This window comes from Trichosurus vulpecula, chromosome 4 (genome assembly GCF_011100635.1).
Source record: "Trichosurus vulpecula isolate mTriVul1 chromosome 4, mTriVul1.pri, whole genome shotgun sequence".
Lineage (NCBI taxonomy): Eukaryota > Metazoa > Chordata > Mammalia > Diprotodontia > Phalangeridae > Trichosurus > Trichosurus vulpecula.
Genome location: NC_050576.1, coordinates 155939072 through 156011160, shown reverse-complemented (window position 1 = coordinate 156011160; position 72089 = coordinate 155939072). Strand labels below are relative to the sequence as shown.

Sequence of the window (72089 nt, the reverse complement as noted above, 5' to 3'; positions counted from 1 at the left end):
GGTGGAGAAGGCAGCATGATGTAGTGGATGAAGCAATGGTCTGGAAGTCAGGGTGCCAGGGTTCTAGTCCCAGCTCTACCATAATCTCATTTCAAGAAATATTAAGCACCATTTACAAGGCACTGTGCTGCCAGGTTCTGAGGGATACAAAGACAAAAACAAAGGCAATCTTTGCCCTCAAGGAGCACCAGTTGTGGGCATATAGCCTCATCTCTCCTTGGCCTTAGTTTGGGCTGGATAAGATAACCCCTGAAGCCCCTTGAAACTCTAAAACTATAACCTGATGATTAAACATTTTATTATTGTAGGCTTCTTGAAGACAGGGGCTCTGTTGTTATATTGCCAGCACTGAGCACAGGGCCTTACATCATCTTAGTTCTTAAGAGTTTTTGCTTTAAATGAATGAATGAATTGTATGACCCACTCCTATCATACTCTGGAGGGATGTGGTCCTTAGGAGTTGAAGTAGAAATCACATCAGTTAGAGGAGGTGTGCCATGGAATGTACCCTTTGGGAACAGGCTAGGCTGGGATTCTAGCTGTCTTGGTATTGTGCTGATATGGCTACCAGAAAAGCTAATGGCATCATAAATTGCATTCAGAGGAGGCATAGAATCCAGAAAGAGGGAGGTGATGATTTAATCTAAATCAATCTAATACAGTATTTATTGAATGTCTATTATACACAAGGCACTGTGCCACCAGGTATCTGGGATACAAAAACATGAAAAACAGACCTTGTCCTCTAGGGAGCTGTAACAACAATGTTGCTAGCAGCTGCTGTAGGGGTGTAGGACCCAACAAGACCAGCAACAAGAGCTGCCAGTGCAGGTTCTTTGATCTGCTTTACCAAGGGGTTAATAACCTCACTTTAATCACACATACAAATATTATTCACTTAGGTCAGTAGGAAAAGCCAGCAACCTGAGCTTCAGAGCAAATACAGACAAATTACAAACATACATTATGAACAGACCAAATACAAACCAACATCTGGGTTAGCAAAGCTGGGGGGCAGTTACAATGGCTTGCCCGGAGTCATGGGCCACTCTTCCAGTGAGTGAGAAACCCAAAAGTCAAACACCAATGTTGAATCTTATAAACCTGTCTCAGGGCCCTGGGGCACTTGATTACCTCGGTGCTGAGAAGCGCTCAAACAAAGAACAGCGAAAAATCCCATTTTGCTGGCCATTACATTCAAAAGGCAAGACTTGTCAAAGGTACTTAATCACCTCAGCATTCTGAAGGAGAAGACTACAAAAAGTCCTGCCCTGATTACCATTACATTGTCTTAGGGCTGAGAGCACTCCAAGAGGAAAAGATCCCATTTTACCTGCCCCATTCAAATAAAGGCCAGAATCATTAAAGGCTCTTAAGAGAAGAAAAGCAAAAAGTCCCATCTTAATTACTGATACAGGAGCTTACATTTGACTGGGCAAGTTTATATTCACTCTGTGGTTCTGGTCAGATCACATCTAGAATATTGTATCTAGTACCAGATGAACACCTTATCCACCTTCTGGGGCTGCTAGGTGGTCCAGTGGACAGAGCACCAGCCCTGGAGTCAGGAGGACCTGAGTTCAAATGTGACCTCAGACACTTATTAGCTGTGTGACCCTGGGCAAGTCGCTTAACCCATTGCCTCAGAACAAAACAAAAACAACCCTTGTCTGAAAATAACAATGTGGTAGGTAGGTACATCTGCATTCAGACTTCATCAGTTCTTTCATTAAAAGTCCTGGGTCATTGTATTGCTCAGAATAGCTAAATCATTCACAATTGATCATTGTGCAGTATTACTGTTACTGTGTACAATGTTGTGGTTCTGCTTAATTCACTTTGTATCAGTTCATATATATATATCTTCCCTGGTTTTTCTGAAAGCATACTGCTCATCATTTCTTATAGCACAATAGTATTCCATCATAGCCATTTCCCAATTGATGACCATCCCCTTAATTTCCAATTCTTTGCCACCACAAAAAGAGCTGCTATAAATATTCCTGTATATATAGATCCTTTTCCTTTTCCTGTGATCTCTTGGGGATACAGACCTACTAGCGGTATTGCTGGGTCAAAGGATATGCACAAGTTATATCCATTTGGGCATACTTCCAAATAGATCTCCAAAATGGTTGGATCAGTTCACAACTCCACTAACAATTTATGGTTGTTGTTGAGGCATTTCAGTCATGTCTGACTCTCCGTGATGTCATTTTGGGGTTTTCTTCACAAAGACACTGGAGTGGCTTGCCATTTCCTTTTCGAGCTCATTTTACAGATAAGAAAACTGAGGCAAACTTATGCTTATGTTATTTTTGGAAACTCTGCTGCCTTCTCTGAAGTCACAAGGACCAGCCACTTTGTGAGTCTGGTAGTACTTTCTTACCAGCAGGAGAATGGGCTAGTGCAGGGAGGGTTGGAGCTATTTTGACATAGCATAAGCCACTGCAGATGGGGCTTGGACTGGGTGGAGTCCAGTGTGGAGTGCAAGCTTTGATCTGCAGTTTCAGCTCCAGTGCTCCAGCATCAGACATAAGATGAACATCTGGTGCGTGGGTGTCCTTGGGTCCCTCCACCCTGCCTCTCACAAACTGCTGTAGAGTTTTCTGGCCACAGTCCATCCTGTCTCCCTATCTGACCCCTCCTACTTCCTGTTTGGTTTATTGAACATACATTTTTAAATGAGTTAACCTCAAACAGGAAAAAAAATGTGCTTACACTTCAAAGTCATGTAAGCAGGACTAAGAACTATGCGTAGAAATGCAAAGAGGCAAATTTAAGCTTGATCAGAAAACGCTTCCTACCCAAGAATGGGCTGCCTCAAGAGACCATTAGGGGGTCTTTGAGCTGAGGATGTATGACTACGTTGGGGATTTATTTTCGGAAAAGGGGTTGACCTAGATGACTGCCCAGGTCCCTTCCAACTCTGAGATGCTGTAATTCTACATTTCTGGACCTACCTACCTTACCTTTCTGAGCAGCCTGAGGAAGGGAGGGATATGTTCAGGCTCCAGTCCTTCCACTTACTGAGAGCTGCTTCTTGGATTTCCATCCATCTCTGATGATCATTCTTCACTAATCACCAGCCTGGCCCATCTTGAACTGTGGTTCTAGCCTTGTAGAGTAGTAGAGCCAGATGAGGGGCCTCGGGGTTGTTTAGTCCAATACCTTCATTTTTCAAGGTGAGGAAAGTAGGGCCCAGAGAGATTCTTATCCGAAAGCCACACGTCACAAGCTTGGAATGCACATCTTCCTCATCCCTACCTTCCAGAATCCTTTTCTTTTTCCAGGTTCAGAGTGGGAACCAACTCCTCAGTGAGGTCTTTCTCCTCTGTGAGATCCATTTAGTTGTTAGTATTGTCTACCGCACCGCGCCCGCCCCCCCCCCCCCCCCAAGTTATTTTGTATTTATTTATCTGTGTATGTATTGAAGTCTCCTTTGAGGCTGCTAGATGGCAAAGTGGATAGAATGCTGGACCTGGAGTCAAGAAGACCTGAATTCAAATCCAGCCTCAGATATTTCCCACCTGTATAACCCCAGGCAAGTCAATTAAGCTCTGTCTCATTTTCTTCAACTGTAAAATGAGGATAATGATAACACCTTGCAGGGTTGTTGTGAAGATGGGAATGAGATGATACTTGTAAAGCATCTGGCATATAGTAGGTGCTCAATAAATGCTTATTTCCTTTCTTCCCTAATGGAATGTAATCTTTTGACAGAATTATTGTTTCTTTTTTTGTCCTTGTGTCTCTAGCACCTAGCAGAGAATTCTGTACATATTAGATGATTCTACGGGCAACTGTAATTGTCCACCTCATGGGATAGATAGGATCAAGAAATACTAGATGAACTGAATTAAATTAAATAGCAGCAAAGCTAAAGCTAGATACGAGGTCTAATGACTCCCAGTCCAGTGCTATTTCGGTGAGTCTCTTTTCTTGATATTTTCTTGTCTCTGTCTTGTGCTCTGAAGTCCTAGAATCTCAGTTCTACCCTGGGAAATGGGAGCGAGAAAGAGTCTGACCCCAAATTCCTTCGTGAACCTCAGCAGGACAAAGTGTTTTGGCCATACCTGGACTCTTGTTGAAAGGTGATGGTTTAGCCAATCTACCTTGAAGCCATATCTAATATCATCATGATATCAGATTTCTTTTGTGAGCTAGGGTCTTAGTTGATAGCTTGAGTGGATAATTGCAAAAACATTTTATATTCCCATGGCATTTTGTGATTTATTAAAAAGTGCTTTCATATTTATTATCTCATTCGATCCACTCAACACACCATAAGGTTAGGAAGGACAAATGTTATTATTCCCTCTTGATAGATGAGGAAATGGAAGCATAGAGTAGTGAAGCAACTTATTTAAGGTCATACAGTTGTACAGAACAGGGGTGTGTTGGAATCAGCTCTGACTCTTGAGAGCTGATTGTTAAATTTTCAGTGTGAGCATTTATACCTGGGAAAGCAACAGCTCAGGGCTTGATTTATCATTTTGTTGTTGATCTACATTTAAGAAAGTGATAAAAATGTTAATAATAATTCAGATTGAAATTAAAACTATATCATGGGTAATTTTTTTTTAATCAAAGGGCCAATTGTTAAACCTTTACCAGCACACTCCTATTTATACAAGGACCTTGGCTTCCTGTTTCCCACCTCTGTTCTTTTTCAAATTCTGCCCCAACACTATAACTAGTTGTGCCACCATGGTAAGCACTTCACCTTTCTGGGCCTCAGTTTCCTTATTTGTGAAATGGGGAGAAGAATACTTTTAGTATGTATCTCATAGCATTATTTTAAGGACAAAATGATATTGTTGGGGAAGATGCTTGGTAAAACTTAAAATCAGATTTTTTTTATCATTTCATTTTCATCTTCATATATTATTATTATTAATTGGATTTAAAAATTTGTGTTACCTCCATGCTGTATGGCTGCTACTTATTGTTATTATTGTATACTATATCCATATCTGAGAACGAAGCAATTGCTTTTAATTATCTCTATAAAACTTTCTTCTACCTCTTCTGGAAACACAGAACCTCAGAGTCAGAAGGGATTTTGGATTCCCATCTGGTCTACCTCGTAACTGATCAGGAATTCCCTCTATCACATCTCTGGCAAAGGTCGCTCTTATCCTCCTCTTGAACACCTCCAAGAATGGGGAACCTCCTACCTCCAGAGGCAGTCCATTTCACTTTTAAACAATGCTGATTGGTAGAAGGTTTTTCCTTACTGTGGGTTGGATTCTGCCTCTTTTTAACTTTTACCCAATGCTCCTAGTTATGAGGGTCAAGCAGGACAATCCTTGGTCTTCCACATGACAGCCCTTCAAATACCTGAGGACATATATCAAGTCCCCTCTAAGACTTCTCTAGTTTACAATCACCAGCTGTTTCAATCAAACCTCCTAAGGCATGGATGTATTTATTAGTATATATACTAATAACTGTTGAATGGATTTATGAAAACATCGACAGATAATCAGTGCTAATTGACTGCTGGGGTAGCACAGTAGACAGGAAATCTGCCTGGGAGTCAGGACAATCTGAATTCAAGGACAGCCTCTGACACTTACTGGCTGTGTTGCCCTGGGCAGATGATCAAACCTCTCACTGACCCAGGAAACTCTCTTAAGACTTATTTGCAGAGCAGGAGTTCATCTGTATTGGCAGAGGGAATTTTTCCACTAGGAATTCCCTATATTAGTGATATCACAGGTCCAGACCAAAAAAAGAAAATGATTTCATATATTCCTCTGGGGAATTCAATCAAGAAATAAAAATAAATACTGTATTCATGCCCTACTCTTTCTGTAAATTCTGAATTTCCCTTGAGATTTGTCATTTCCCCAAAGGCAAGGGACCATGTTTCCTTTCTATCTGCCTTTCCCACTGACCACTCAAGCTTCCACTCCAGTGCTTTGTACGTTAATAAAGCCCACAGACTGACTGGAAGCAGTGGCGGGGTGGGGGTGGGGGTTTGGGGAAGGGAGTGAGTGAGTGAGAGAGAGAGAGAGAGAGAGAGAGAGAGAGAGAGAGAGAGACAGACAGACAGAGACAGAGAGACAGAGAGATAGAGACAGAGAGACAGAGAGATAGAGACAGAGATAGACACAGACACAGAGACAGACACAGAGAGACAGAGACAGAGAAAGTTGTGAATAAAGAGTTGTGGGGTAGCAGTGAGAGCCCTGGTATAGGAATTCAGTTGACTTGGGTTCTAGTCGAACCCTGTCACTAACCAGCCATGTGACCTTGGGCAAGCTGCTAAAACAATAACATCTCACATTTATATAGTGCTTTAAGATTTACAGGATGCTCTCCATGCCACCCCCCACCCAAACAATGCTATGAGGTAGGTGATGCAAGTGTCACCCCCATTTTCTAGGGAACTTTAAGCTCAAAGAGGTTATATATTGTGAATTACTTAAAATCGCACACAGGTAGAAGTATCAGAACTGAGATTGAAATCCAGATCTCTTAGATCCAAGACTAGTACCCATTCTACTGTTCCCTAACTGCCCAGGCTTCCCTTTATTAATCTGTAAAATGAGATTTGGTTAGAATCAGGGATTTTTAATTTTTTTGTGTTATGGAATCCTCTGTGCGTGTGTGCGTGTGTGTGTGTGTGTGTGTGTGTGTGTGTAGGTGACGAAGCCTATGGACTCGGAACAATGTTTTTAAATTCATAAGACAAAAATTAAAAAGGAAACTAATTATGTAGAAAAACAGTTACCAAAATGTAAAACAAAATAAGTTCACAGACATCAGATAAGAACTTTTGACCTAGATGTTCTCTAAACTCCCATCCAGATCTGACCAAACTATAATTCTACCTCAAACACCTTCCTGTGTGACTTGGAGAGATGTTCTCACTGAGCTCCTCCCTCCAATGATATTTTACACTATATTGTCTTGGACCAGGGAGGTGATAGTCCTGTTGTGATCTGTGCTGGTCTGAACACATCTGTGTTAATGTGTTCAGTTCTGGGCCCAGAGAAATGAGTCAAGGACCAGAGAAATGAATCTTTTAATAGTAATTTCTCCCACTTAGATCGCAATCCCTTCTACCTTTAGTAGACTGTTTTGTAAATTGCTCTGCTCAAATAAATTATATGGTGGTCAACTTTCTGGTAATGGGTATCTCTGATCAGTCCAGACTGCTCATCATAGGATCATAGGTATAGAGTTGGAAGGGACCCTAGAGTTCACTACTTCGACCCTCTCATTTAAAGAGGAGAAAACTAAATCACAAAAAGTATGAGTGACTTGGCCAAGGTCTCGCTGATGGTAAGTGGCAAAACCAGGAAACAAATTCAGCTCATCTGAGTGCAGATGAAATATTCTTTCCACTACAAAGGAGTCACATTTGTTACATGCCTATTATGTGCCAGGTACTGGTTTTCACAACCATTTAATCCTTGTAACAACCCTGTTATTAGCCTTATTTCATGGTTGAGGAAACTGAGGCAAATAGTGGTTAAGTGAGTTGCCCAGGGTTACATAGCTCAGAAGTATCTGAGGCTTGCTTTGAACTTGGGTCTTCCTGACTCTAGCCCAGTACACTACCTACACACAAGTTCTCCAGGCTGATATTTTTCAGCTGGTCAGGATTTATGAGAGCATGCACGCCGCTAGCATAGACCTTGGGAGCTCAGGATTATTTCCGTATCATCACGAGGCTTGAAGAACAAGGAAGGAAGAATGTACATTGAAGAGTAAGGAAGAATGTGCATTGTGATCGTTGCAATTAAGTGCCCAAGACTGTGTGTCCATTCCGCCTTTAACATAGCTCCAGTCACAGGGCCAAGGAACAACAAGCCCCATCCTCTCACTCTTCAGCTATTGCTTACTCTGTCTCCTGAAGCAGTGTGAGGGAGTCCCCTTGTCCCCATGCCCCAGGGAAGTCCCTTCCCATCCCATCAGTGTCTATTTTGGAGGGCTCTGACCAAGAGCAGAGAATTGTTGTTGGTAAGGAAAGTACCCTAGAAGCAGCATGGTTTATAGGAAAGCATCCCAGGAAAGAGAAAGCCTGGGTTCTTAGAGTTCTACTATTAGCCCATTAGGTGACCTTGGGCTTCTCTGGCCTTCCTCATCAGAAAAAAAGAGGAGAATCAGAAGTTTGTTGCCTGCCTCATGGGGCTGTTGTGAGGCTAAAATGAAAAAAAAGTGTTTCAAAAATGGTTAATCACTTTACAAATGTCAGCTATAATATATTCAGAATTTTGATCCCTAAAAACTTAAAAACAATGTTTTCAAATGATGTTACCATACTAAATACTCGTACTCTCTAAACGAGGTGGAAAAGTTTTTTTTTTAAAAATAGACACTGAACAGAAAAAAAATCAAATCAAAACCATGTGATAATGTGCATATCTTCCCCATCATCCTCTCTGCTGCTAGAATTGTCCCTCAGATGTTTTCAGTGAACCTACGGAAGTTGAACTGACATCCTCCATGGCTGTAATTTTATCCACCTCAGCAACAGTCTCTAGAACATTACATTTAAAAGAATAATCACAGGGTAGCAATCTTTCCCAGTACTGTTTCCAAGTTTCATAGAAAAAGATGAAAATGAGATAAAATAATGGTGGTGATAACCAAAATGATAAATGAGAAACAGTATCCCTTCCCATAGTAACCACAGAGTGCCCAAACATCAGGCCTCTTGCTGTCAGGATCATATCTGTCAGGAAAGATTTAGATGACAGCTGATTGCATGACATGGGAGACACTGGCACAGGACTATTCAGCATAGTGTGTCCTCATCAAAGAAGGTGCTGTGCTCTATGCAGCAAAGCAGAATTGAAGTAGCTCAAAAGAAACTCAAGATGCAAAAATTTAGAGGATCCACCCCAAATATTCACACGGACTATTTGTGCCTGACCTGTGGTAGAGCATTCTGAGCTCATATTGGTCTGATCAGCCATAGTTGGACACACTGTAACTAGACTCTGACATAGTGATGTCATTTTGGTCTTCTTTGAGAATGAAGGACAGCAACCAATCAACCAACTGACTGGGAGTACATATTCTGCATGGGTTCTTTATCCTGAGTATGCTTCATTCCCTGCCATCTTGGGGTGAGGCCAAGGAACTGGCCACAAGTTCAAGTTTGGTGAGGCTCTTAGGGACCATATCTCAGGTATTTATGTAGCTAGGCACCAGATCTAATCTCCTTTTCACCTTTACCTCGTGACCCAGTGTTTTTAGAGAAAACAGGATGATGCTGCTATCCCAACACAATCACCACCCTCCATCATCATAGTACAGTTGTGTGCTTTGTGTACACACCAGTGATTCCAAATAAACACCATGTATGTGTTTATCCTAGATTCTTCCTTTTTTCTACAGCTAGCGAACTCTTCCTCTTCTCCTAATCCCTGTGATTCAGAGTCACCATCTGCTATGTGGAAAACCCTCTCTCCCAAAGCCTAATGCCAGTTCCTCAATCATTCATCTGAACCCTGTCTCTACCCAGTCTCTGTCCTCCTCTCTCCTTCTTTTCCAATGTACTTTCTAGAGCTCTCTTTCCTTTGTTAAACACAAAACAACACTTTATCCTGATTTCTTTTTACTCTCTTTTTATCCTCTTCCACTCATGGAAACTGTCCCTCCTCAGGGGAAAAACCCCTGCTTGTCTGGCCATGTCTTTTTCAATAATGAGTATTCTGGGAAAGATTATATTTCCTTACTGTTCTCTGCCATTTCCAGACCCTCCCTTTACTGCTGTCCCTAAGCAGCCTCTTCTCTTTTGAGATTCACTCCATCCATTTATATCATCTTATCTAGATTCTTTTTGCAGTTATCCTTGAGATTGAGAACAGTTTTCTTTTTCTTTTTGCCTTTGTATACCCCCTATACCACCTTTTCTCCTTCTTAGCAGAAAACTTGCCTCCTCCTTTGCAGAGAAATTGAGTGCAACTCTTACGTGCTTTCTCTTCTTCCCTTCTCCATGCCCCCAACCTTTTTTGTTATCCCCTTTCCCCTTCTCCTTTGATCCAGGCTTGGAGGAAGAGGAGGCACTTCTAGTTAAGGCCAACCTTGAAACTATCCTTGATTCTTCCATCCTGCTCTCTCAAAAATCCAATGATCCATCAAGTTTCATCAATTCTACTTCTCATTGAATCTTTTGAATCTGTCCCTTTTTCTCCATTCATATGGCCACAACCCTAGTTCAAGGACTTTGTCACTACTCTATCATAATAGCCTCCTGATTGGTCTCCCTTCTTCTAGTATCTCACCTCTCCAGTCCTTCTTTCATACTAATGTTTCAGCCAAATAATCTTCATAAGCCTCATGTCTGACAATATGACATTCAAAGACTTCCATAGTCTGGCTCCAATCTACTTCTCCAGATTTTTTTCATTCTATATTCTAGCCCAGGGGTGGGAAGCCTGCAGCTTCAAGGCCACATGTAACCCTCTAGGTCCTCAAATGTGGCCCTTTGACTGAATCCAAACCTCACAGAACAAATCCCCTTAATATAAAAGGATATGTTCTGTAAAACTTGGACTTAGTCAAAAGGCCACATCCAAGGACCTAGAAGGTCACATGTGGCCTTGAGGCCACAGGTTCCCCACTCCTGTAACTGGATTATTAGCTTTTCCTTGAACTTCTATATCTTTTTTCTTCACTTTCACACAAACCATCCTGTGTGATTCTCAGACTTCCACACTCTTCATCTTCTAAACCAGTCCACTTGGAATCCCAGGACCTCAGGGTTGCAAAGCTCCTAAGGAACCATCTTGTCCAACCTGCCCTTGAACAAAAATCTTTACACATCTGTTGAGTGATCATTCAACCTTTGCTTCCAGATCTCTAGTGAGTAGGAACCCACTCCCTCAAAAGGCATCTCATTCCATTTCTGTATTGTTTTATTAGGTAGATTTTTCTTATATCACACCTTAATTTTTCTCTTTACAATGTCTAACCATTGTTCCTAGTTTGGGCCTCTGGGGCTAAAGAGAAAAAGTCCTTTTTTCTTAAAGGAAGAATATAAAGCTATTTATTGACAATCATTCACCAGTATTTACAATAAAGTAAACAATATACAGTTGTATGACATTCCAATGACTATAAAGTTTTTTTCCTGACTCCTGTGGAGCCAAGTGACCCAAATACTAAAAAGGCTGGCCTTAGGTTTTGGAGGGATGGATTGGGATAAAGAAGGAAAAACATGCACATCAAGAGTATAGAAGACTCCATAACATGGGTATGTTTGCTTCCCATTTATGGCCGTAGTTCAGAAAACACAACCCCTCCAAATGTCTGTCTTTAGGAGAACAAGTCTAATCCCCTTTCCATGTAACAGAATGTAAGTACTTGGAATGCTAGATTTAGAGCTGGAAGGGAATGTAGAGATCATCTAGACCAACCCCCTCATTTTATAGAGCAGGCAGTTGAAGCTCAGAGACATCAAGTGACTTGCCAGTGTCAAGCAGAAAGACAGCTATTGTGCTCCTTTGAATTTGTCTTTTCTCCAGGCTAAATATCTCTAGTTCCTTCATCTGGATTCCCAAATGGTATGATCTTGAACCACATTGATTGCCTTTCTCTGAATACTTTCTAGCTTATCAATGTCCTTCCTAAGATGTGGTATCCAGAAATGAAAACTATGCCCCAAATGCAGTCAAGCTAGGGTAGATCATAACTATCTGACCATAACCTCCTATGATTGAATCTCTCCTCATGCCTTAACTCTCTTAAACTCATTCTTTACCCTCACCATAACCTCTAATTTCTCCTCAGGAATCTGCTGCTCTAACTTCATTTTCTTCCCTTCCCAATCTTGGCTCTATAGTTAATCAATTCAACACTGTCCACCACACTGTCTTTTACCTTTTTATTGTAAGAGAAATTTACTTTTATATTTCTGAAAAAGTATAAATAACAAAAACAAACAGTATCTTACTGTAGATTATAGTCAAGTGTTTAGTCAAAATGAAAAGAATTGTGCCTAGAGGACATTATATGCAACATTAACATGAATGAAGTGTTACTTTATGAAATGTGAAGAGTTTGTACTTTTCTCTACTTGGTAAGATAAGTTGAGCTTACTAATATGCTGAAAGGCAAACAGGGTTAAGTGACTTGCCCAGGGTCACACAGCTACTCAGTGCGAGGCCAGATTTGAACTCAAGGAAGATGGGTCTTCCTGATTCCAAGCCCAGAGCTCTAATACACTGTGCTACCTAGTTGCCTGGAGCTGCTGATTAAATGGTACCCAATGAACCGTTCAACTCCCATCTTAGAATTTTGACATTTAAAACTGAAATGTCACTGTAAGAAACAGTTTATAAAACTGAAAACAAACCTTTAAATGAACTAATCCATATTCCAGCAAAAAACCTGCTGCAAGATCAATGACTAACTTGGGGAAGAAATGTTTATGTAAAATGTATTATGTTGAGACACTATCAAAATACAGAAACAAATCTGAAAAGAGATCTAAAAATCTTTTAGAATAAAAAAGTCTCTGCAGCTTTCAAAATTAATGCGTAAAGGGAGCCTAACTTTATAGCATTGTTTAACAGACAAGGTACAAAGATGGATATGGCCCTGAAGGCACAAAGAGGGATTTTGAATTCCTTGCTCCTACACTATAAAAATTCCTTACTTCTATACCATAAAAGGATTTTCTTTCTTGAAGCAGGGCATTGGCTGGAATTTCTCCCCCATTTCCCAAAATGATTCTGCTAATAGTATGCACACATTTTCCCAAGTTATTCTACATAAATCCTTGAAAATTGGACATTCTTAGAATCTAACAACTGTAAGTTAAACCTTGTTCCTATATGAAAAGTTCTTTCTTGTCGCTAAAGAGAGGTCTAATCCTATTTATTCTCTTTTAGGAATTTTAAGGCATTGCCACCAGACTATTTCCAGTTTAGATGAAAAAATACCTTGGGAGAATCCGATTTAACCAATTAATCACTTCCTGTGGGAGAATAAACTCGATATTCTGTCCACTACTGATTCTGCAGAGTGCTGGCAAGATATGGTATGATATTTCTAATACTCCTGTAACTTTGAAAAACTTCAGATTAAATTCATCTTTAAAACAGGTTTCATTACCCAATACCATTCTCAAATTGGACAAGTTAGTTTGTATCCATCTTTGATTTATGCCTTTCCTCTAATCCCTTCCTGCTTAGTTTTTCTCTAAGACCAGGTCACCTTCTTCATTTGGTTTAGATCCTTCTACAACTTGGCTTTCAATTTCAGATGGGAATTTTTCTTTCTTTTTCATTTTCTACTTGCATCTCAGAAAGTGGGCTCTTCTTTTGACTACGCTGTACTCCCTCCCATGGATCATCGTCATAATTTTTTTCTTCTTCTTTGTCATATTGATGTGAGATTCTCCTTATCTCTATTCCTCCCCCTTTCCTATTTCTTACTTGTGAAGTCTGGGCAGGGTTTTCCTGACACCTTTTACCAGTCCTAACCACTTTCCTGAAAGTTGTATTTTCTGAACAACATGTATTCATTCACAACACTCATGCAGCAGATAGCTTTAATCATTTCTATCACAATAACGTACTGGGAATTATTATGGCATTTTCAGGATGGAGGCAGCCCGCTATTCCTGCTGGTTCTTTAATGCCATCTTCTCTACTGATATGACTATTTTTTCATGCTTCATAAATAATCTGGAATGCCCCTTTGTTTGATTCTTTAAACCAAGGTTTCAGTACATTTTTTCATATCCTCTAAGAAGTTTTAAATGTGCCAGATAATGGCAATATGAGCAGAGTAACCTCAGTTTTCTTCTTAGTTGTACCAGTATCCTTTAGGAAAAGACATACTGGTTTCTCAGGTTCTATGTCAAGCATTCTAATGAGCACATTATTTCCTCCACATTCCCCTGAGTGGAATTGTCTTCATCTCAGTTCTGTGGATGCCTGAATCTCACTGACTTCTTTGTTCAAGGAGGCTTCTGTGTCATCTTCCTTTTTCCCCTTACTTCTAGGTAGTTGCTTATTCCTGTTTCTAAATTTCTTCATCCCGTACAGGTCATCCTCATACTTTGGAAGTAGGCATCCTCCACACTCTTGTGTTCCTTCATGTTTCAGGTAATAAATGAAGATGCCGCACAGCCTGGGTTCCTGCTGCCTAGGGCTCCACCCCAGTGCAGGGCCCTCAGTCTGCATGTACTGGACTTCTATCTTTGTTTTGTTCTGCTAGCTTGTGGGGGCTGCTCCTTAACTGTCACCCTCTAAAGCAGGGCTGTCTAAAATATGCCCTGCGGGCCATATGCAATAACCCACGACGCGATTTTATGCAGCTTGCCTGTGGGTTTTAATTTTCACGAGCGAAATAATAATTTGCATGGGATGCATATTGGATTTTTTAATTCCATCACTAATAAATAATCTCATTGATGTTAATTTTCTTTGGTGTTTTTAAGCAGTATTACGGACAGAACATATTGCACGGAATTTTCAATCGATCTGTGGGATGCGTTCTGTTTGTACGATGCAGAGTAGTACTGTTGTGTTATCGCTTTGTTGTTTTGTGTTTGCTTTCGCACTTCCCTCACTTTCTATTAGTATATTTTTTATTCTGGGTGCAGCCCTCGAATAATCATTTATTTTAGCGCGGCCTTAAGATAAGCTAAGGTTGGACAGCTCTGCTCTAAAGGAAAAGAGGGTTTTAGAGTGGGAAAGATTCAGGTTGAGAAAGGGGCAAAAGAGCATCCTCTACTTCATCCTCTCACCCTCACACCATTCACGCTCAAATTTGGTGAATTTGTGTTACTAGGCTAACTCTGTATTACTCCCAACATCTGCTTCCATTATTCCTTTATGGTAGTTATTCAGTCATTTTAGTCATGCCTGACCCTATTTGAGGTTTTCTTGGCAAAGATACTGCAGTGGTTTGCCATTTCCTTCTCCAGCTCACTTTACAGATAAGGAAACTAAAGCAAACAGGGTTAAGTGACTTGCCCAGGGTCACACAGCTCTCTCTTGCTAATTAAAAGAGTTGGAAAACCATCCTTGTGAGCCAACTGAGTTGACCATACATTGGTATAATCTAATTTGAAACAGGCAGTACTCAACTTTGAGACAATTCTTTTACTCTTTTACAAATGATTCTCTCTCTCACTTTCTGAGGCAGCTACTACAAACCTCTCAATAATGTTCCCTCTATTTTTTTTCTTTTTTATAGCTGCATGGACCTGCTACTGCTCTGACCAGAAAATTTTTATATGACCTGATGAATTGCAGCACTTTAGAAGCTTTTTTAAAAAAATAATATACATAATACAAATATTTCTGATGAAAATTGAAAATCTATATACTTTTAATTTTATTTATTAATGAATGGTACCATAAAGCTTAGTACAATTTTTTATCAGAATGTTTACTCCATTAGTTACTATTTATGTGGTTGTTTTTTTTTTCTTTCATGATGGTTAGTCATGACGCCTTCTTATGGGGCTTTGGGTCTATCTCATATAACTTCAGATTTTTGCCTCTAGATGACTCTAGTAAAACAATTGTTCCAGCCAATCAAGGCTTTCCCATTCATTTGAAAATGGAAAGGCTATTTGATGCCCACTGGCAAGATAAGATCACATAACCTGACTGGACCAAATAGGAGTTTATAAGTCATTTAATATGGATATTCCTTCCTCTGGGAAAGGAAAGCACAAACATATCCAAATTGGATGGTCTTTTTTCATCCCTCACCCTTTCTGACCTTACTGAAGCATTTGTCACCATTGGCTACTTCCTTTTCTTGGATACTCTCTCTTCTCTGGGTTTTCATGTTTGTGCCCTCTATTGTTTATCCTTCCCTGTGTCTGATTGCTCCTTCTTGGTCTCCTTTGCTGGCTCTTCATCCATATCACATTTTCGAACTGTGGTTGTACCTCCAAACTCTGTCCTGTCTTTTCTCTCTTTATTCTTTCTTCTGGTGACCTTATCAACTTCCATGTGTTTAATGATCATCTCCGTGAAGATGATTCCCAGATCTATATATCTACTCCCAGCCTTTCTCCTGAGTGCCAGTTTCACATCACTCTCTATTGTACATTTCAAACTGTACATTCCATAGACATTTCAAACACAACTCGTCCAAAATAGAACTTATGTTCTTATCCCTTAAATCCCTGTTGCTGTCAGGGGTACAACTATCCTTGCAGGCTTCCACAACCACAAACTTGGTATTATTCTTGACTCCTCATTCTGTCTCACATTGCATATTTAATCAGTTGCCAAATCTTACCTCTACAAGGCTTTTCACGTTTATTTCTTTCTCTCTATTCACATGCCACTGATTTAATTCAGGCCCTCAGCACCTCTCACTTGGACTATTATAGTATCGTATTTTTAATTGGTCTCCCTGCTTCCAATCTCTCCTCACTCCAATTCTCCTAGGCAGTCACCAAAGTTATTTTCTTTAGGCATGGGTCTGACCATTTCCCTCCCCTACTCAATAAACTCCCTTGGCTCCCTTTTGCTTCTAGGATAAATTGTAAACTACTCTCGTTGACTTTTAAAGTTCTTCTCAGCTTGTCCTCAACTTACCTTTTCAATCTTGTTATATATTATTTTCTTCCCAAATTCTGTGGGAGTTCTGTGGTCTAACCAAACTAACCTTGCTGTTGTTTCTTACACAGAACATTACATCTCCTGTCTCAGCGTCTTTGTATTGAATGTTCCCCATGTCTGGAATGCACTCCCTTCTTACCTTCTCTTTGCAGAATCCCTTATTTCTTCCAAGACTCAACTCAAGGACTACTTTCTGTTTGAGGACCTTATATTAGGAAGGCAGAATTTATGATTTCAAAGAGAATCTCATATGTGCCTAAAAGGTCCGGAACCGCAGGATATAAGGAATTCTCTAGGCAGAAGGCAGGAGAACTAAAGCATGTATTTACACTCCACAGTAACAATCCCACAAACCAGCGTCCCCATTTTGATATTTTCATCAAAAGCTTCCAGGCCCAATAAGTCCGCCTCACAAGAGTAACCAGGAGGCCACAGAGAAGCGAGATGGTATAAGGCAAAATCGTATACATGCTTCTCCTCTACGGTAAGAAGATTACCCACTAGCCTCCAGTCAGCTCTGCTACCGGCAGCTCAGCTTTGGCTGTAGGCGTCTCTGGCTCCAACCGGAAAGGAAAGGAGGATCTTCAAGCTGTCCTCTTCCCCTCTTATAGAGTTTTTGACATCATCAAGTGCCGCCTGAACGACCAGGGCCGATTGGTTCTTGACTTGGCCCCTCCCCCAGTGTAGACCACGTTAACACACCTCCCCTCAGCCAGCGCCACGACTCATCACACAGGAAGCTCTGGTCCTGCCCCGAAAGAGCAAGCCCCAGTGTCCAGGGAAGCTCAACGAGGCGAGCTGAGTCATTCAAAGAAAACAAAATCCATTCTGGCTACACTCCACCCCTCACAATGTTCTAGAATGCACAATCCAATCATAATTCAAATTAAATTATATATCCTAGAACATTGTGATCCAATTATGCAGGAAACTAAAACATATCATTCACAATAAAGCAAAACATATCATTCAGTGACATTCCCAAATATTGGTTTATGATTCAAATATGATCCACCCCTAGATCCCAGCCAGATAATCTCTTCAATCAATCATCCCAAAATAATTATTAATAATTCAAATGTCCACCCCTAGATCTTTGTATCCATTACATAGGATCAATAATATCATAACAATAAAACAATATAGAAAGGATAACACAAAATAAGTACACAGAACACTATCATCATCCCCCCCTCAAACAATTGGGGCTCAAAATCTTGGGGTAAGGGGTGAAGGTCTCATTTTCCATAGCTTCTTCTTGCTGAAATTGGATGTAGAGGTGTCCCTGCCCCAAAGAGTCCCATTCCAGAGTTCAGTTCTTTAGCGAGCTGGCAGGAATTCAAAGAATGCTACGTGCTTAGGCAGCCACCGGAAACTGCAGGGTGCTTAAACCTGCAGGAGACAGAACTAGTGACAAGGTTAACTAAAACAGAGAACAAAAAGAGTAGGCAAGTATGGGCTATTATCCTTCAAATAAAATCATCTCCAGTTTAGTTGAAATTTCAGTTATGCAGAGATCCAATATCAGAGCCAAACTCAGATGGGAAATGTTTCTTTTTAAACGGAACACAATGAGGAAACTAAGCCAAGAAGATCCCACCCTAGATGGAGACCAGGATTGTCCTCCCAGCCTTTCCCCAGATGTACAAGGGAAACCAGGAGGATCCCATCCTAGATAGACTAGGATTGTCCTCCCAGCCTTTCCTCAGATGCACAAGGGAAACCAGGAGGATCCCATCCTAGATAGACTAGGATTGTCCTCCCAGCCTTTCCCCAGATGTACAGGCTTTCATCCGTTAATCACACAAAGTCACCTTCCCTCTGAGTGGCTTGTGTCAATTACCAGCATCAGCCATACCTGTGGGGTCCGTGAATCTAATATTATAGCCCTATTCACGGTAAAATATATGGTTCAGGGGTATGATTTGGTAATTATCTTCCCCTGAATAGACAACTGTTACAGTGTTGTTCTTCCCATGGGCTATGACTTCTGCAGCCTTTGGAATATCATCTGGCTTCCGTTTTACCCATACCTTAGCTCCCAACTTTATTCTATCAATGGAGCAAGCCCCTTTTGCCCCTCTAGTAGTTATTCTGGGAGGAGGGTCAGTTTTCACAAAGGGTATTTTTTCACAGGGGATAATAATCACTTGAACTATCCTATCATTCCTACCAAATTGTACAGGTTTTTCACCCAAATTCTGGAGTGTCACAACAATTTCTTTTTGATAATTCGAATCTATCACTCCAGCCAATACATGTACTCCTTGAGCTGCTAATCCTGGTTTAGGTAATATCCGTCCAAAATGATTCTTGGGGATTCTCATAATACTCCAGTAGGGGTTTTTCTTATCTCTTTCCTATTCAACCTAAAATTCTCTATACAATGTAAATCATATCCTGCCGAACCAGGTGTTCCTGGACATGGTAGGGGGACATCTTCCCTCACAGTCCAAAATTCAATATTTTGGATCTCACGTGTTTGCTGTTCTCTAATCTGCAAATTTGGGGTCATCATTCTGGCTAGAGGTGTACTCCCCCCTAAGGGCCTATTATTCAAATTACGTAAGGTAATAGACAAATTATCCTTCCAATGTAGATATGAATTATTAGAGCTTAATTTTCTCAGCTGTTCTTTCAACAATCCATTCATTCTTTCAATCAGCCCAGATGCTTGTGGGTAATATGGAATATGATATATCCATTCTATATTATTCAACACACAATATCTTTTCACTTCTTTGCCCTTGAAATGTGACCCATTGTCACTTTGAATCTGCATTGGGGTTCCATAGTATAAACTTACAATATCTAGGGTTTTACAGGTGTTTTTCTGAGTTGCATCCTTATAAGGACAAGCCACTAGGACACCTGAATAGGTGTCAACACACGTACATACATATTTACATCCTTTATCCTGGGGTAGTGGGCCAATATAATCTATCTGCCAAATTTGGGCTGGAACTTTTCCCCTTGCTATTTCTCCAGTTACTATCCTAGGAAGAGTTCGTTCTTTTTCTAATTGGCATATACAACACCCCTCTGTTATTTGTTTTAACAACACATGAGAGATACTGATACCTTGATCCTGTGCCCATCGGTGGGTGGCCTGGACCCCTAAATGGCCGGAGGTCTGGTGGACCCATCTCGCTAAGGCTAAGTCATCAGTTGGAGTTGGAGTAGGGACAATACATTCAGTGGCAATCTTTGCTAGTCGATCCGCGTGTGCATTGTTTCTCACGCTCTGGTGTGGTCAGGGTCGCGTGAGCATCAACATGAAAAACTGACAAATCCGTAACCAAAGACATGTCCCATATATTTTCCCATAACTCTTTACCCCAAGCTTGTTTGCCATGAATCTCCCAATTCTGATTCCTCCATATAGGCATCCAAGTAGCTAATCCATTAGCTACCGCCCATGAATCAGTAAATATATGACACTGTCCTCCCTTCTCCATTCTGATGGCCTGATGTACTGCCATCAGTTCAGCATATTGGCTACTTCCCCCTATCCTAGAACTTTCCAGAGTTCGCCTAGTACAGGGGTTATAGGCTACTGCTTTCCAATGTCTCTTCTGTCCTAAATATTTTGCTGTCCCGTCAGTAAACCAAGCATGTTTCTTCTGTTCTACATTTAGTCCATCATGCCCATTATTCCATTTCACTAAGGATGGCACCATCTGTTGCTTAGATTCAAGGGGTTTTTCATTTCTCTCAGTGCCAATGTTCGCCACCGATTCATGTAAAGCAGAAACTCCACTTTTTCCTGCTCTGGACCTATTCTGAATATACCACTTCCATTTGATTATGCTTGCCTCTTGTGCATGTCCAATTCTGTGAGAAGCTGGGGTACTCATTACCCAAGTCATAATTGGAATTACAGGCCTTAATATGACTTCGTGACCCAGGGTTAGTTGCTCAGTTTCTACTAAAGCCCAATATGCAGCTAACAGCTGCTTCTCAAAAGGTGTATACTGCACTCCAGATGAGGGCAGTTTCCTTGACCAAAAGCCTAAAGGTACACTTCGGCTCTGTTGTTTTTGCCACAGACTCCAGTTTGCATAGTCATCTTGTACAGTCACTTGTAACTCCACTGGCCCATTTTGCATAGGCCATAAGTCCAGGGCTAATTGTATAGCAGCCTTTGCTTCCTCAAAAGCTCTACTTTGTTCAAGGCCCCAATCGAATTCATATTTCTTTCTGGTGACTTTATACAAGGGTTTTAAAATTTGTCCCAAATGTGGGATGTGGTGTCTCCAATAACCAAATAGCCCTATGAACTTTTGGGCCTCTTTCTTATTAGTAGGGGTGGGAAAATCCTGAATTTTTTGTCGAGCTTATGGGATAATTTCTCGCAGTCTTCTATTCCACTGTATCCCCAAGAATTTTACAGTTTGAGCTGGCCCTTGAACCTTTGCGGGGTTGATTTCCCATCCTTTGCTTTTCATATGGTCAATTAATAATGCTAAACTCTCCTCCACTTCTTTTATATTCTTTCCCTGTATCATGATGTCATCTATGTAATGTGTAAGCTGTACACCAGGTAGCTTTAATTCATCCAAATGCTCAGCTACAATCCTGTGGCAAATAGTTGGGCTATGAATATATCCTTATGGCAGGCATGTAAATGTATACTGTCGGCCTTGCCAAGTAAAAGCAAACTGGTTCCATTGCTTGGGGTCTATTGGGATCGTAAAGAAGGCATTGGCCAAATCAATAACTGCATACCAAGTCCCTTCATGTTTTTGTATTCTCTCTATTAAAGTAACCGTGTCTGGAACAGCAGCATACAAGGGAGGAGTCACTTTGTTCAGCTGTCTATAATCTACTGTCATCCTCCATGTCCCATCTGACTTTCGGACTGGCCAGACAGGGTTGTTCCATTGAGTAGTTGTAGGGACTAACACTCCTGCCTCAACACATTCTCTTATAGTGTTGGCAATTTCATCTTGCCCACCTGGCACACGATATTGCCTCAAAGTAATTACTTCAGAAGGTTCGGGCAAAGTGGTTGGATCCATCTTGATTTTCCCCACTAAGACTGCATTAATGCCTATTTTCCTCACAGCAAATTGGTATTTCCCTTCAGGTAAATTTAAGGTCATACCCTTCAAAATGTCTATTCCAATGATGTATTCGGGAATAGGCACAATAACCACACTATATTCTTTCTTGGGCAACTGTCCAATTTTCAACATCAATTTAACTTGTCTGGCTGATATTTCAGTCCCTCCTAGTCCTGTGATGGTAATAGGAGTTCCATGGCTGAATTTGTCTGGATTCCCATAGATAAGGGTGGCCTCGGCCCCAGTGTCTATTAATGCCCTAGTTACTGTACTTGACCCGTTTTTCCAATATATGGTCAAGTTAATGTGAGGTCTGCAATCCAGCTTACGTATTTCCCTAATTTGGGCTGGGGCCTGGCCTGTTTCCTAGTATTCCCTGGCATGTGATTCACTCGGGTATGAAGGTTCAACATCTGTAGCATTTGCAGGAGCAGTTCTGATTTCCCTATCTCTCCTGTTATCGAGTCCTTTATCTCGGTACATCCTGTACAATTCATTGGTTGGAATGCCATCTATCATTTCAAAACCTACCCCTGCTCTCAATAGAGCAGTGAACATTTCTTTTCTTGTCACTCCATTTTGGCACCAAGTTTGCTGGCTATTCACCCTTCTCCCTCGAGGAGATCTATCCCTTCCCCAGTCTCCTAAGTCATGTAACTGTAAAATCTTATTTATCACCTCTGTAAGATGGCTCCCTACTTCCCCAAGTAACAGATTCAAAATTAGTTGTTTATAAACAGGGGGAGCTGTCCTAATTATTAAATTCCTATGAGGGATTCCTATGGGATCATTGTAATATTTGTCTGTAAATAGCAGTCTTCATTACCTCCTCCTTTAGTCTCATGATACAATCTTTAAGTGAATACCAGGGTCTGTGCTCAGTGGGCCACATAGAATCATTAGTATATCTCTTATTGCATCCCGCAGCAGCTAATGCCAACAGAGTAGTCCTGCTAGCATCATCTCCTTGCTGATGATGTTCCCTAAAAGCTTGCTGAACTAGAGGATTGTGGCTGATACCTATGAATCTCATACAGTCCCTCTTATCTACTAATATTCCACCGGCCCCTTGATCACTGAGCCTTACCATCCAAGATATTAATGGTTCTCCTACTCTTTGGCTGAATCTGCTCAAAATATCTGTGACCTCTTGTGGTGAGAAATCTTCCTGAAATTCCCTCGTAACTAAATTGCCACCTCGGGTTTCTGTCTTCCTCCTCTCTACGGGACGAATGCTTGTCTGAGTATTTAACCATCTCCCATTCTCTGTGCGAGGGATGTCCTGAACCCTAGTAGCATTTTCTCTCTCAGCCCCTAACATTGTCTCATTTTCCCCCCACTTTCTTCCCCTGCCACCATGGCAAGGACAAAGCAGGCAGTCAGGCTTGGTCTGGGCTGAGTTGGGATGCACTCTTGGCTTATTTGGCCTCCTGTTGCTCCTAGCCACATTAATAGAAAAGTTCTCATCTGAGTCAGTGGGTTCTTGAGCAGCAATTTGTTCTCCTGCTATCTGAGATTCCCCTTCTTGCTGTGGGGTAGGAGTGCCCCCATCTCTTTCACTTAATCTCAATCTTTCATATACTAGCCGGTAGGCTGATAACACTATCCAGCTTTGCCTAGATAGTGATGCCCCTGACTGAGTCCCAACCTCTTGTAAACACCTTTCCAAATCCTTAGGATCTCCTCTCTGTAGCCTTGGTTCCCAGTTTTCACAGGGTCCGGCTTTTTTAGCCAATTCCTTTGCTAAGGAGGAATAAAATGGATCCTCCCACCCTGGGATATTCATCTCTTCCTCTGAAGTTCTTCTGCTTCTGAATAGAGATCTTATATCTAGCGATCCCATCCACCTCATCGCCAAATATATTAGGAAGGCAGAATTTATGATTTCAAAGAGAATCTCATGTGTGCCTAAAAGGTCCGGAACCGCAGGATATAAGGAATTCTCTAGGCAGAAGGCAGGAGAACTAAAGCATGTATTTACACTCCACAATAACAAGCCCACAAACCAGCATCCCCATTTTGATATTTTCATCAAAAGCTTCCAGGCCCAATAAGTCCGCCTCACAAGAGTAACCAGGAGGCCACAGAGAAGCGAGATGGTATAAGGCAAAATTGTATACATGCTTCCCCTCTACGGTAAGAAGATTACCCACTAGCCTCCAGTCAGCTCTGCTACCGGCAGCTCAGCTTTGGCTGTAGGCGTCTCTGGCTCCAACCGGAAAAGGAAAGGAGGATCTTCAAGCTGTCCTCTCCCCTCTTATAGAGTTTTTGACATCATCAAGCGCCGCCTGAACGACCAGGGCCGATTGGTTCTTGACTTGGCCCCTCCCCCAGCGTAGACCACGTTAACACACCTCCCCTCAGCCAGCGCCATGACTCATCACACAGGAAGCTCTGGTCCTGCCCCGGAAGAGCAAGCCCCAGTGTCCAGGGAAGCTCAACGAGGTGAGCTGAGTCATTCAAAGAAAACAAAGTCCATTCTGGCTACAGACCTACAGGGCCACATGCGTCCTTGAGGCTGCAGGTTCCCCACCCCCGTGCTAGTGCTTTCCCTCCTTAAATTGTTTTGTATTTATTCTGAATATATGTGTATATGTATATGTTGTTTTCCCCAATAGAATGTAGGATACTTGAGAGAAGAGACTGCCCCATTTTTTTGTGTGTATTTCAACACTTAACAGAGCCTGGCATATGGTAAATACTTAATAAATATTTATTAATCAATTAAGTAGAATGGGTCTATTACCTTTTTAAATTTGGACAATCTTTTCTCCCTCCCCCTCTCCTCTGCTTTAGGGCTTAAAATGTCCATTTCCTTGTTCTCTCTAGGGCCTTGCTTCACTTGCCACTGCTGGTTCCTGGCTTCTTTTCATCAACTTGTATATCTGCTAGTTCAGAGTTCCCCATCCTCTTTCTAAGGATTAATAATGTCTTTGATTTCCCTCAAAGTCTCATGTTCACTAAGGGTGGAGAATGACCAGGAAGTTACTGGGGATGGCAGTGTGCTGGGGGAATCCCCATGAGCCTTAGAGAACGTGGTGTGTAGGTGGCACCCTACTGGGAAGTCCACCTTTTAAGATATGCTGAGCTAATATGATTGATGGCTAAGCTGGGGAAGCCCTGACTTAGTATTGTAAAAATCCCTTAAGATCTGATGTGGTATTCCAGGTAGCACAAAAAACTTTAGCTCGCTTGTTGCTGCTACCTCTCCGTTCTTCCACACAAAGGGTCATTCGAGTATAGACATCTCCCAGGCAAGGACTGAATCAGAGTTAGTTAGGTTCTTCCCAGGGGGATAGATTTGTTGTCTGTCTTGACTTACCTTTTCTGACTGGGTTTCTGATTTAAAATGCTCATTCCGCTACTCTCTTTTTGGATCTCAGTTTCCCTTGCCCTCTATCCCCTTAGATGATGAAGCTTAGTGTAGTACTGTCATGGTTACCAGAAAAACAGGCAAGTAACATCAGTTTGATTTGTGGTTTGTGCATTTCTTGGCTCATAGCAAACACAATAGATGCTTTTTTAATTGAATTGAATTATGAAGAAGTCACACAGTACTTTATTTGAGCTTCCCAACAACCTTATGAGGTAGATAGATGAAGTATTATTCTGCTCATTTTATAAATGAGGGAATTGAAACAGATATTTAAGTTCGTGGTAGAGCCAGGTTTTGAACCCACTGATGTCGAGATTTATCCATGTAGTCCCACCCTTTATCTGCATTTCCAGTTACCTCTTGGGCATCTCCGCTTGGATGCTATGCCAGAACCTCAAATTAAATATGTCCAAAGTTGAAACATTATTTTTTGCTTTAGATCTGGCCCCTCCTTCCAACTTTTCTGTTTCTACTGATGTCACCAGCATTCACCAAGTCAACCAGGCTTAGAACATTGTGGTTATTCCTCTTCCCTATTCCCTAGCATCCACTCTTATTGAATCCTTCCTCATCTTTGGCCTGACCTACTATAGTATCCTTTTAATGGGTTTCCCCATCTCCAATCTCTCCTTTGCCATTCTACTGTCTGTTTTTTTTTTGTTTTTGTTTTTGCAGGGGGGAAGGCAGGGCAATTAGGGTTAAGTGACTTACCCAAGGTCACATAGCTAGTAAATGTGTCAAGTGTCTGAGGCCAGATTTGAACTCAGGTCCTCCTGACTTCAGGGCTGGTGCTCTACTCACTGTGCCACCTAGTTGCCCCCTGCTGTTCTACTGTCAAAGTAATCTTCTTGAATCACAAGTCTGATCACTTTATTTCTTCTGCCCAATACTCTTCAATCATTTCCCATTGTCTATGGTATAAATACAAATTCCATGCCCTGACATTCTAAGCTCTAACAAATTTGGCTCCAGCCTATTTCTCCAACCTCATTTCAAGGTTCTTTCCTTCACACAGCCAAACTACTTCCTTTCAATTTTCTCCACTTCAGCCAAATTACTTATTGTTTCCCAATCTTATTCTGTCACCAGCACATGACATCTTACAGTCCTAGAATGGATCCTTCCAAGTCCTTCTATTGACATCCTCTCCCTTTTCCAAGAACCATTTCTTCCGTGAGACCCTACCTGATTTCCAGTACTCGGCTCCTTCAAGACTCTCTATTTGATCTTTTAAAATGTACTTATGAATTTTCTGGCTTAAATCACAGTATAATAATAGTAATAGCAACAGCAACAACAAGCATTTTTATGATGCTTTAAAGTTTGCAAAGTGCGTTAGGTGATCAACTGCGAATGGCTTAGTTATTCTCAGCAATACGATGATCCAAGACAACTCTGAAGGACTTACAATGAAAAATGCTATCCCTCCCTAGTGAAAGAACTCATGGAGTTTGAATACAGGTCAAAGCATACTTTTTAAAACCTTATTTTTCTTGGATTTTTATGTTGGTCTGTTTTCTTTTACAACACAACTAATATGGAAATATGTTTTGTATGACTACACATGCGTAACCTATATGGAATTGCTTGCCTTCTCAATGAAGGGAGTGATAAGGGAGAGAGAGAAGTTGGAATTCAATTTTAAAAATGAATGTTGAAAATTGTTTTTATGCGTAATTCAGGAAAAAGACAATACTAAATGAAAAAAAAGAACGAAGTGCTTTACAAGCATGATTGTATTCTCCCTACAGCCCTGGCAGGTAAGTTCCATCATTATCCCCATTTTACAGTTGAGGAAACTGAGTCAGAGGTTCAGTGACTTGCCTATGGTGGCACAGTTAGTAAGCTTCTGAAGCAGAATTTGAACTCAGGCTTTCCTAATTCCAAGTTGTGCAGTCTATCCATTGCGTCACCTGGCTGTAGGTGTATATTTGTATATACCCTATTCCTTAAATAGTTTTGAATCCAGGGACATATTATTCTTTAATTTGGTGTCCTTTTTCATTTCTTATATTGTTGTTCCTATCGCAGTCCCTTGCACATTTTAGGTACTTAAATATTTGTTAAATAGAGATGAGAGAGGTAAGGTGCAGGACTGGTGTCACATAACTCTTTAGCATCAGAATGAGGATTAGGACCTGTGTTTTATAATTTCTAGTCACCTGCATTCTCATTAGACCAATTGAAGTTGATTCCTGTATAATAATGGTTAGGATCAATTTTGAAAAATTTTGTATAAGTTGCTACCCGCTAATTAAGGAGAAATCATAGAGATCTATGGCTATTGCTTTAGCTTTACTCCAAAGTTCACCTATGTGGGACTCTTTCTTTTTCCTCCTGAGAGGTAACATGAGTACTGGAAACAGCACTGACTTTGGAGTGAGAAAGCCTGGATGTTAAGGATGGCTTCTATGAAGATGGAGGAGTGAGAGATCTTAGGAGAGAGATCCTCAATGACCCCCTCATAATTGCAGCTGAATTGTCCTCAAAGAAGCAAAACTGCTAGAACCTTCAAAGAAAATCATTTTTAGAAACATTAAAAAATGAATGAACAAAGGAGGCGTGCCTATACAATAAAAATGTCCCAGGGTATTAAAGGAAACTAGAAATTCTATAAGAGAAATATATTCAAGCAACACCAAGAACAAAATCCCTCAAGGCACACAATATTATGGATAATAAGCACACTGAAGGAATTGAAAATAGCAAAAACATCCCAAAATAAAGTAAAGAGGGAGTTAAGTGTAACTTCAGGACACCATGACGATGAAACTCAATAGTTAGGAAACATCTATAGAAACTATTAAAATAGTTATTCAATGAATGATTTCATTGGATGACAACATGAAAGAAGGACAACAGAAAAGGGAGAAAAATAAGCCCTGGAAACTAAACAACTGGAAAAAAATTTGGGAAATGTATATAGAAAATGATGAACCTGGAAGACAGAGAAAGGAGAGAAAATTTAGGGACTATTTGGCTTCTCTGAAACTGTGAAGAAGAGATTCTGACTTGCATTTCCTGGAAGTCCTACAGGATAATTGTTTAGAAATGTTGAAAAACAAAGACATTGCAAATCAATGACGGGTGGAATAGTACTAGTAAAATAAAGAATTTCCTTTTTTTTTTTAAAAGAAAAAAAGACCTGAATTAAATACCAGCTCAGCTGCTTAGTGATTAAGTGACCTCAGGCAAGTCACTTAATCTTTCTAGGCTTGTTTCCTTATTTATAAAAAGTGAGGGAGCTGGACAAAGGAGTCTAGGGCCATTCCAGCGCTAAATCTATGATCCAGCAACCATAGATTTTATTGTACCCTCACATGTCTGGCACACAGTAGGTACCTAATCAATATTTATTGACTGGTTAACTGTGATTCTTGACCACTTAATCTCTCTGGACTTCAATTTCTTCATCTGTAAAATGAAGGTGTTCAACAACCCCAAGGACATTCCTAAATCTCAATTCATCTTGGATTATAATGGATATAATATACATGATATTAAAAGAGGTGTAGCTTCTAGGATGTAGGAGGTGATGGTTCCATTGTACCTCATCCTTGTCAAACCTCATCTGGAATATTTTGTTCAGTTCTAGGAGTCACAACTTAAGAAGGACACTGATAATTTGGAGAGTATGGAGGGAAGGATACTAGGAGGGTAAATGAAGATGGCCTTGATTCTGTGCTATGTGAGGATCAGCTGAAAGAGAAGGGAAAGTTTAGCCAGGAGGAGAGAAGACTGGAGAGAGGGGAGGTCATATCTATTTTCAAGTATTTGTAGGAGTGTCATGCTGAAGACTGATTAGACATTTAACTACTGGGGTAGAATGAGGAATTATGGGTGGAAGTTTCAAATAGGACCAATTAAGTCTTATTATTAGGGAAAAAACTTTCTAATATTTAAGGCTGCCCACCAATGAAATGGGCTGCCTTCAGAGCTGATAGTTTCTCTCATCAGGGGCTGCATGACCACTTGTAGGATATGTTACTGTGGGAATGTCTTTTGTATGTGGATTCGGACTAGATGCCTGCTAAGGATATTCTCAACTCTCAAAGTGCATGATTCTGTGACCCTCTCTGGGCCTCTTCGAGTTTGTAAGATGGGGACAAAAGTACTTGTTCTAGTACCTACCTCACAGGCTGATTGTGAGGGAAATGCTCTATAAGTCATAGATATGGCTTATTATGTAAGATGGGGAATTAGGAGAGCCCTGTTTCAGTCTAAGACTGACTCACAGTTGTTATTCTGGCTGATCTTTTTTAATTTCTCTGTACCTCAATTTTCCCTTTTATAAACTGGGGGCTAATAAGAATGTCCTTTTTCCTCTCTACCACCATTTCCACAGAGCTGTGAAGATGATCAGATAACAGAGGGAGGAAGAAGGCAGTTTGAGCTCTTTAAAAGAGAGACCACATAAAAGAAGGTGTTATCATCAGTAACAGGTCTTAGAGTGTTATTTGGGTTTCAGTTTCTGGAATGGGGTAAACAAGGCTAAACAATTTTCTGGTTGGGTTTTTTTGGTCCTCTGGATCGTAAACCCTGTAACTGTGACATTAAAAACAAACAAACCCAAACTATTCTTTGAACCCCCTGGCACCTTGCACAGTACTTAGTAAATGTTTATTATTGTTACTGTTTTTTTAAATTCCCTTTCAAGGGAATGGTTTGTTTTGTTGATCTCTGACAACACAAGCTCACAGGACTCTGCCTTATGATCTGCGGGCCTGCTGATGCTCATAGCTCTGATATAACCGTCTTTCAGGCAATCACTCAAGACCAAAACTTTCTTCTTTCCTTTCTTCCTGCCTTTCCCTCCCCCATGATAATTTAAACTGGTCATATCTAAACTTCACAGGAGGGTAAACAAATGAAAAAAATAAATTTCCAACCAGGGCTAGAGTCGGGCTTGCTAGGTCAGGGCTGGCATTGGGATCATGTTTAGCTTGTGCGTTGAGCACAGTTTGGAGATAAATAATGTTTGAGCAGATGGGTCATTGCTGGGAAGTTAAAATGTGCACCATATATGGAGGTACTTCCACTCCTCCCCCACCACTGCTTTCTACCTCAAAGCATTTGAGAGTCCCCAGTGAAACCACTGAGCCTTCTGTGCAGTGGAGATTGTGACTCGGTGGTAGACCAAGATGTTCCATTCTCATAGACTAAAAACTGGAAAGCATGACTATGAGAATGGAGGGGAAAAAAGAGGGAGGGAGACAACGGTGACTCACAAAAAGAGAGCAGGGAGCTCTCTCCTTCCCTCCTCTTTCTAAGGGGCTACTTTCCACCCTGCTCATCCTTGACATTTCAAATTCTCCTCTCCAACAACTCATGGTCTCCCTTTTGTGAGAAGAGCTTATTTTTTCCCTTGCACTGGGGGAGGGGGGAGATTTTCTCTAGCCTTGTCTTTTCCTTTACTCTGACCAATTCTCTTTCCCTTCCCAGCTGTCCATTTTGAGGGAATTTCCAGTAGTTGAGGGGAACTTGGTACACACCCAGACATCCTAAAGTCATATGCGTTATCAGCCTCAGTCAGCAAAGAATCAGGAAGCAAGGAAAAAACAGTTGAACTAGAAAAAGGGTAGTCACAAAACCCTTCTACTAAAATTCTTACATTGAGTCCTCAGGCTGACATTCAGCATTTACAATTCTAATTAACACGTAATTCTGACAGCCCCAGTTTTCTGATTTATCAAATCATAACAGATTATTAGAAGCCAATCAGAAGAAAGGCAGAAGGATGCAGGCCCTAAAACTGATATTGTGACCAGTGAAAATTACCTGACAGGTAGGGAGGAGTATGATAAAAAGTCCTTGGGAAGAAGGAATGGGCGTATATAAGTGATCTCTAAAGTCTCTTCCAACTCTAGTTTCTTCAATGTAATAAAATATTTTAATAAAAAAATTTGGAAAAGTTTAGCCCTCTGAAAGGGTAAGTTCCAGTTATCTTGAAAATTCTTAGAAGGCACATTTCCTTCCACCTCCCCCTTGTCACCCTAAATGAGGAGTTAGTGGGTTTATTTTGCACTTTGGATAAAAAAGCAGCAGCTTCCATTCTAAATTTGGTTCCTTGCGTTGATGGACATTTCCTTCTGACTTCTGATGTGACTTGAGACTCAACACATCTGAAATAGAACTTAATATCTTTGTCGCCCAAACAACCTTCTCCTCCTCCCAACCATTTCCTTATTTCTACCAATAGTATCATAATTTTCCTAATCACCTTAGCTTGCAGCTTTTGAGTCACTGATGATTCCCCTAGTCCTTGGCCCCAAATCACCAAGCCCCCTGATTTTCTAAAGTCTCCTTTTCTATTTAAAATATGGACCATCTTCATCATCTCATGCTTGGATGAATAATTCTAACAGGTTTCATAGAGAACTCCAGACTCTAAATTTTCTATATTCCCAATCCATTACGTACTTCCATCTCCTCAAATTAATTTTCCTAAGACATTACTTTGATAATTCAATTCAACTCAACAAACACCTTGTATGCAGAATGGAATCCTGAGCTGGGCTGTAAAGACACAAAATTTGGATAAGACATAGTCCTTATTTTCATAGAGTTTACAGTTTTATTGACAGTCCTCAAACCCATCAGTGAGTTAGGGGGATGTCTACCCCAAGCATGTGAAGATTTCCTCTCCAGTAGAATGGGCGGATAAGAACAATTTGTTCCAAAGGCCATGAAGTTGGCTGAAGCAGGTGCTGTGGAGAGCTTAGAGCTTGTTCGGCCATTGAAGATGCCAGCATTATCTACTGAATTCCAGGCCATCACTAATCTTCTTGACTATCCAGTCTTGCCATTGGATTTTTTTTCTTTTTAAATTTTATTTATTTATTTTTAGTTTTCCACATTCACTTCCACAAGATTTTGAATTCTAAGTTTTCTCCCCATATCCCCCTTCGCCTACTCCAGGATAGTGCATAATTTGATATATTGCCATTGGATTTTGATGACTATGAGGCTGTTGACTTTGTACAACTCTGCCTCACTTAAACCCACACAAGTCAAAGCATTATCCTGTGATGTCATTGGTCCTCTTCAAAATGAAGGACAAACAACAACACAGACTCATGGGGGAGGGGTGGTAAGACACAAATGCTAACAATTATAATACATTACATGACAGGGGCATTAGAAAGGTACAGAACAAAGTTCTATATGAAATATGAAAGAGAAGATCATTATGGATCAACAGGATTGGTGAGAGAATACTGGAAGGAGTGGTATTTGAGTTAGACCATGAGGGATAGTTAAGAATTCAGCCGGCAAAGGGTAGAAAGGAGGGAGGGCATTTCAGATATAGAGAATTGCATGACTGAAGGTGTAAAAGTAGAAAAGCATAGTGCATGGCAGGGGGAGGGCAGAGAGAGAAGGCAAGGGATAGAAAATAGTCCAATTTGACTGGACTATAGAGTATTTGGTATAGAGTAATATAGAATTAGTTTGGAGAGGTAAAGTAGTCCCAGACTGTAGCGAGCCTGGAATGTTAGGCAAAGGATTTTGAACTCTAATGGGCAGGTAATAAGGAGCCAGGGACAATTTCTGAGCAGAGCAACAATGTGATTATGTATAAGGAAGATTACTTTAGCAGCTACCTGAAGGATTACTTAGAGCAGGGTTTCTTAATTTGGGGTCTGTGAACTTATTTTCAAAATATTATGAAAACTATATTTCAATAAAATTGGTTTTCATTATAATGGTACATATTTTATTTTATGCATAAGACTATTATTCTGAGAAGGGCTCCGTAGGCTTTACTAGACCTCTAAAGGGATCCATTACACAAAAAAAGGTTAAGAAGGAAGAGGGAATGGCTATGGGAAGAGCTTTTAGTAAGCTATGCAAAAATATAGGAAGGTAATAGGTAATAAGAGTCTGCATAATGGTGATGGTGGTAGGAACAGAGAGAAAGAGATGATTGTGAGAGTTGTTTTAGAGATGGAATCAACATAAATTAGTGACAATTTGGACATGTACGGGACAGGGGAGTTAAGGGTCTAAGACAGCAAAGTTTCAAACATGGGAGACAAGGTGAATGGTGGCATCATTGACAATAATAGTGAAATCAGGGAGAGGAGTAGGTTTTGGGGGGAAGAAAATAAGCTTCATTTTGGACAGAATTAGAGGTGCTGATGGGACATCCAGGTAAAGATATTCTGTTGCCACCTCAGAAGAAGGGTCAGACAGGAGATTTGGTAGTCATTTATATAATGGTGAGTATCTACTGGATAATGAATGAATGAAAAAAACATTTATTAAGTCCTTATGATGTGCAAAGCACAGATCTAAAGGAACTCAAAGCTATTTCAAATTATTTTATTTATTTCATTAAATATTTGCCAATGACATGTAAAAAACCTTTAACAATCATTAAAAAAATTTGAGTTCTAAATTTTCTCTCTCTCCACTCCCCTTCTTGAGATGGTGAGCAATTTGATATTGATTATACACGTGAAGTCATATAAAAGATATGTCCGTATTAGCCATGTTGTAAAAGAATACACAAACAAAATAAAATAATAAGCACAAAGAAAATAAAATTTAAAAAGTATACTTCAATGTGCATTCAGAGTTCATCAATTCCAGGAGCTCACATTCTGATGGGGGAGACCATACATATGGAAGGTTTTACCTGTGTCAGATGGAAAAGTCCTATGGTCTTTGGAGGGCCTTAGCGGAAAAGCAAGTAATAAAGTAACATCTGTTTCTAATGTTGAACCATTTGACGATACCAAGGACTTGGGTACCCAGAATTTTCTTGTCTGGGTCTTCAGTAGCTGTGGCTGTAGCACCTGGCAAAGCAGGTGCCAGGCTGCATCTCCACAGGGTCTGCTTTCCAGGATGACAGCTCAGGGCACTAGGCTGGAAGCATTGCTGTTTCTAAGACTCTTGGACTCCTGGGTTGTTTCCACTGGGGTCTGAAGGGGGATGATGGTCAAGGAAGTGGCAGTGGTTTGACTTGCCTGGCACATGCTGCCTCCTATATCTCTTCCAGGGTACCCTGCTGCCTCAGTTAGGCTAGGCTGCCTTGCCCTATGTGTGGCAGTTCAGGGGGCTGTCTGGCCTCTTCTCCGTAGGAGTTGTTTCTCCAGAGGGTGACTTTAAGGGGGTAGGCTGGAAGCAGGACTGATGGCCTGGGGGGCATCTTCACTCTTAGGGCTCCTGTGTCTATCTTCCCATTGGTAGCAGTTGGTCATAGGGGCTGGTCTGGAAGCTGGTCCAGTGGTTTGGGGGCACTACTATTTCCACGGCTCTTGGGTTCAGGGTCCTGAGTTGTCTCCACTGGGTTTGAGATGAGATGGTGGTGAAGGTGGTGATGGTGATGGTGGCTTGATTTTCCTGGCACATACTGCCTCCTTTCTCTCCCTTGTGGTGCCCTGCTACTTCAGCTAGGCTGGCTTGCCTAAAAAATAAAAAAAATAAAGCCCAAACTCCTTAGCTTATCCCTGAAGGCCTTTTATAAATTGGTCTCAACCTTTTTCTATTGAATTTCTCACTATTTCCTTTGTGAACCTCCTACTTCAGTCAGACTATCATGTTATTGTCCCTAACACAGCATGCTCACCCTTGCTCCAGTTTCCCATGCCTGTCACCTCCTTTTGGTTTATCCCAAGCCCACCCCCATTTCAAGGTCCAATTGAAAGCTCTACTTCCTCTGTGGTTTCCCCTGACCTTTTCAGCCCATACTGACCTTCCTCTTCTCCAAAGTCCCAGTGGACTGATTGTCTCTACTACTCGAGAATTATTTAACTTTTTATGGTGTACTCTGTCTTCCTCCACTAGACTGAAAGTGCTTTGAGGACAGGGTCTGTATCTTCTCAGACTCTCTCACAGGCTGTTGACTGAATGTTTATTGTTTGACTGATTAACTTTGATCAGTTTTCTCTATGCTTTATACAATCTGTACTTCCCACAGAGTTAAGAAAGCAGAAGATGGAAGGTGGTGTTCTAGGATCAGGGGTTGGTACAAAAACATGACAAAAGCTTGAAGGGGAGAGGTAGCCCACAGTGATAGTAAGGGCTTTCTTAAGGTTATTGACTACAGAGTCCAAATCTGAGAAAACATAAAATGGGCTGCCATTTTTGTCTTTGTATTTCCCACATCTAATAGGCTGGCACATAGTATGTGCTTAATAAATACTTGTTGAATGAATAAGTTGGTCAGGGGTGACAATTGTAGCTGGAATGGGGCTAACAGCTTGCATGAATCAAGAAGTTCTGATTAGGTATAAAGTTGTTTCAGTGGATAGAGATAAAAAAGGGGAATCTCAAGCTTGAGATAAAATATCTGATTATATAGCACTTTGTAGTTCACAAAATGTTTTTCATTTTTGGCAGGGGCGATCAGGAGAATTCCTTGATCTGATGAACTCCCATAATGGAGTTCCCATGGATTTGGGCATGCATGTAGGCTCTTGCTGCTTTATAGATCAGTTGCTATTGTTAGGGTTGGAGTGGGGGAGAGGGAAAGAAATCCCCTCCTCTTGCTGGAAGTCCAAAGGAGAGCTAGTGTTGACTATGTCCTGACAAATGGGTTACCTCAAAAGAGGCCAGAAAGGAAGAGAAAGGAAATAAGCATTTCTAGAGCCCTCTTATGTGCTAGGCACTGTGCTAAGTGCTTTTGCAAACATGATCATATTTGAGCCTCACAACAACTTTACTAAAAGCAGTCTTTCCTCATTCCTTACAGCCCACAGAAAGGGTGGCTTTTCTTGGCTCAGTAGATAATCCTCTAGGAACAGCCCATAGTCAAAGGGATACAACTAACCATGAACCTCTGGTCATGCATATCCTTTAGTTGGGGTTGAGAGCATACATACCCAGCTCTGTGGGAGATGCCGCAGTCTAGCAGATCAAGGGCTTCCCATTGATTATTACATTATACATAAACTACCTCATTTTATCCTCCCACCACCCTGTGAAGTAGGGGAGACATTTATTTTTATCCCCCATTTTACAGACAAGGAAACAGAGGTGTGAAGAGACTTGCCTATGATCGCAGAGGTATTACGTATCAGAGGTAGGTGCTGAATTCAAGTCTTTTCCAACTTCTTGATCCATTTACCTTTCCAGTGTTACCTTGATGAAGTCTAACAACACAAACGTGAGGAGAAATGCATGACTGATGTGATGAGGAGGAGGCCTTTACAATTATGAAGGCCAAGGGAATGTGAGGCCAGAGTGTGCAAAGACTCACTGATAGGATGTCAAAGTCTCTGAAGGGGATGCCTTGATATGAAGAGAAGAAGCAGAATGCATGTCAGGTTCTGTAGTCACTAAGCAAGGTGGGAATGGGTTCTAGGAACCTTAGTCAACAGAAGCAACTGGAAAAGAATAGTGGATTTCAAAGAATGAGAAGAAGGAAGGCAGTCCATTGATGACCCAGAACTGGCACTGCTCAGGGAGGAGAAGACTGGTCCTCCTACTGGATGGGTAGGAGTGAGAGATGGCAAGGCATCTAAGTGAGAGTGCGTGGTGAGGATAAGAGGATTGGGATGCTGAAATCCCCAGTAGCCTGAAGTCTCCATGGAAGAATGATGATTTCTGGGCCCCCTGCTTCCATGGACTTCTCAATGGGGGAACAGCTTCCAGTTCTTCTGAATCCTGTATCTCTTGCTCCCCATAAGTTAATTTCACAAAGAAAAGTTATTCTACAAGTCATGTTTCTGAAATATATCTTGGCCTGGCATTGAGGAGATGCTACTTGACTTAGTTTCTGGGTGTGAAGACAATTCTTTGGCAGCAGAACCTAGATATCATGGTTTATTTCTGAAGAGTGGGTGAGGATAATATCCGATGTCCAGAATTTGCGTTTACTTGGCAAGAAGAGTTGCTGACCTTCCTGTCAAATGGAGGATGACCTTTCCCATGGGAAAGTCTGCCATCCTTTCGTTGCTGGAGTGGAAAGGCAGAGGGAAGCAGATATCATAGGATAATAGGATTAGGCACTGGAAGGAACCTCAGATCATCCAATCTACCCCCTTGTTTTATAGACGAAGACACTGATGTCTGGAGAAATGAAGCAACACTCTTCTCTGGTTCCTTAAGTGTGTTTGTTGTAAGCAGATGTTTCAGGAAGTGTGGCTGCTTTCTGTTGGAAGGAAGAGGAAGACACATGGAATATTAATGGAGAGCAGGAGCAATGTAGTTCTGACCCCACTTGGCCAGTCATAGCAAGAGAAATGTAGAACCAGGATAGATGGCATAGACAAGTGGAATGTATAGCTGAAGAAATAAAAGATATCAGCCAGGAAATGTATGATTGGAAAATGAGATTAGCTAGTCATGGAGCCAAAATGGGAGAGGTCAGATAGCAATCGGATGGACAGTAGTCTGGAAACTCAGGGACTTCTGTTGATTTTAGTTATTATATTGACATCCCTAAGTGTGTTCTGGTGAAGTTAATGAATCTCTTCTGAACATTCATTTCAGTTTTTGAAGACCATTTTGGTTACTGACTAAATTGCTTTTTCAGTTCTTCTATGAATAAATTCCAAGAAGACAAATCTGAGGCAGGAGAACTGTGGGCTTCTTAAGAGCTCAGAACAATGACACATGCACTTTCCTTCAGTGTCACAGACTGTCATCGATCCCATTTTATTGATGGAGAAGCTAAAACTAGAGAGGGGAAATGATTTATCCAACACCATATAATGAAATGGTGGTTGGTTGAAGAGTCAATTCTCTCCACTAAATTCTCCAGATAACACTGAGGGTGAGGAAGAAAAGGTTTCTTTTTGTTTTGCTTTTGATTGGGGGATTTTTACAAAACTTTCCATCTTTCTCTGCAATATGACTGGTAATGTTGCAGCACCTATAGTTTCTTAACCTTCTTTTCCGACACTGATCCCTGTGATGACCCTGGGGACAGTTTCCCTAAGCTCACATAGAACAAATTTCATAATATTCTCTAGGTGCAATCAGAAGCTCTTCCCACAAGATGATATAAACATAGGTCCTATGTAGTCTATTCAGTCTACACAGCATTTAACCTAGAAGGTGGAAATCTGTAGACAACTGCTACACTTCATAATAAGCATTATAGACAAGGCAGCTAGTATAATGGAAAAGCACCAAACTTTGAGTCTGAAGACTTGGATTCTAATTTTGACCCAGTCACATTATCTATTTGACTTTAGGCACATCATTTGCCCCAAGTGTCAGTTTTCTCATCCATAAAATGTAGATAATTTTTGTACTACTGGCTCCACGAAGTGAATGTAGAGCAGCAAAAATAAAGGGGTAAAGCAGTTGTCTTCCTAAGACAACTTGAGAAAACCTCAGGAAAGACAGGACCTCCAGGGCCTGAGTGAAGTGTAGACATCTACAGGCCCATGCTAACTCAATAAACAGCAGGCCTTGGGGCAGCTCTGTCAGGAAGCAGACTAGGCCTCAAGAAATTTCACCTCAACGTTCATCTCACTCAAAGCCTCAAGAAATTATTTCAAAGTCTCAGGAACTTTCACCTCACAAATGTTCATCTAAGCAACAGCAGACAGCAAAGTGGAGGAGGATTAAAGGACTCCCTGCTATTTCTGGAAGCCAATCCTATTGATACTGACCAGAAGTGATCCCCAGCTGTGGCTGTGGGTAGAGAGGAGTGAGCACATGACCAGTGAGTGCAGTTGAGTACTGGGGATAGAATTCAGAAAATAATAGTAAGGAGGACCTGAGGCCTAGGGCAACATGATCTACAACTCAGAATTAAAACTTGATTATAATAATAAGCTGCTAAAAATAAAATAAAACAAAATAAAAATGAGTAGCCAAAGGAAAAAGACCCCGACCACAGAAAGCTACTTTGGTGGTGTAAAGAAAGATCTGGGTTCATTATCAGAGTAAGATAATGAGGTTAAAAAAAGCCACTCCTACCCCAAAGAGTGACATCAAATGGTCACAAGCTCAAAAAGAGTTCTTGGAAGATTTTAAAAAGGAGTTCAAAAATCAAAAAAGAAAGATTGAAGAAAAATTAGGAAAAAAATAAAAACAATCCAAGAAAATTATGAAAAGAAAGTTAACCAATTGGAAAAAAGAGGTTCAAAATCTTAAAGAAGAAAATAACTTCTTTGAAACTAGAATTGGACAAGAGGAATTGAATGATGTTATAAGACATCAAGAAATAATAAAACTAGAAAAATAGAAGAGAATCTGAAACATCTCATTAGAAAAATAACTGATCTGGAGAACAGATCAAGGAGAGACAATATAAGAATTGTCAGGCTACCTGAAAGTTATGACAAAAAAAGAATCTGGTTACAACATTGCAAGAAATTTTTAAAGAAAATTGACCTTAAGTTCTAGAACAAGAAGATAAAGTAGAAAAAGATAAAAATCTACCATTCACCATCTGAGAGAGATCCCAGAAGGAAAACTTACAGGAATGTCATAGCCAAGTTTCAAAACTCGCAGGTTAAGGAGAAAATATTACAAGCAAAAAGAAAACAAACACAATTTTAATACTGCAGAAATAGAGTCAGGATTTCACAAGACCTAGCAGCTTTTACTTTAAAAGACTGTAGGCCTTGGAACATTTTATTTCAAAGAGCAAAAGAGCTGAGTTTGCATCCAAGAACAACTTCTCCAGCAAAGTTGAGTATAATCCTGAATGAAAAAAAAATGAGCATTTGGCAAACTGAAAGACTTTTCAGGTATTTGTAACAAAAAGACCAGAACTCAATGGAGAATTTGATATAAAAGATCCAGAAGAAATGTAAAGGAAACATTAAAGACACTCATTAAGGTCAAACCATTTACTTATTACATATATGAAAATGTTATCAGTATTTTTAAAACTGTCATTATTACTAAGATAGTTTGCAAGAAAGATTGGGGCTGAGTTGTATATGATGAGGTGATTCTAAAAAACAAAATTGCATAGGAAAAGGTAAAAGGGAGCAATGAAATACAGAAGAAGCAGGTGGGGGTAAAATGCTGAAACCGTACTGGTAATGTTGAAGCCTTACTCTCATCTGGGTTAAGAGGAAACAATGTGTACATCCGGAAGGGTGTAGAAGTCTTTTGAACACATAGAGAGGTGAGAAAACTGGGGGACAGGGTGGGGGAGGGACTTTTAGAGGTGCGTGTATTGAGATTTGGGAGAATGGGTGGAAAGGATGGGGAGACTTTTGTAGAGGTGTTTGGATTGAGTTGGGGCAGGGAGAGGGAATGGGGGAGTCTTGGAGGGATGGGTGAAGTGGGGGGGGGTGTGAGGGTGGGGAGAGAAGATAAGATAACAGGGATAGGGTAAAAATTAGAATCTGAGAAAGAAAATAGTAAAAATAAGATGGAAGGAAATTCACGAATAGTAATTATAACTGAGTGTGAACGGGATATTTATAGCAGCTGTCTTTGGAAACTGCGGGGATCCCCAACAATTGCGGAATGGCTGAACAAGTTGTAGTGTGTGGTTGTGATGGATACTAGTGTGCTATAAGAAATGATGAGCTCAATGATCTTAGAAAGGCATGGAAAGACTTGCAGGAAATGATGAAGAGTGAAGCGAGCAGAACCAAGAGGACATTGTATATAGTAACAGCAACATCGTTCTAAGAATGACTTGAGTGACTAAGTCATTTTGACTATTATGAATACACACATTAAAAATAAAGGACACATGAAGAAAGATACTATTCATATCCGGAGGAAAAACCAAGTAGAAGTCTATATATTGAATGATTTTGCATATATATGTGTGTGCATATATACATATATGTATATGCGTGTATATATACATACATATACTTGTATATATTTATATATATATATACATATGCTTATTTGTGTCTGATGGTAGCCATCTCTAGGGCAGGGGGTGGGGAGGGAAGAAAAAAAGAAATTTACACGATAACTTTGTTTTATATTTGGAGGGAACAGCAAGTTGTACAATGTAGATTTGCAGTTTCATGTGTAGTCATGTCTTTTATTGTACTGCGTTATGGAAACACTTATTTTGTTCCATGGATTGGAAATAAAATAAATAAAAAAATAGATAATACTTCAATGTCACCAATATCATCATTGTGGGTCCTTCCTTCAAAGGGGGAAAACACAAGTCATCCATATCACATTCTGTTTTATATCCTCCCATAAATCTTCTGTATAAGATACATTCAATGTATTGGAGGTCTTCCTCTGGGTCCTGCAACACTCCATGGCAGTACTCAGGGTATCTTTATGATAGTTCCTGCTCTTGTTATATGACCAGTAGACTTCATTTTCTGATCATATGTTTCCTGGGTGATACCTGTTACACATCTTGCATTCATCATTGTTGGCACTATTCTTCAGCTATTAGATTGTATAGTGGATAGGACATTGGACTAGGTATTAGAAAGACCCGAGTTCAAATCCAACCTCATATACTAGCTGCATGATCCTGGGCAAAATACTTAGGTTCCTTCAGCCTCAGTTTCCTCATATATAAAATGGGAATAATACTAGCAACTACCTCTCAGTTGTGGTGAAGATAAATTGAGATAATATTAGCAAAGTGATTTGCAAACCTTTAAGTTCTATATAAATGTTAGCTCTTATTGGCTAGGGGCAGCTAGGTGGTGCAGTTGATAGAGAGCTGGGCCCGGAATCAGGAAGCCCTGAGTTCCAACCAGGCCTCAGACATTTAAGAACTGTGTGATCCTGGGTAAGTCACTTAACACTGTTTGCCTCAGTTTCCTCATCTGTAAAATGAGCTTGAGAAGGAAATGGCAAACCACTCCAGTATGTTTGCCAAGAAAATCCTAAATGGGATCACAAAAAGTCAGACAAATAACAACAAATTCTCTGCTAGTTATTATTATTTATACCCATCATAGATTTTCTATTGACTTCCGTCCCCTGTCATTTTGGTATTTGGAGACTGTGGTATTCCTTGGGGATGAGTGAGCGAGGTTATTTAGCCACATTTCTACTGACTCATAGACTACGTTCATTTCCCTGTAAATGTTCCTTCTCAACCCTGGGAAGTAATATCAAAGGATTTATAATTCTCTGTATTCTCTTTATACCTAGAACATTATAGCTTGAAGATTTCCCAACCACTCTGCTCACTTTATTTCTAGTTCACTGTCCTGCTCCACCTCCCCACCAGCTGCCTTGCCTCTGTGTGAGTACTCTCCTCCCCTCTCTTATTGCCTACACCTTCAGTTTTCCAGAGTCTCTTCATATTATGGCTTCTCCTATTAGAACACAAATTCCTTGATAGCAGGGATCATCTTGTTTTCTTGTTATTGTAACCCTAGCACTTAGTACAGTGCCTAACTCATAGTGAAGGCTTAATAAATGCTCTCTCTGTCTCTGTCTCTGTCTCTCTGTGTCTGTCTCTCTCTCTCTCTCTCTCTCTCTCTCTCTCTCTCTCTCTCTCTCTCTCTCTGTCTCTCTCTCTCTCTCTGTCTCTCTCTCTCTGTCTCTGTCTCTCTCTGTCTCTCTTTCTCTCTCTCTCTCTCTCCCTCCCCCCTTCTTTCCTCCCTCCTTTCTCTCTTCCTCTCTCTGTTGTGTCCCTCTCTGTCTGACTTCCTCTGTCTCTGCTTGCCTGCCTGCCTCTCTGTCTGGCTTGTCTATGAAGAGGTCTAGAATACCTCTTCATCTTCTGTGAGGATGTTTCTGTGCTCAGTTCTCTACTCGAGTAACTGTATTTCCAATAGGTATACCTTCACTGGGTATACTTACAAGGTCTGAGTGGCAGATAACTACTATAATGTTTATAAAGACAAAATAAACTTTCAAAACCAACTTTCCTAGCCCAGAAAAAAAGGCTTCAGGCTTCCATTAAGGAACTCTGGGGGAGAAAAAAGATAATAGGATTACCACTGTAGGTTCTGTAATTGGAGATAGGGAGAAAGTTCATCAACACACTTATAAACTCATAATCCTTTTTCTTAGTCAGCCTTGCTCTCAGTCCAGGTTCCTTTCCTGTGTTGGTCAGCTCTGCTTGTGCTTCTGCTCTTCCACCCCCCCATGGCTTCTTGCATAGGCCCATTAGGCTACTTGACCTATTAGGAGCTAGGTTCCTCATCAGCAATTCTTCTGGACTTAGTGAACTGACTTTTAAAAGTCTTCCTAAAGCATGATCTTTAATTTTGTTTTGAATTGTTTACTCCGAATTTGATGGATGCACATGCAGACATACACTAAGAGAGAATACATTTCTATATACTAAATAGAATGGAAAAGAGGATTATGTGTGCAATAGTGAATCTTTATTACATCTGGATTGATTAAAAATATTTGTAAGAAATTCAACATGTTGCCTTTAAAGATGTCCTGCTTGTCTCTGTTTCCCTCTGAAATTCTATTCTCTTCTGTGTTTTTAAAAATGCTTCAGTGACACTTTTATTTCTTTTCTTTCCTTCTCTTTTTGTATGTCAACACTATGACCCACTCCCCTCACCATTAAGTCTCTGCCACCCTCCAAATGTAAAGAGAAAAACAAATCCTTGTGACAAAGAAGCATATAGTCACACAAAACAATGGGACTACATAATCCCAAAGCTCAATTCAACTTGCTTCCCACTTATACCCAGAGCTTTCCCTCAAAGACCTTTGTTCTCAAAAATCAAGTATGAATAGCTGCAAAGAACTATGGATGCAAACTTAGAGGAGCCCTGTATCTTCCCTCTCTTGACACAAGTGACTGCTTGTAAAATAGCTTCCATTTCAGTGCAAAATGAGCAGTCATCTCCATTCCTCTTCTATTACCATTCCTTGGTTTCTCAAAACATAAAATGAGAAGCTCTTCTCTTTTAAGGACTATGACAGATTAGAAACCTCTGCTCTATCTTCTAGGTCAACTTCAATGTGGATTGAATCTTTTCCACTTTTTCTCCATTATTTGTTTTCAGAACTCATTTGGTTGACAGAGGAATGCTATTAACTACCAGTTATCTCCCTGTCATAGCTTGTAAAGTTTCTTTACCTGACCCTCCTCCAAATTATATGAGAATAACACCTCAGAGAGTGTCTAGTGTATACCTCTTTAGGTGATTGGATGGTAGAGTAGATTGTGATGGAATCCTTTTTGTCTGGAATGTTAGGACTTCTGGTCTTTTTCTGTAAAAAAAAATGCCTGTTTAGATCATAAGGAATAAGATGACAATGACATTTATGTATAGATTCAAGACCCTAGGTGGGTGGTATGACAAAAGTGGGGAATAGCTGGAGTCAGTGGGAGGTGTCATGTTCCAGACCCTAGTCTGTGTGACCTAATAGGGCCCCAAATTTCTTGAGTTTTAAATATTGTAAGCCCTTGGAGGATCAGGAATGGGGAAGAAAATGAAATGCCTCCAATAAATAGGTCATGATGGATTAGTAAAAGGATGAACAGCAGAGAATAAGGCGTATGTGCTAGGAAATTCCATTAGTTCCTTATCCCCTATGATCCAGGATCCTACTTGTTGGGGTTTTCATCCACCTCTTCAGATGAAGGTGTGTATATAACAATCCTTTGTTTACTTGGTATATTCTCCTTGAAAGATGTAACCTCCTCGAAGGCAAGGGCTATTTCTCCACTTTTCTTTGTTATGCGGGTACCTTATGGATAGTAGGTCCTTCATATTGTAGGTTTAGATTGGATTTTACCTTTTCCAGTTTCTGTATCTAGTAGGCCCTTTAATGCATAACTGGTATATTGTGGATAGGTGAATGAATAAATGAATACATACTACGTGAAATCAGCATGTGTAGAACATGAGGAAGGACAAGAAGCTGAATGGGCCCTCATAAACGTATCTACCCTTGGGCTTTCTTTCCCTTCCTAAGTACTGGGTAGTCCTTCCTTTTCCCTAGGCTAGTTCAGTGCCTAGGATCAAATTGCCTCAGTAGGTGGTGAATTCCCTATCATTTGATTCTTCAACATTTCTATCAAGGTGAAATCTGTTTAAAATGAATATAATTTTAGAGAGGCAGCTATGGTGGCCATGGTGTTTGATACAACTGGGTTAAATCCTGCCTCCCCCTAATTGGTGATCTTGGGAAAGTTACACCTTTCTGGGCCTTGGGCATCTGTTTAAGACTTATATACTAAATTATAGAAGGCTAGGTAGAAGGAATTTACACACTGAAGAAATAATAGTTCCTTGATGAACATCATTCAAACTCCTTGATTGGGAAGAAATATCACTGTTGAGTAATATGAGTTAGGGGTCTGTATGCAAGGGCATGCTCTTTCTAAGTCCCCACATTCTCCTCTCTAAGGATACCTTTCAACTACTCTGTATGTGGTTTGTATAAACCTGTTTATTTATACGTTGTTCCCTCCGTTAGAATATAAGCTCCCTGAGGGATGTTTTTGCCTTTCTTTTTATCCATGGCACTTAGCACAAGCCCTGGCATATGTTATTGTTGTTTGGTTGTGTCTGACTTTTCACGTCCCCATTAGGGGTTTTTCTTGGCAAAGATACTGGCGTGGTTTGCCATGTCCTTCTCCAGTTCATTTTTACAGATGAGGAAACTGAGGCAAACAGGGTTAAGTGACTTGCCCAGGGTCACACAGATAGTGTGTGAGGCCAGATTTGAGCTCATCCTTCTTGATTTCTAGCTCAGTGCTCTATCCACTGTGACACCTAGCTGCCCTGGCATGTAGTAATTGCTTAGTAAATGCTTGTTGAACCACAAAATAATCTTAAATGAATGTCACCAAGATATAAAGAACAAGCTGGGGTCCAAGGAAGAGACTTGGACTGCCCCACTATCCTTCACTTCATATACAGAAGGGTGTATGTGTGTGTGTGTGTGTATCTGTGTGTGTGTGTGTGTGTGAGGGCAGCCTATTGGTGTGGAATATTGTATATGTCAAAACTTTTTTGGTATATTGAGTGGTCTTGTTGAAGATTTTTCTTTTATTTTAACTTAAATTCTTGTTATAAGGGATATCTCTTAGAGGGGAGAAAAGTATGGAGGGGACAATCTAGGCAATGTAAAATAAAAATATTTCAATACAAATTTATTTTTTAAATTATTCTTGGAGCCCATTTTACTTAGGCATATTGTATTCATTCATCCATTCATCAGGCATTTATTAAATGTATACTACAAGCATTCACGAGTACCTCAGGTCTTTTTAGCTGGAGGTAGTACCTGCTTTTCACTTTCCGGAAACGTCCCTGGAATTCTAGATATCTGGTCCCTGATAGGTTCTGGAAAGAATTTCTGGTCCAGGGTGATCATACCCTAGAGGTAACTGTCTGCAAGTCACAGTAGAGGGGCCATAGCTACTTAGTTCCAACTTCTGTCTAAGATAGTATATATGTATACATATATGTACACATGTATATATGTAGACATATATGCACACACACATATATGTATGTATGTATGTCTGTATGTATGCATGCATGTATGTATGTATTACTGGCAACAAGAGGCCGCAGAATACTCCATTTCCATATAATCCCTACTGAACAGAACCCTCTAAACTTTCTGGTTGGCACTTATTGTTTGGGTTGCTGAGTATCAGTTCCTTAATTTCCTCATCTATAAATTGAGGGGGTAGGATTAGATGGTTTCTAAGGTCCCTTCCAGCTCTAATCCTATGATTCTATGATCCTTAAGCATTTCTGCTTTCTTGGGGAAAGGGAAAAAAATGTGAAATAATCTGTATTGGTGATTTCCTTTCTTTCTCTTCATGAGCAGGGGCAAGCTGTTGATTTTACAGTTAAAAAAAGGGACTTGGAGATTCAGAATTTCTAGTTACTGGCACCACAGAAAGAAAAATGACAGTCTTTTTCAAAGGGGGTAGAGGAGGAGAAGCTTGGACAGTTTCTACATCTTCCAGGAAATGATTGGAAGCTGGCTTTGAAGGGTTACAAAGATATTTAGGGACTGAGGGTCTCTTGCAGGTACTTAATAAATGAGGATAGAGCATACATGATACAAGGCCAAGGCCATCTGCTTGCAGTGGGGGCTCTAGGCTGTTAGGGTTAGCAGTATTTTTTCTCTTTCTCTTCCTCATATTGGCTCAGAGCTCCCCTATCTTATCTATGTAAAACCTTCAAATGATTTGGAGAATAAATAGCCCCCTGCCTTTGAACTGATCATAAACTCTGGATCTTTTGTTTTCTCTCAAAAGCCATTCAGTTTGATTTGGAGTAGGTTGTAAACTCCTTGGAGCTTGTTTTTTTTTTTGTTTGTTTTTTTTGTATTTGGATTCCTAGACTAGTTCAGTGCCTAGGACCAACTTGCCTCAAGAGGTGAATTCCCTGTCATTGGATTCTTCAAAAGTAGGATGGATGAACATTTGCTGGGGATGTTTTTGAGGGTTTTAAAAATCCAACCTGTATTTGAATAACGCGTCCCACCCCCAGCATCCCCAGTGTATATCTGAAGACCTCCTATAGTAGAGAAATCACATACTATGCATGTAATTCTGTGCTTGGCAGTTAGGTAGCACAGTGGATAGAGCACTTGCCCTGGAGTCAGGAGGACCTGAGTTCGAATCCAGCCTCAGGCACTTCGTAGCTGTGGAGCCTGGGTAAGTCACTTAACCCTGATTACCTCAGTTTCCTCATCTCTAAAATGATTTGGAGCAGGAAATGGCAAACCACTCCAGTATGTTTGCCAAGAGAACCCCAAATGGGGTCATGGAGAGACAGACACAACTGAACAACAACAACGTTAATTTGAATAGAAGAAGTCATTGAGTATGTGTTATGTGTACTTAGCACTGTGCCAGCTCTCCTGGGAGACAAAAGAACCATAGATTCATGGAATGTCAAAGCTGGAAAGAACCTCAGAGAGCATAGAATCTTAGGTTCATCAATCTAGAGGCCCTGGAGGGACCTCAGAGGCCAACTTCTACAAGCTCTTCATTTTGTAGGAAGAAATGGAGACCTAAAGAGGTTAAATGACTTGCCCACAGTCACATAGCTAGTAAGTGGCAGGGTATGGACTTGAAGGAGAAGATAATATCTCTGCCCTCATTGCAGTGGGAGAAGAGACTAGTGCTTATGCAGCAGCCAGGAAATCCCAGAAGGAAGCATATGATTATGTGTAAAACTATCTGGTACAAATTAGAAACTCTATGGGAAGTCTGAGGAGGGGTCAGGGTAGGCTGTGATACTCTCACGTGACTTTGCAGTTTGACGCGCATGGTCTAGGAGCCCTTGGATAATGCTCTCCCTGCTTTGTTTCTCTTGTGAGTTGGCTAGATTAATGATATGGTTTTGGAGGACCTGAGTTCAAATCTGCCCTCAGATACTTGCTAGCTGTATGACCCTGGGCAAGTCACTTAACCCTGTTTGCCCCAGTTTCCTCATTTGTAAAATGAGCTGGAGAAGGAAATGGCAAACCACTCCCATACCTTTACCAAGAAAGCCCCAAGGCTGGTCACAGAGAGTTGGACACAACTGAAATGATTGAACGACAAGAGGTGTCAGTTGAATGGCTGAAAGGACTTACCCCGTATGGATGACTGACTTGTGCATACACTGTGGTCCCATCAGTGGTAGCCTCTGTTGACACAAAGGGCAGGATCAGCAGCATAGAGACTTCCTGATCCCACCAACCAAAAGTCCTACACAGCCTTGAAGACTTCCTGCCCAAAGAACATTGGGTCCAGAGTCAAGAGAAACTTGGATTCAAATCCTGGCTCTGACATGATGCTGGGCAAGTCATTTAACTTCTCTATGCCTCAGTTTCCCCATAAGTGAAATAGATGATAATGATACTTGTACTACTTATCTCATAGATCTATTGTCAGGAAAATACTTTGTAAACCTTTAGGTGCTATATGCATGTATTACGCCATATGTATTATACCAGTTTGATAAGGGGAAGGTAGGTGGCATAGTAGATAGAGTGCCAGCCCTGGGGTCAGGAGGACTCTTCTTCCTGAGTTTGAATCTGGCCTCAGACAGTTACTAGCTATGTGACCCCGGGCAAGTCACTTCACCCTGTTTGCCTCAGTTTCCTCATCTGTAAAATGAACTGGAGAAGGAAATGGAAAACCACTCTAGTGTCTTTGCTAAGAAAACCCCAAATGAAGTCAAGAAGAATCAGACATGACTGAAACAACTGAACAATAAGAACAAAATTTTGATAAATATGCCATCTATAGCTTCACTAAAATTATTGATAAAAATGTTGAAGAGAACATAGCCAAGGACAGAATCTTGGCATGCGTGTCTCATTTAACTTCTGTTGATCTCTTAAGGTGCCATCATTCAATTAGCTGCAAACCCACACAAATGTTTTATCATCCAGTCTATATTTCTCCATTTTACATTCAAGGATTTTGTGAGAGACTGTCAAAAGGCAGAAATCCAGATACATTTTTCCTTTCTCTAAATTTTCATTCCTTTTTAGTTGTGAGGGCTAGACATAGATATTTGAGACCCTGAGCTGAGAATGACGCATTCTGAGTACAATGGGATAGGGCCCTGTGGTTCTCATGTGATGTATTTCTCCTGACATAACCCAGAATAATTTCCACACTATTACACTGATTCACGGGCAGCCCGTGAGTTGTGTCACTATCATTTTCCAAACTCTCCTCAAGTGATTCTCCTGTGTGACTTGGGGCAGTTACTAGCTCTCTGCCCTCCAGGATAGGGGCCTGGTGGCATGGTGAGTGGACACCAGGTGGAACTCTTTTCGTTCTATTGTAAGCATTAGGAGACAGGGTCTATGCTTATTGACTATATTCAAATCAGAGGCTGAATGTTCCCCTCTAGATTTCCACCCCTTATTCTCCGCCTTCTCTTTCCAAGAGCTGGTGCATTCATTGAATCTCAGAGTGGGAAGGAACTTTAGAGGTCACAACATCATAGATTTTGAGCTGGAAGGGACGTTAGGGACCATCAAGGCTAACCCCCTCATTTTACAGATGAGACAACTAAAGCACAGAGAGGTTGATTTTTTTCCGGGGTCAAAGAACTAGTGTTTAAGGTAAGATTTGTACCTGTCTGACTCCACATCCGGGTCCTTGTCTACTACAATGCAGATCATTTAGTCCTACTTATACCGGAATAAAAAAGTCCTTTATAGCATCTCCAACAAGTGGTCCTCAGCCTGTACTTGAAGATTTTGAATGATAGCAAATTCATCGCCTCTTGAGGCAGCCGATTTCAATTTTGGGCAGCTTTCTTCCTCTGTTTGAGGTTCTAAAATGCATGGTGAGTCCTTTTGTGATAGGTTGTGATCCTGGAACAGCTACATCCCTCAGTTTACTTCTGAGGTGGGAATGGAGTCATTGCATAGCAGTCCAAGGATTGCTGCTCCAGAAATGCAAGGATAATGTGTTCTCAGAGTACTGATATCCTGGACCTTCTTTCTGTGTTGAGTCATTGGAGGGGTGGGAGAAGAAGAGTATAAAGCATCCCCCCAGCATTCCTGTTACAGGCTGGCTATTCCATCAGTGATCACTGGTCAGCTAATGACATTTTACTGACAAATTAAAACTATTGCAATGTCAGAGAATGGCAGAGTTTGAAGGAACTTTTCTTAGAGCCTTAAATTTTGTCATCAGCAGAGTAGAACAGGATAAATCTGCTCCCACTCGGGAGTATGTGACTAAAGAGAGACCATCGCATTTTTTGTGGGGGGGAGAGATCCAGATGTGGATGGAACTCCCAGTGTGGAATCTCTCTTTATCAGTGCAAATCAGTAACCAGACTGTATTTTATACCCTTAGTTGTCTGAAGACACAGAGAATTATTTGCCCATGGTTGCTGGATTGGTAAGAGAGGAATGACTTAAAACTATGTCTTCTTGACAGCAAAAATCTGTCCCTTGCCATCAGTAATACTGTCTAATAGTACCATGGTACCATGATCTCATGTCCCCCTGCCTACAAAGTACCTCCTTCTGCTTCTTTCATTCCCTTTCTCCACTGTGCAGCAACCCAGGAGTTCCTCTTAACGGTATCAATCCAGGTAACTCAGAATCTGGAAACTTACCCTGTTGCTGAACATGGTTTGGAGAGCATTGGATGAAACCTGAAAAGATAAACTCAGCAATTGAAAAAGGTGATAGCAATTGAGAGAGAAGCCATTACTCCTCCTCTTCCCATTCCAATATTTCCTGAAGAGGGTGGGGAGGAAGGCAGGGGTGGAAAGGTGGGACAGATTATGCTGGACAATAAAGTCCCATGTGTAATGAAGAGTCTGTCCAAGTGAAAGAAAGGAGGATGTTTCCAGGGACAGGGCTCCAGTTTTCAATAGACTATCACCACACAAGGTCATTATGTGTCCCAGAAACCATCTGAACAGAATAGTCAACTTATAGATTTACTGTGACCCATTAAGAGTGATGTGTGGGGCCAGAGGTCCCAATATTGTTCCCCAAATCAGAGTGATGGGCTTCACCAGAGCAGAAAGGTTTGGGGATAATGAGAACAGGAATGTATAGCTAGCATACATATCACTGCAATCCTGAAGTATTAGGGGAAACCAATTAGTAACTTAGGTTACAGAAACTTCTCTTTCAAGGAAATCTCACCTTGTCTTTTTTTCTTCCAAAAAACACTCCCAATCACAATGGCTACACACAGCACAACCGCAACTACAATTCCTATGATCAGCTTAACATAATTCCTAGATGATGCTCCTTGAGGATTTGGAAAGGAAAAGATAACATGAGTGGTGCTGGGGACACTGAACCAGCATCCCTGCCTCTGGAATTTCCTCCCTCTTAATCTGGCCATCCTGATGACCTGGGCAGGATACAATGGGATGAGTAGAAACTACATCTCAGGAAGGGTAACCTGGTGGTCCCTGGGCAGAGCTGGGAGAAGAGTTGGCTTTGAGTTTTGTGTGTTGAAAAGATATGGGGTTGTGGAGTTTGAGGGAGGGATATTAGGGGTAGGGTTTGAAAGTTCTGGAGACAGAAGCTCAGAGCCCCAGGATGTTTTTGGTCTTAGAAGTTCTGTTGGGTTCTGGGCCCATGGAATTCTGGTAAGCAGTATGAGGCAGTAGAAAGAATATTAGGTTTAGAGTTAGGAGACTTGAATGCAAAGCCTAATCTTCCACTTTCATGTATATGACCCCAGGCAAATCAAATCATTTAACTTTTCTGGGTTTTGGTTTGCTCAACTGTAGAAAGAACTGTGTGTGTGTGTGTGTGTGTGTGTGTGTGTGTGTATGAAACACACACACACACACACAGATAGAGAGAGAAAGAGAGAGAGAGAGAGAGAGAGAGGGGTGGGGGGGAGGTTTGAAATTGAACTAGATATCTCTAAGGTCCTTTCTGTCGCTAAATTTTATGATGCTATGAAAGGCACTTTTTTGGATGACAGAATTGGGAAGGAGGTCAAGCTGTTTACTGGAGCTGTTAAGGGCTTCTCCTGAGATTCCTGGAGAGACAGGAAGGGTTACCTGTACAGAGCCCTGCAGAAGGTATTGGCTGGGACCTCTGACTGCTGACAGGATTTGTGACTCTGCAGATATAGTTCGGCTCACTTTCCCCAGGTCTCCAGGAAACTGTGAGGTTGGGTCCCTCATAGGCGATGACTTCCTCTCTACCTTCCAGGGATATCCAGTTGTAAGTCACATTTTTCCCTTCCTTTTCCATGGAGCACAGCAGAATGACATTACAGGTACCATTCTCAGACTCTGTAAAGTTTGCTGTGACTTGGGGTGTGCTCAGTTCCTCTGAGTGGGAGAAAAGACGTGAAATTGAGGAAAAATAGCTTAGCTCTGTGTAATAAACAGTTCCACTGCTTTGCATAAGTATTCTTACTCATTCCTTTGGTGTAAGCTGCTACCTGTGGAGGCTCTATGAATGCCTATATATGGTAAAGTAGGTTTAGGAATTCATAATCACGGGGCCTGAGAGTTTGCTGCTACCAATGTCTTACCAAGGAGTGGTATTGGCAGAGGGACCTAGAGGTAGGACTAGAGTAACTAGAGGAAAAAAGGCAGAAGGAGGATGAAGAGGAAGGTTGAGGATAGGATAGTTTGAAGTGAAAGTGGAGACTTCTACAGAGACTAGGCTTGGAGATTAGGGAGGGTCATCACTAGGAAATTTTGCATTTGGGGTGGCACCGCAAACCGTGGTCAGAGCTAGCAGCATGGAAGGTGACCTCGGCTGGAAAGGGTGGGGGTGGGGAGGAGTCAGAAACTATTAAGAGGAGGAAATGGAGTGGGAGAGTGGGGAGGAAAGAAATCTTGGATACCACAAGGGGAGGCTCCTTTTGCCCTCCACCAAGGAAGCAGATCATTTGGTAATTTATTTTAACCAATCATCTGAAAAACTGTGAATGTCAGTTAGTTCCCCCTCCCTCCCCTCCAAAAAAGCCCTCACCCAAACATTTTTTCCCCCATCATTTTTAGATATGCTGTACTAGTTAATGCTACATAGTTAAACCCCTCCCCCTCAACTCATAGCAGAAAAACAGTTAAACAAAAGTGACCACCTCCAATAATTCTTTTTTTCTTTTGGAGAGGGGAGGCCAGGCAATTGGGGTTAAGTGATTCGCCCAAGGTCAAACAGCTAGTAAGTGTCAAGTGTCTGAGGTCGGATTTGAATTCAGGTCTTCCTGACTCCAGGGCCGGTGCTCTATTCACTGCACCACCTGGATGCCCCCACCTCCAATAATTCTGCAATATTCCATTCTCATAGTGCTCTTATTGTAGGCTGAGAGAAAGGAGTTTTGGTTTATTATCTGTTCTCTAGGTATTGGTCTTCACAATTAAACAGTTTGCCCCCACCCTGTCCCTTCAGTGTTCTCTTTTGTTAACATTATTGCAGTTGTGTATTTGTTATTTTTGTATATTGTTATATTTCTTTCATTATTCCCCTTAAGTGGCCCTTCTTTCAAGCTGCCTTATTTCTATGCCCCACTCTCCTTCAGTTCACCCAGGCTTTAACATTTGTGCTCACTTTTAACACTTCCCTCTCTCTTCCCTTCCAAATACATTTTTGACCTTAGTCTCCTACCTTCTACTCTGTTACTAACATATTTCAGTCCCTTTTCACCTCTTTCCTGGACTGTTATAATAACCTCCTAACTGCCTCTAGTCTCTCCTTTTTACAATCCATTTTCTTCCACACAGCTGTTCAGATAATCTTAAAGCATAAATCTAGCCATGAACTTCTCTGCTCAAGAATCTTTAGTAATTTTCTATTGCTTTGAGGATGAAACATACTGTACTCACCTTTGAACTTAAAGTCCTTCCTGGTCTGGCTCTAACCATCCTTTCCAACCTTATTTTACCTTACACCCCTTCACATACTCCACCTTTTAGCCAAACTGTCCTATTTTCTATACCTTGAACTTGACATTCTGTCTTCCATTTTGTGCCTTTTCACAGACTAGCCATCATATTTAGAATACGCTCCCTCCTCATCTCTTCCTCTTTGAACCTTTAGCTTCCTTGAAAGCTGAGCTTGATCTACCACTTCCTAGAGGAAGTCTTTCCTGATTCTCCTAGTTATTAGGACTCTTTTAATCCTCAAATTATGTTATATTTATACTATTCTGTTAATGTGTTGTATTCGCCCAGCAGAATATAAGCTCTTTGAGGATCAGGGTTATTTTTCACAATCGCATTTGTACTTTCAGTGCCTTCCAATAACCTAATAAATGCTTGCTAGATTCAATTACGTGAAATAATGACTATTAGATCCAGCTTATTATTAAGCACAATCAATCATGCAACAAGCATCTATTAAATGTCTATTATGTGCTTCCTAAAGCACAGGTCTGACCATGCCATTCCTCTAGTCAACAAACTCCATTGGTTCCCTATTACCACCAGGATCAAATATACAATTCTCTGTTTGGCTTTCAAAACCCTTTGTAACCTGATAATAAATGACCTATAATTCCTTCTGTAATGTTAATGGGATATGAAAATCTTCCCCACTCATTAATGGACCTCACGTGGAACCCATTAAGGGAAGATTGCTTAGGGGAAGCTTGCTCGTAGGAAGGCTTCCACACCTTTTGGTACTAAGTTGCTTAGGCACTGAGTCATGAGGGTTGTGATGCCTTCTGGCTCTGAGAAGTGTACATATACTCTGAGTTGGTATTTGCTTTGCTTATGAGAAGAATCTTGTGATTGATTCCCTGGTCCAGACTCTGAGTAGCTGTATGTTCAGAACTCTCCGACTACTCAGATGTAAAGGTTTTCTTGATCCAGTGGTGTATGTGAAGTGTACAGCAATATTGCTTTGGTTCAGGTAGTTAAGAGCCCTGTTTGTTGGTCTTTATGCTAATTTCTCTGCTTGTATTTTTTCTGCTTGTACTTTCTCTGACATTCAGGATGCTGACTCTTCCTCTGAACTAGTGAATGTAATTAAAAGTAGGATTGTTAACCCCTTTAAAAGCTATCTTTCCTAGTAAAGCAGATCAAAGGGCCTGTGCTAACAGCCATCCTGGGTGTACCAGTGTGGTTGCCTCTAGACCTTCCTACCTTTCTGGTCTTCTTATACCTTACTCCTTTCTATGTACTAGTAATCTAGTGACCCTAGCCTTCTCCATGGGCCTTGAACAAAATACATCTTCTGACTCTGGGCATTTTCATTGACTGTCCCTCATGCCTGGAATTCTCTTTCTCCTCATCTCTACCTCTTGGCTTCCTTCAAGACTTACTTAGCTTAGCTGAAGTCTCACCTTCTGGAAATCTCTCCCAGTCTCTCTTAATCTTAGTGCTTTCCCTCTGAAATTATATTCATTTTATCCTATGTGTGTATATATATATATATATCTTGTTTGTACGTAGTTTTTGCATGTTGCCTCCCCCTCATTAAGAGCAAGAACTATTTTTTGCCTTTCTTTGTATCCTACCATTTAGCATAATGCCTGATATATAAATGCTTGTGGGCTGACTTGACTTTCTAGTGCTAGGAATACAAAGATACACAGGAAATACAACACTTAGTGTATATGGCTTTCATTAGATATTAGCCAGAACATGCTTTAAAATGAATAATTTAAATAGAAAAAGGTCTTAACTGAGCTATTATAAACTTAGGAAATGTCTAAGTCTGACTTCACTTTGATGAAGCTGTCATGGCTAACAAAAAAGGGATTTTTAAAAGGTATATTAATTTAAAAATAGAAGAGTCAAAGAAGGGAAAGAGGTTCTTATCAGGGCATATGAGGTGATGATAATGGATGAAAAAGAGAGAAGATAGATCTATTTGAGAACTATTCTTCCCATTGGAAAGAACAAAAATGATGGCTATCGGAGACTTGAAAGTCAAGATCAGGGGATAAACATTAAGAGAGCACCTAGCTTCTCTTAATACATATGTTCAAATCATTAGGACCAGAGGAACTACATGCCAGCATCTTGAAATAAGAGAGGGTTATGTTATCAAAGCCAATGTTAACCACCTTTGATAGTAGAAGGGTCACAGTACTGTAGATGGAAAAAGTTGCCTCAATCTTCAAAAAATGAAAAAAAAGGGGACCAGAATGCAGGCAGCAAACTGCAGACCAGAAAACTTGACTTCCATTTCTAAAAAATATTCTAGAATGTGTTAATAAAAGGGATGGTTAGTGAATATGTAGAAAATAAAGTAGTGGTCACAGGGAGACAGCATGGCTTCATCAAGAACATAATTGCTTAATTTCTTTTTTTGACAGAGTTGATTATGAGAATACTGTAACATTCTATTAGCTAATCCTAACCAGATTCATTAACCCTAACATCATTTGCATTAGCAAGGACACCTTGCTAGGTGTCTAGATTTCAGCAAAATTTCTACCAAGTCTCTTATACTAACTTATGGAAAAAGATGGATTGATGTAGGGAACACTTAGGTGGATTTGGGACTTGTTGGATGACTGGAAGCAAATAGTAATTATTAATGTTTTGTCATGAGCTTGGCAAGAGTTTATCAGCGGAAGGTCCAAGGTGTTTACCTTAGACTGTTTAACATTTATATCAATTACTTGGATAAGGGAATAACCATCTTAGTAAATCTGCAAATGTGACATTGTAAGTCCAACACTCTATACTATAATACAATCCTCTGGAAGGATATTAATCTTGAAGGATAGGGTATCCAGAAAAGTAAAACCACAGCTCATGTTGAAGACCTCAACATCTTGTCATATAAGGATTAACTGAAGGAATTGGGGTTATTTAGGCTGAGGAAGAGAAGACTTAGGGGCATCGTGATAACTATCTTGAAGTATTCGATGGACTGTTACTTGAAGAGGGATTATATTTATTCTGCTTGGCTACAAAGGACAGAACTAGGAAAAGTGGGTGGAAGTTGAAGAGAGTCAGACTTAAGGTCTTGAAAGACTTCTTAACAGTTAGAGACATCTGAAAGTTCAATGGATTGCCTCAGATGGTAGTGGATCTTCTCTCACTAGAAGTGTTCTAGTGAGGATGATATGACAACTTGTGTATTTTTTAAAAGGGATTTTTGTTCATCATCATATCATCATCACCACCACCATTATCTTCATAATAGCTAGCATTTCTATAGTGCTTTAAGGTTTGAAAAACATTTTAAAAATTATTTCCTAAATTTTAACAACAAAATAATTTCCTAAATTTTATCCTAACAACAACTCTGGAATGGAGGTACTATTATCATTATTCCCATTTTACAAATGAGAAAATGGAGACAGACAAAAGTTAGATGATTTCCAAGGGTCACACAATCAGTAAATTTCTAAGGCCGTATTTGGACTCAAGTCCACTTGACTCCAGGTTCAGCGATCTATCCGCTGCACTACCTAGAGCAGGGATGGGGAACCTGTGGCCTTCTAAATCCTTAAGTGTGGCCTTTTGACTGAATCCAAAGTCTACAGAACAAAGTATACATTGTATAACAGGTGCCGATCTGCACTGGTACAGAGTTTCCTCACAAGGATTTCCTTATACCAGTGAAATTACAAATCTAACTAAAAATTAAAAGTTTATACATAGTTAAGCTTGTGACTTACCATAAATGTGTAGGAGGTACTCTTGGATTAAGGTTTCAGGCAAGCCTGTACTCTTTATGGTTATTTGCGCTTTGTAGCAATTTTCATCTTCTGTTGTCAAGTTTTTGATTTGCAAAGAGTAGTTTGACTCGTTGAGGATTTTCAGTCGATTATGGTAGTTATAATCAGTAATTGTTATATGGGGGGGTTGTCCGTTTAAATCGACAGTGGCAAGAGAGTTGCGAGAAAGCCAGGCAATAGTTAGAATCTTGTCTGGTGGGATCTTCGAGGGGAGAATGACTGACTTCCCCACAGTTCCTATCACCAGCAATGGGACTTTGTTGTCTGTGGAGGCGGCTTCTTCTGCAGACAGACACAGTAGAGAAAGTGCAATGGCGGTCTACTTTTCCCTCTCCCATCCCCTTTTCCATTTCCCTCTAAACACTATAGCTTATGGAAGTGACAGTCAGAAATAGGTCAGAGTTTAGGTTTTGCTTTGATGCCAACAGTCGTAGAAATCCCCATCTCCACTTTAAATAAATAGAGGCCCCCGGCCCAGATTCTTACTTGGCTCATTTGTTTTTGTCTCAGTTTCCTTTCCTCCTTTCATCTACAATCCCCATTCATTTAATTTTTAAAAAGAATACCTAGAATTTACGTAATACCTTAAGGTTTGCACAGCACTTTACATATGGTATACCATTTGATTTTCCTAAGCTAGGGAGGTAGATGTTGTTAGTATCCCCATTTTATCAATGAGAAAACTGAAGCAGAGAGAAGGCAAGTGGCTTGCCCAGAATGACACAGTAGTTAAGTGTCTGAGGCAGGATTTGAACCCAGATCTTCCCAGCCAAGTCCAGAGCTCTTTGTACCAGGCCGCTTAGATGACTTATTGCATCTTGTCCATCCCTTTTTTGATTCTCTAGGAATGAGGTGATATTGAGGTGATACTACCCACTTGGTAGCAGTCTCATGGCCCAGAGATAACTACTGCTTCAATTCAATTTAATAACAATTTATTGAGCATCTACTATGTGCCCAGCCTTATGCTGGAGGCTGTGGGGAGTCGAGAAGACAAAACCCTTAGGCCTCAAACTGAAGCTAGAATAACAAACATAAAACAAATAGAAAACAATTCCAAGGCAATAATCTCAGTCAGTATGTTATAATATGATAGAAACAGAATTACTGATGGAATTTAAAGTAAAACAAAGTTTATTGTGGGCTGTGATTAGTCACAGAAGACTTCATGGAGGAGATGAATCTTGCTCTGGCCTAAAGGAAAATGAAGAATTCGTGCTGGGCAAGAGCAAAGAGGAGGGAATTCACCATGATCCTCTATTCCTCCAACTACTTGGTATTTTAAAGTCGGGCTTTTTCACCCAAGTACCTTAAGACAGGCACTCTGGACTGGATGTAACTGAGGTCGTGGAAAGCCCAGAGGTGAAACCTGAAGTCTAAGCTATGGTAAGATTGTAGAGTGTAATTTGGAGGAAGTTTTTTTTTCTTTCACAAAATGCTCTGTAGCTATTATTTCATTCATTCATACCCCAGGTTTCTGTAATTCCTAGTAGTTAGATGCTTTTTCCTTCATCTCTATACTTTTAATCTGCTAACTCACATTCTCTGGTTGGTAGAAGCTGGATGGACTTGTTACCAGAAGAATTTGGGTAGAGACCAAGATAATTGAATCAGAGGGTCATAGATTAAAAATGGGAAGGGTACTTGGAGACTGAACCCTCTCATTTTGTAAAAGAAGAAATGGATACCTAGATAGTTTAGAAAGCTAGCCAATAACTATTAAGCACCTGCTATGTTCCAGGAACTTTGTTAAGCACCGGGGATAAAAAGAAAGGCAAAAGACCGTCCCTGTCCTCAAGGAGCTCACAGGGAGACAACATGCAAACAACTATGTGCAAATACAAGAGAGAATAGAAATCCTCTATAAAGGGAAGGCACTAAATTAAGGGGAATTTACAAAGGCTTCCAGAAGGTGGTATGTTAGCTGAGGACTTAAAGGAATCCAGGGAAGCCAGGAGGTGGAGATGAGTGGAAAGTCAGTCAGTGAAGATACCTGCTGTCAGGAGAAAGGGTATCTTGTCTGAGGAGTAGCAAAGAGGCCAGAGTTAAGTGACTTGCTCAGGATCATACAAGTAGTAAAAAACAAGGAATAAGAAAGAGAAGCAGGATTAAATCACAGGTCTTCTGATACCATATACAGCAATATATGTTGCACTGACAAGGTCTCTAGGCCTGACTCGATCCAATACACTTTGAGGATTCCTCCTGGAGAGTTTTATTTGGCACCCAGAAATTTCCCAAGAGTGGCCTATTCTTAGCTCAGTATTTTCGGGGCATTAATTTTCATCCTTAGGTTGGCATGCAAAGAAAAGCAGGTGGGAAGTCTGTGAGTCCCCCGTATATTCTAGTCCTGTGCCCCAGACTTCCAATGTAGAAATCTACCTTTTTGCCCACCCCAGCAACATGAGACTCACAGAACCCTCCAAAGCAAGAAAGCTTCTCCAATATAAAAGGTTTTTTTTTCATATTGGTAAAGCTATGTTTTGGGAGGGGAGAGGGTAAAAAAGACCAAAAATGACTAATAACCAAGCAGCTCCAATTTACACAGTGTTTTGGATGAAAACCTCCATATTCATTATCTCATGTCATCCATCCATCCATCCATCCATCCATCCATCCATCCATCCATCCATTCTTTTACTCACACACTGAGAAGTAACGTGGAATAGTCTATGGAGAGCCAGTCTTGAAGCTAGGAAGAACTGAGTTTGCCATTCTTCAGCACACACTGGTTGTGCTCTTCTGGGCAAGTCATTCACCTTTTTTAGTTGGCAACCTTATTGACAACTCTATAAAACCATAAATTGAAGAGAAGGTGCCTATCTGCCTTGGTATAGGGAGTTTCCTTGTCTAGCAGTTGCCTATGTCATAGAAATAAAAAATCCAGTCCCTGTCCTGGATTCTAGTCATTCATTTTCTACTATACATAAGGCACTGAGATAGGTACAAACATAAAAGATAATGCCTCTGCCATTGAGTAGCTTACAATCAAGGTGATAACATACAGACATGGAAAAATATAGTACAAATAGCATACAAATCTATAGTAGGAGGAGGACAAAGGGCTTTAAGAACAGCTGAGGGAGTAGTCACATTAAGCTAGGGGAATCAGAGAAGGCTTTGCAGAAGAAATGACATTTGAGTTGGGCTTTGAAGGACAAGTAGAGTCAGACCTTCCAGGCATGGGGAACAGTGCGAGCAGAAGTAAAGAGGAAAGATAGCATATGATGAATAATTGGAGGAGAAGAAAGCCCTATAACTGAGGGAATCAAGGGAGGTTTCACAGAGGCGGCAGTAGCTGAGTTAATCTTTGAAGGAAGATAAAGAGATCAAATGAGGAAGAAGTATATTCCAGACATGTGATACACTCTATGAGAGTGCGCAGAAGCTGGAAGAGGAATGTTTAGGGAGGATCCAATAGTTCAGTTTGGCTAGAATATAAATTTTGTGAGAGTAATGTGAAATAAGTTTGAACAGGTATGTTGAAGCTAGATTGTGCAAGACCTTGAATACCTAGCTAAGAAACATTTTATTTTAGAGGAAAAAGGAAGTCAGTGAAGATCTTTGATCAAGGCTATGATGTAGTCAGACAAGTCTTAGGAATATTACTTTGAGAGCTGTGTGAAAAATCAACAATATAATATGTAGCAAATGGTTGGTATATCTCCCAGGACAGAGGGGAATCAGAGGTATTTTGAGATTGCATAGGTGACTGGGAGAATAATGAAGCCATTGACAGAGATGAAGACCTCAGGATAAGCAGCAGGTTTAGAGGGGCAGATCATGGGTTCATTTTCAAACTTGTTGAACTTGAGGTACCAATGTGACATATACATGTGGACATGTCCAGGAGGCAATTTGAAATTTAGGGGAGTTCAGGTGAAGGATCAGGGTTAGAGAGGTAGACTAAGAAAACTTCACCGTTGAGGTGATGTCGAAATTTGGGAGTGGATGAGATCACCAAGGGAGAGGGTGTAGGATAGAGAGATAGTAGGAAAATTGGGAAGTCAAGAGAATAGAGAATATCTAGGTTGAGTATGTGATCAGCCTCATTGAATATAGCAGATTGGTCTCGGAGGATGGCAACTATGGACAAACTGACTTTGATGATAAAGTAAAATGTCAGGGATAGACATGGATCAAACCAGATCCTTTCCTCTTCCTTTTAGAATTTTAATTTTTTTTGGTTGCTCTTTGTCTCCTCACATGATAGTAGTGCTCAAAGATCCCCCAGTATAGATTTGGGAATGGGTTCAATAGACAGTACCTTGTATCCTCCACTAAATGAAATGCTGGAAAATCTAAGCAAAATCATGAAGTGGCAAAACTTGATAACATATGTCAGAAAGAGAACTTTTTATCTAAAAGGTAGAGGCTAAGAAGGCATTTTTATGTATAAAATTTATGTATAAATTATGTAAAATTGTTTAATCTGCTGGCTTCCTACCAACTGAGTGTACATGTTGTGCTTCACTAGAATTTGGTTGATCCTGGAGCTGGGAACACCACTGACTGGATAAGAATATCTTTCATACAAGGAAGCTCTGAGGAAACCAGCATCTGTGTACTTAGCCCCACAACCATGGCCTGGTCATTAGTGATTTCAAATATCCTCAGTAAATTAGGTTCCAGATATGTAGGTTTTACATGTGGGTTGTCTTTTCTGTCACATTTAGAATGCATTTGCTACTACATGGTAAGATATAGACAGGACAGACTCTTCATTTCTCCAGTTTCTGAAAGTTAATTCCTCCAACTTCCAATGCCAAGAAATAGTCATCTAGCTTTTGCTTCAAGATTTCTAATAAGGGGGAACCTACTGTCTCCTTATATCCAGCTCAAATTGGTCTCTTTGAAACTTCTACCCATTGCTTCCAAATCTGACCTCTTGGGCCAATACTCTAATCCTTCCACCAAATAACAATCTTCAAGTAAGAACCAAATCCATCGAGCACGTCTTCTCTTCCATAGGTTAAACATCTTCATTTCTGTCAACCAATTCTCATATAGCATCTTCTGAGAGTACGGCAATGGGAATTGGGGAGGTATTTATGGAGACAGGTGAAATTTTGGAAATGGCATAGTAGGTACTGTAAAATGGAGTTGATAGATAAAAGGCTTGTCAAGAAACAGTAAAAGCTCAGCCGAAGCTATGCCGCATATATCTGTAATGGTGAGAATTAGCTTAGCATTGTGATTTTCTTTAGCAATGCTCTGGGACCAGAAACAAAGAAAGCAAATTGTGGCTTGTGGTCCAGGGCTGAACATCAGCAGTTGAAACAACATAATGTAGGAGGAGGTGGAAGTAACATTGTCTTTGAAATAGTTAACCATGGGCTACAGATTGTATAGGGAGATGTGAGAAACCAGAACTAGAGGTTATGGGTGGAAAGAATAAGGATGGTAGGCTCCAACAAAAATGAAGTGCAGGCCTACAGGAGAATTGAAAGGAAGGGGATAAGAGAAGGGGAAGGAGTGATAGAAGGGAGGACAAATTGGGGGAAGGAGTAATCAGAATGCATGCCACGTTGGGGTGGGAGGAGGGGAGAGATGGGGAGAAAATTTGGAACTCAAAATTTTGTGGAAGTGAATGTTGAAAACTAAAAATAGATAAATTAATTTTAAAAAATGAAGAGTGGGTCAGAAGGACTGGGAGGGGACCAGGACAAGAGAATGATGAAATGAGGAGATTTGTGTTATGCTTTATATGTGCTCATTACAGCAACTTTGTAGGCAGGGCAAACACCACTGTCCCCAAACCAGAGATCCATTGATAGTCTCCTTGAAATCTTTTGGTCTAATCTTTAGGCATAATCTCACCACTCTCCAGATATAGAGCAATCATGTGCCTTTTGGATCACTGTACCCTCACACAGGCAGGAGCTGAAGGAAGTTAAAACACATCTACTGCGGTAGATCAGGGCTGCTTTGGAGCTGACCAGTAGCCTATTACCTTAAGAGATGACTACTGTATTGTATTGTATTCTATTCTTATTTTATACAACACATTTATTAAATGCCTTCTATGTGCAAGGTGCTAAGAATACAGAAACAAAAAATGACAGCACTTTGCTCAAAGACCTTATAGTCTAATGGGAGAGTACATATATAAACAGATAAACATGATACTATGTAGAGGAAAGATCCAGAAAAAAATGCTCTAAGAAAATTGGAGGAGGGAGGGAACCCATCCAATTGGGCAGAATCAAGGATAGCAGTATTCTAAGCATCTAATTAGCCAAGTAAAAACCACCCTAACTCCCAGCGTATCTGCTCTGAACTTCCTCTTAAGCTTGGTCTGCCCTACTGATCCCTCTGATGGGTTTATCTTGTTTAAAAAACACACACACACAAAACCAAAAAACAAAACAGAGAGACAAATGAATTAAAATGGCAAGAAGGAAGACCCTGACAGCCTAGGTTGGTTCAGGCAGAGTTAGATGAGGGGAAAACCTCAAGTTGCCAGTTTGAAATCACAAAGCCTCAAGGTTACATCTACAAGTCAGTTGAGAAGCTGAGCTTCTGGTTTAAGCCTGTCAGAGCCAATTGTCTCTGGAGAGCTGATGGGACATCTCAGAATCACTGAATCTCAAGGTTGATAGAGAACTCAGGAGCCATGTAATCCAGTTTCAACCTGAATAGAGTTCTCCCACAGCATACCTGATGAGTTGTCTTTCAGCCTTCTCTTAAAGACCTTCAGCAGGAGCTCACTACCATCAGAGGCAGTTCATTCCACTTGTAGATAGCTCTAAATTGTCAAGAAAGTTTTCCTTACATCAAGTCTCCTTTTTCCTCATTGCAACTTCTACACATTCCTCCTAGTCCTGCCCTCTGTGGCCAGGCCAAATAAGTCAGTCTAATCCCTCTTCTAGGGGACAGCTCTTAAAATCAACCTAGGGTGAGATGCTAGAAAAATTGTTTTCTAGAACTTGTAGGATGTGACCTGGTAAAGATAGACCAACTTGTTGCTTACAGGGTTTCAGAAGGGAATGTTGCTCCAGGAGGTCCAAGAAAGTGACTTAAATTAGGGAGGTGCCTAGACATCTGACCTTGATGAGTATCCTTGATTCCTGCAACTATTGCAGGGGTTGATCAGTGAAAATATTTGGAGGTAGGGGATGGGCAGTTCTACAGGGAGGTGGTGGGGAGTGGGTAAACTTTGCTCTCTAGACAGAGTCTGCCTCAAGAGACATAGCCTCTCTTAAACCTTTACTTTCTCCAATCTGCTCCTTTCCTTATTTTCCCTTAACTCACTTCTAAAGTCTTTGTGGTCTGGCTTCTGATCTCATCACTAACCTCTCTCAGGCTTCTTCTTCTTCTTTTTTTTTTTTTTGGAGGGAGGAAGGCAGGGCAATTGAGGTTAAGTGACTTGCCCAAGGTCACACAGCTAGTAAGTGTGTCAAGTGTCTGAAGCTGGATTTGAACTCAGGTCCTCCTGACTCCAGGGCTAGTATTCTACTCACTGTGCCACCTAGCTACCCCACTAACCTCTCTCCAAAGTTCTTGGTGACCTCTGCCATATCTAGTGACCTTTTCCCAATCTTCATTCTTCTTTACCTTCCTGCAGCCTTTGGCACTGTTGATTACCCTCTTCTCTTGGATAATCTCTCCTTTGTAGGTTTTTGTGACAATGTTCTCTTCAGGTTCTCCTCCTACCTGTCTGACCACTTATTCTCAGTCTCCTTTCCCGTATTTTCATCAAGGTCAAATCATGGGTGTTCCTCTAAGGCTCTGTCCTGAGCCCTATTCCCTATCTACAGAGTGTTCCTAAAGTCTGGACACATAGGCAATTGACGGCAATGTGGACTTACTGCATTGAGTTCACGTGAATCTTGCAAAGTGCATCAACCATCACAAATGATGGAAATCATATTAAAGATATTATTTATTAATATTCCAATTAAATAAAAATTTCATTCATTTCATTTCTTGAAAATACGCATTTTTGCTTATGTGTCCAGACTTTAGGAACACCCTGTATACTATCTTGCTTGTTGATCTTATCAACTATTATTGGTTCAATTGCCATTTTTATGCAAATGATTCTTATTTCTACATATCCAGACCTAACTTCTTTCCTGACTTCCAGTTTTGCATCACCACCTACTTTTTGCACATCTCAAACTATATGCTCCATAGATATCTCAAAATTCAGCAAGTCCATGGAATATTCACCCCATTTTAAAAATGAGAAGCTGTATAATGTAGTGGGAAAAGCATTGGACACAATCAGAACTAAAAATATATGGAAAAATTAGCAGGCAGAATATCAAAGGACACCCTGATGAGAAAAGCTGATGAAAGTGGTCTTGCACTTTCTGACTTGAAAATATTACAAAACATTTATCATGCTGGTACTAGGGGAAAAACAAACCTACCTGGTACTATACAAAAAATAGAGAAATAGTTCAATGGAATAGATGAGAAAAAGAAGGGAATAAGCATTTATCAAGTACCAATTCTATGCTAGGAACTTTATAGCCAAGTAAATGTATGCAAAAGATTCATGTTTGAGAAATCTATACAAGAAGATAGTGGAGTAGAGAAGCACTCAGCCAAATTCTTCTAACATCCCCTTCCAAACAACTTCAAAATAACATCTGAAATCAAATTCTGGAGTGGCAGAGCCAACAAAAGGTCAGAGAGAGACATTCTTCCAGCCCAAGAAAACATAAGAAGTTGGAAAAAGAGATCTGTGACATTGGGGAAAACACTGGGCCAGGGTCCACATGGATGAAATATGGGTGGTAGGACTGAGTGGTAGTGACAGAAGCAGCAGCAGCTTCAGGGGCTCTCAAGATAGAGATGGTAAGGGAACCTGGCAACTGATCAGAAAGAGATTGTGAGGCACCCCTTTACTAGCACTAGACTCAGGACCAAAGGCCGTCTGGCAACTCCATTGTCTATACCCATTTCTGTGTCATGGTTCAAGGGCAAAGAACACTCCCAATCAAGAGGAAATGGAAACTGTGAGGGGCAGTATTGATTGCAATCCCAAAGGATCAGGGCCCTTTCAGGGTAAGGACCAGAGAGCAGAACAGGAGAGTACAAAAAAGCCTGAAGCTTGAGAACGAGCTCCTACTCCATCCCCCCCCTCCCGCCCCATGCTGGGAACAGAGCTCAACGTTAACATAATGTCAAATCAAGAAATGGGTTGGAAAAATGAGCACACATACATACATACACACATACGTACATACACATATACATACATATATACATATGTATACATATATATGTGCAACAGATAGACAGTCTACCAAGTATGTCCTTAAAACCATTCTAGATTAATAGGAACATCCAGCACTTATGCTTAGCTAGCACAGCTTTTAAGAACCCAGCATTATGTTCATTCCATGATGAAATTGGTGTGACTGGGGGGACACTGATTCTATTCCCCAGGCACCCATAGCTGGCGTATTCTCTGATTGGGTGGGAGGTGGGTAGACTCCCCCTGTTCTGAGGTTGTAGCAGAAGTATGGCAATTCAAACTAATCCTGTTTTAAATTCTTGAATCCCTTGCACATTTGTCCTATTGCCACTCATCTTTTTCACTCTTTCAATCTCAAATTACTCTTACCATTGACCTCAACCACTCTTTTGTTTACATGCTTCTGGATGTTACTCTGCTTGAAGAAATTATACTACCATTTCTCGAATCCATGCCCTCCTATCTCCTCTGGGACAGCTTGTTCCTCTGATCAGCCTCTCTTACTAGTTACTCTTTCCTGATTGACTCTCTTCATAGCACCTATTCCAAATCTTCTCTTTTGAGACCATCTAAATCACCATCTTCTCTAATCCCTCTCAGCAGAATACCCAGCTTAAATTTCACTGAAAAAAATGGAGGATTATATTTCTTTTAAATTGTGTATTTCAAATCCCCTCAGCATCCCCCCCCCCAATTATCTCCTTCTTTGTTCCAGTCTTGGAAGTTCTTGGGGAGGAGAAAGTGAGGCTGGTGACTTTGCACAGCCCTCCCTTGCTCAACTCCAATTCAATTGCAAGTCATAGCATTATCTTCCTGATGTCATGGTTCCTTGTGAGAACAAAGTACAAAACACAACTACAAGAGGTTCTTGTTGATATCAACTGCTGTACTTGTGCCCTTGATTTCATCACCTATCATCCCCTCTAGCAGCTTGTACCTTTGATCATCCCCTCTTGTTCCCTAATTTTCAAACTCTTTATTCACTGGTTCCTTCCCTAATGCCTCCAAATATGCTTAGAATTCCACTTCCTTCCAGGAAAACTCCTAGGAAAACTGTCTGTACCAAGGGTTCTTAATAGTGTATGTGTGTGTGTGTGTGTGTGTGTGTGTGTGTGTGTGTGTGTATGTGTGTGTGATGGACTCCTAGGGCAGTCTGGTGGAGTCTGTATATTGCTTCCCAGAAAAAAAATGTTTTAAATGCCTAAAATAAAATATGTAGAATCAATTATGTTGAAACACAATTATTAAAATATATTTAAAAAAACTAGTTCACATAGTAAGAACCTCTAACATATTCTATTGCTTCCATTTTCTCGCCTTCCAGTAACTTCTCCACCCCTGTGTTCTATCTTTCGTCCCCATTACTCAGTGGAAGTGCTCTCTGAAAGGTCACCAATGACCCCTTTTTGCTAAATCTAGTGAGCTTTTCTCAGTCCCTGCCTTTTTTGATTTCTTTTTGGCATTTGTTACTGTGGATCACCACCTTCTTCTAGACATTTGTTCCTTCCTGGGTTTTCATGATGCTACTTTGTAGCATCAATCCCACTATTTGTATCTGATCTCCATGAGTAGGTAAACCTTAGTGTTATGTACTAAGAACTCTCTTTTTCTCTCTCTCTATTCTATTCTTTCTCTTCATAATATCTTCAACTCTAACACACTCGATTACTTTCTCTGTTCAAAATGACTCTCATGACCACATATACAGCCCTCATCTCTCTCCTGGGTTCCAGCTTAGCACCACCAACTGCTTGCTTTATGTCCCATGTGCATCTAGACTTCACTGTATCCCAAATAGAACTCATTATCCTTGCTCTCATCACTCCTCCCACCTTACAAGTTCCCAATTTCTGTTGAAAGCACCACTGCTCTTTCAGTTGCCCAAGTTGCAACCTACAAGTCATCCTTTCTTTACTCAGTACCTGTCACTGAGTTTTAAGGATTAAGCTTAATTTAAGTATTAAGTATCTAAGTATTCACCACTTAATAATTACTTCTTGGTTGTTTGTTTGATCCTGGCTTCTTCACTCTCTCTTGCCACCACATGCCGTCACCCTATATCCAGTCAGGTGCCAAATCAGTTCCACCGCCTTGATACATCTTGTATTCTTCCCCTTCTTTCTGCTCATATCACCGCCACCCTACCCATAGCCCTCATTGTCCCTTGTCTAGAGTCCCAGGGGTGGGGAACCTGTAGCCTCAAGGCCACATGTGGCCTTCTAGGTCCCTGGGTTTGGCTTTTTGACTGAGTCCAAGTTTTACAGAACAAATCCTTTTATTAAGGGGATTTGTTCTGTGAAGTTTGGATTCAGTCAAAGGGCTACACTTGAGGACCTAGAGGGCCACATGTGGCCTCGAGGCTGCAGGTTCCCCAGACCTCATCAACTATTGCAATAACCTTTCGTTTGGTCTGCCTGCTGCCCGTCTTATTCCTTCTCCAATCTATCTTTCAAACTGATATTCCTCAAACATTGATATATTCTATATTCTAGCCAAACTAACCTGCTTGTTGTTCCCCCCAAATGATACTCAGTCTCCTATTTCTGCGAAATTGCATGGTCTACCCCTGATGGACATTTCTGGCACTTCATGCCTGATTCATGGAACCTCTAACTCTTCAAAGCTCAGCTCCAGTGTTCCCTCTTTCTTACATGAGATCTCCCCTGGTTCCCCAGCTGTTAGTATTCCCTCCTCCATTCAATCCCTATATTTTGGAAGATATAATAGCTATCATTTGTATAGACTCCAGGTGAAGCCTTCTATCCCCTATGTAACCCAGCTTCCATGGATTTACTTATTGGTGAACATCTTGTTTTCCTCTAGTAAGCTCCCTGAGGGCAAGTATTGTCTCACTTTTGTGTTTGTATGCCCTGTGCTTCTCAGAGGTCCTGAAACATAGTAGGAACAAAACAAATGTTTCTTGATGGATTAATAGCAACTATCTAAGCAGCTAGATGGTTTGGTGGTTAGGGGGCTGCTCCTGAATTCAGGAAGACCTGAGTTCAAATCCAGTCTCAAACACTAGCTGTAGCATCACCTGGGCAAATAATTGAAGCTCTTTTTGCTTTAATCCACTGGAGAATGAAATGGCAAACCACTCTAGTATCTTTGCTAGGAAAACTCCATGGACAGGATGGTCCATGGGGTTGCAAAGAGTCAGACATGACTGAACAACTGAACAACAAAAATCAGCCCCTACAAACTTTAGAAACTGAAGAGGTCCCAGGGGGCCAAACTATTTATGAAAAGAATAGTAGTGGGTGGGTAGCTGAACATCAGCCACTTATGTAGCTTTGGTCTACCAGACAAAATGAAAAAAGCAGGAAAGAATTAGTTAAAAGCCAAAGCAAGGAAGCTATCTCAGGTTGCCTGGTATCCTCTCTTCATACTTCTGTTTTTTAAAGCTAGCATTTATATAGATATCACTTTTAGGTTCACAAAGTGTTTTACAAATATCATCTAAGCTGATTCTCACAACAATACTGGGAGGTAGGTATTATTATTGTCCTCTTTTTGCAGTTGAGGAAACTGAGTCAGACAGAGGTTAAGTGACTCGTCCAGGATCACATAACTAGTAAGTGGCCAAGGCTGAATTTGAACCTAGGTCTTCTCTCTAGGTCTGTTGACCAGTACCCACTAAGCCATGTAGTTCCCCTATATTCCCCAAACTCTTAGCATTGCCTTAATTGGGGAGCCAGAGATCTGAAACAGCTTTGTGACAGAGTGAGTTTCTATCACTCAAGGACCAGCCTAGATAAGTTTAGAGGAACCCTACATTAGGTTGGCTACAGGATGATTAACTTTTGGGCCTCAACAACTTCTGAAGAAGCTACTAAGTTACAGCAGTTAACAAGGTTCTATGAAATACCTTCTGTGTGCCAAGAATGGGGAATACAAAGACAAAACTGAAAGAATAGAGAGGTTTTGTTCTATATTGGGAGAGGTCAAAGGAAATCATAAGTTGCTGAAGTAAGAAATCTACATTTACAATTAATGAACTTGATGGAAGCCTTTTCTGCCAACTTTGCCCCTGGAGCTAGAATTTCTAGGTCTCAGTGTTTACCTAGCATATCCATATTACTAGTGTGGCATGTTCAGAGACAACCAGACTCATTCACCCTAAGCAGCTGCTCCTCATAGGACTTTGGGTCCCATGGATTCCAGCTTCCTCTTCCCAGCAAGATAGGCACAATTAAAATAACTAACCTTGATCCCATCTTAGTGATCTTCTCTTATAGCCAAGGCTGAGAGGAGACAGCACCAAGTAAGGGTCATAGCTCCTTGACCACTCCAGTGATCAGAACAGGGCAAACTGCCTCTACAAAGCCATTGGTGGGGAGCTTCCCCATCCCAAGGGGAGAATTCAGCCTCCAAAAATATTCCAATTGGCACTTACCTATTTGTAAACAGATGATGACTATGAGCCATTGCAGTAGATGTGTCATGATCCTGAGCCTCAGCCGGAGCCCCTGCCTGAACCCTCAGTGAAGCTCCTATTTTGAAATGAATAGGAAGTAGTGTCTTAGTTTACATTTCCTGTAGTATCTGCATTTGTAGAGGCGGAGAGATTTAAAGTTTATTAGGAGGAAGAGGCCCTTACACCCTATGCCAATTTCCCAACAAGAGTTTATTAAACACTCTAACAGGGACTATGCTAAGCTCTGGGATACAAGGAAAGGCAAAATATGGTCCCCGCTCCTGAGGAGTTCACAGTCTAATGGGTGGGGGTGTGTGAAAGCATAAAAACAACTTCATACATACCAAATATAGAGAGAGAGTCTTGGAGGGAAAGCACTAGCAATTGGGGGGAACCTGGAAAGGTCTTTTATAGAAGGTAAGATTTAAGATCTTGAAGGAAGTCCTGGAAAATAAGAGATGGAGGTGAGCAAGGAGTGCATTCAAGGCAGGAGCAGCAGCTAGTGAAAATGACCAGAGCCTGAGAAATCATGCCTGGGAGTCATGT

At 40.8% G+C, this 72089-nt stretch overlaps 1 protein-coding gene across 2 annotated transcripts; it reads right to left on the bottom strand.

Moving 5' to 3' along the window:
• Positions 1–35630: 35630 nt before the first annotated feature.
• LOC118845408 (SLAM family member 9-like) lies at positions 35631–71599 on the bottom strand. Of its 2 annotated transcripts, XM_036753310.1 has the most exons (8): positions 71523–71599; positions 57856–58197; positions 52319–52594; positions 51441–51548; positions 50900–50938; positions 48402–48454; positions 43980–44057; positions 35631–37104 (listed from the first exon to the last, which is right to left on the bottom strand). In XM_036753310.1, exons 1-8 carry the CDS (start codon positions 71569–71571, stop codon positions 37057–37059), a joined length of 993 nt encoding a protein of 330 aa, XP_036609205.1. In that variant the 5' UTR covers positions 71572–71599; the 3' UTR covers positions 35631–37056. The 2 variants fall into 2 exon arrangements, with proteins under 2 accessions (XP_036609205.1, XP_036609206.1); XM_036753311.1 differs by lacking the exon at positions 43980–44057.
• Between the last annotated feature and the right edge of the window lie 490 nt (positions 71600–72089).

Bases quoted from the DNA above. Each gene is read 5' to 3' on its own strand.
- LOC118845408 (XM_036753310.1), bottom strand. From the start codon at position 71,571: ATGACACATCTACTGCAATGGCTCATAGTCATCATCTGTTTACAAATA. The intron at 48,455-50,899 runs GTAAGTTTCCAG...TTGTGTCAACAG, and splicing joins AAACCATGTTCAGCAACAGG to AGGCTACCACTGATGGGACC. The intron at 44,058-48,401 runs GTAAGTCCTTTC...TTTTTTTTACAG, and splicing joins AAGTCAGTCATCCATACGGG to AAAAAGACCAGAAGTCCTAA.